A 72,089-nucleotide genomic window follows, 5' to 3' on the forward strand; every position below is an offset into this window, starting at 1 on the left:
TATATCCTCTCTGCTTCGACCATCACCGGTTATTTTGCCCCCCCAAATAGCAAAACGCATTTACTACTTTAATGCTCATTTCCTAATCTAATTCCCTCAACATCACCCGACTTAATTCGACTACATTCCATTATCCTCGTTTTGCTTTTGTTGATGTTCATCTTATATCCTCCTTTCAAGACCATGTCCATTCCGTTCAACTGCTCAGTGACCTCAGTGACGCAGTTCCTTGAGGCATAGTGACTCTGATTCTCTTTTGCGTAGTTCTTGTTACCTGAGGAGACGATATGTTCAGAAACCCAATCAGTCCGTAATCTGGCTCCAGTGGAATTGATCCCCAACACAAGGCATGGAGAATGAATTTGCTGGGGCTTGAGGAGGATTAGAAGTGTGGATGATAACATGTAGGAACAAGGATGTGCCCAGCATGCAGATAGGGCAGGTGATAAATGTGGCGAAGGATTTTCAAGGGAGCTGCACCATTAAATTTAATGTAGAAATGTATATTGCTCGAGATTTCCAGACTGCTACAAAATTGGGAGTACTTCACTTACGTTGTAAATCGACACTGGATGAAGTCTAGAAGAGGGGGGAGGGGAAGGGGGGAGGCGGGGGGTGAAAGGTCCTGAGCAAAACCCGTCTTCCCAAAGGAGTCAGACAGTGTAATGTCACTAGCTAGTTTTAACTGAAACTCTACCGCTGGACGTAAGAACGGTGTGGTCACATACAGGTCATAACAAAATGTACGCAAAAGTATTTCTAGTCGGTCTAGCCATTTTTCTTGAAATTTGCACTGTACAGCAGTAATGGTCAGGCCAAGAACAATGTTACGAGCTACATGACCGAGGGCTGGGTAATACTGTTACAAATGCTCCCCAGAGCCGTATAAAGAACAGTGAGATTTGAGACAGATACATTCAGAATCCAGCAGCACCACCATGATGCCAGAACTACAGTATGATGAAGACAAGACAGCTAGATGCCACCAGCTGCGGCCATCCATTGGAGACCAGAACAGGCCAGCCGCCTCCTGCACTGAGTGGACACTGTGGTACTTTATTCCAAAGCATGCCAACCTGCCATCAGTGCCTGCCACCGACAGACTGCTGTCAGGGGGCAGCGGGTTGTGTTCCATGAATGGCAGTCTTGACTCATCTCTGCGGTGGACAGAATCTGGGCCTGAGTAGCCTAAGTGCAGCCGTTCTATAGTGAACGCAGTCGCAACCCAAGGGGAGTGCCTCTGAGGCTTTGGCCTACTGACGGACCACTCTATTGCCGCCCGCCTGACGTCAGCATTATAGGGCACTGACACATGTATCACTTTGCTAGGGTGGATACAAGCCGTCTACTGGCCATCACTGGTCTGCCACACCAGAGTGGGGCGTGTCTGCTTCGTACTGTCAGTGATGAAATGTATAAGTTAAGTGTAATGAAAAGTTTTTCTCCGCCACCAGACTGTCACTGCGCCCCACCGACGTCACTCTTGGCTCCTGAAATCGTTCTTACCCGTACATAGTGCTGTCAGGGCACAACCAGGTGGTGCCAATGGTCGGCACCCTCAGCAATAGAATTTTATTGATTTACACTATTGTTCCAAAAAATTTATGTAATTAATGTACCTGTGATTGGGAATTAGCATTTAACGAAGGAATGAGTCACCTGTTTCCTTGTAATTGTTGACTATTACCTTTTCTTCAGGACTAGCGTTTGCAAACATCAGACTGACGCTACACTAGAGTAGTTCTTGAGAACATTTCTCCTAGAAAAAATCAGCAGTCTAGGTAAAATAAAAAAATGGATTGATAAAAGTATTGACCACAATGAAACATTTATTAGCAATTGTAACTGGTTTCAGTCAGAACGTGACCATTTTCAGACCGTTTATACCGGATGGTACGCGGTGGCGACGAACGGGGTAGATGTCGTGGCTCCACCAATATCAACTGCAGTTCGTGCCCTCACGGCATAAATGGTCTGATGATGCTCATAGTCTGACCGAAACCGGTTACCATCAAAAGTGAATATTTGATTGTGGTCAGGTCTGTATTAATCCATTTTTGAAATACACCAGAGTATCCAAAAGCAGTTGATAAGAAAGCTTCTACTGATATCATTGTGTCACACGCAACTTCTTAAGATTCCCCCCCGCCCCCAACATATGTGATAGTATCAGCGAGAAGCACTTGTACTTCACAACAGCGCTACGGAAATTTTCTGATTAATTGATGATAACAGAAAAAATGGTTTAGTTATTGCTGATTACGAAAACATCTCACTAAACTGCAAGGTAACTACATTATATATACGTAGTCCTTGAAGCTGCTCACACTAAGTCACTGAACAACGGCAATGATGAAGTTCCTCATTGCCTTTACGGCTGTTTTCGTCGGTGCTTCTGCACAGAATGCCACTAACCGATTCCCAGATAACTTCATGTTTGGAGCTGCGACAGCCGCATATCAGATCGAAGGAGCTTGGAATGAAGACGGTGAGTTTAGAAGCATTATTGTCATTCCGTAGCAAAGTAACAAAGAATTAAAAAAGATGTTTGTTAGAAGACGTTACATTACGTTTAGTGCTTACTCGTAGAATGATATATTTCCATGATCTTCATTGAGACTGGGTCCACAGCTGCAATGATTTAGTTTAGTCTGCAATTCTCCGTTCTCCTTTTTGGTTGTACGATTTTACAATTTCGGCGTTAGACCATTATCAACTAGTTTCCAAAAATTTCATAGATGTGACCTTATGCAATACAAATCACTCCACCTGTGTATATTTAAAGAGCGTCCAGTGTTATAGTGTCTATGAGAGCAGGTGTTTTTCAAATTGTTCAAATGGCTCTGAGCACTATGGGACTTAACTTCTGAGGTCATCAGTCCCCTAGAACTTAGAACTACTTAAACCTAACTAACCTAAGGACATCACACACATCCATGCCCGAGGCAGGATTCGAACCTACGACCGTAGCGGTCCCGCGGTTCCAGACTGTAGCGGCTAGAACCGCTCGGCCACCACGGCCGACAGCAGGTGTTGTAATTGTAATAACACAGAAAACGCTTAAATGTACATACATTTTAATTCCCATCCCACTCAACATACACCTTAAGACCACGTGTTTACGGAAAAATTATTGCGAAGATCCTGTGCTGAAGTATACACGGAAATACCAAATGTAAGCAGATGATGCACACAGGGCTATTCCTCCTTCATGTTTACTTAAAAGAGGTAATGAAGATTTACTTAAAATAAATTCCAGGGATATATTTCATTATTTTATTATTTGAAATATCATAAATTGTGATGTCGAAGAAATGGATATAAATCACTTGATAATGGACTAAGACCGAAACTCTATGATCGAACAACCATTAAAGAAGAATGGCACCTGCAGAAGGTACTAAATCATCTATATCTTGTATGCTTTCATTATGTTCCATGTTGTTGTTAGTCTTACACAAAGCCAATAATAAACTTGGATGACATATCACATACTGCAATGTTCTTGCATATTTGTACAGGCAAAGGAGAGAGCATTCAGGACTACTTCTTCCACAACTATCCGGAATACACCACAGGAGACACCGGCGACGTTGCCTGCGATTCCTACCACAGGTACCAGGAGGACGTGCAGATGCTGAAGGCGCTCAACGTAAGTATATTTTCCAAAGTAAAGAAGACTAGCTTCTGTTCTTGTAGATCGCAGTACGACGTGTGTCTTCATGGTCTCTTCAACTCCTTTGAGATAGCAAAAATCTGGCGATTTACCTACCCAATTCGCTAGCCGTAAAATGTGTTGTGTTAATTCAGAGACAGTGCTTTTTTTCGAAAACGGTACGTCAGCTCATTTTCAGAAATAATATGGTTTGGTTAAATGTCCGATATCGAACTAAATGGTGAACCTTAATCACGCCGAAATCCTTTAACCTGGGAAAGTCAAATATCTGGGGAGACTACAGTTTTGCTTTGATATAGCCTTCCTGCGACCCATACATGGACCCATACATGAAAGAATACGCCTGTTTTCGTCAGTAATTAGAATGATTGCAGGGATCATTTTAGCAGTAATTTCCGCTTCTACACTGCAATAGACAGTGAAGAACAAAGAACGAGGGGCGTTCAGTAACTGATGCAATACATTTTTTCCTCAGCCGATTTCAGTAGAAGAAATACGGAATTTATTTTCGGACATCGGGGAACATTCCAGCTTCAGTCTTTATAGTTTTGTGAAGTGGTGATAGGTGTCGTCTGTAATGTAGGTGCGTTTCAAGCAGCTAGATATAACTGAGTTGCTTTGGCGCAAAACCAGAGCGTGCAGATAGTCATAGACACGTGCAGAATGTCTAATGAGATTTGGCAGTGAACAAAAGCATGGTGAGTCGTCGGGCAAGGCGTCTGTCATCAATGCAAGAAGGTCGCGCAAGCCTTTCTGATCTCCCGCGTGCCGGCCGGCCGCACACAGTTGTGACTCCTGCAGTGTTGGGAAGTGCGGACACTCCCATTCGAGGTGATGCAAACGAACTTCTCCTTCGTCACTATAACGCAAGGCCTCACACTAGTCTACGGACCCGAGTGGAGCTCACAAAACTTCACTGGACTGTTCTCCCTTATCCACCCTACAGTCCAAATCTCGCATCTTCAGACTTCCATCCGTTTGGCCCAATGTAGGAGGCACTCCGCGGGAAGCAGTACGTGGATCATGGGGAAGTTGTTGTGGCAGTAAGACGTTGGCTCCGACGTCGACCAGTGGGATGGTACCGTGTGGGCATAAATGTCCTCCCAGTAAGTTGACGTAAGACCCACGCATTGAGAATAACACTATGTATAGGAATCCTGAATAAAACCAACCTTCTTTCAGAGAAAAAAGTGTTGCATTAGTTATTGAACACCCCTCGTAAATGAATCTCGATAGTAGGTCTACAGAAACAAAAGGGAGGATGATCATGGAACAATGTTCCGTCAACGACGAAGTTATTATACATACAGCTAAGCTACGAAAGGGATAAGCATGGTGGCATCATTCTAGAATTCGAGTTAATCGATTTAGGGAATGTGTGAAAAAAGCAATTCCGATCAGAAGGGTATCTGAACCACACTCCCCGAATACGCGAGTCGGTGCTACAACCAGTGCGCCAGATTCTCTTTTTTCCGAAGCCTGCGCGCCATTTTCACATAATCTTCACATAATGCCCATAAAAATGAAAGTACAATGTTTCTCCATTCCTCCGTGGTTTACATGTGTCTTTGCGCCATCTTTGTGAGAGTGATCAATGCGGGTATATCATCATGGTGTCATCGTGTTACTACGGACCATTATGGAAACAGGGAACACATAATCGAGTAAAGCCTGTGCTGCCGCATAACCAACTCTTACTGCAGTCCAGAGAGCCTATAAGCTCTAACGTGTGCTTGCGAAGGTCTTGGGGAACAAGTATTCTACCAGCAGAAAGACATTAAAGAAAAGAATTCCGGTTAGCTATTTATATTAGAATGATTTTCGAACACAGAATCTCGTTGCCTATATAGGGGCCGCTGAGGGGGGAGGTTAAGGGGTGGTTGAGGGGGGGGGGGGAGGTACAGAGAGGGAAATAAAATTTACAGTAGAAACGTAGCTTCCACGAAGAGATAAATGACTAAATCCAGTGATACATGAGAAGTAATTATATTCGACAAATTTTAACGATGTTCCTCAAGCGGATCAAGAAACTGAGGACTGTGCATTATCAGGAATAAAGTAAAACAAGTGCGAATCTTGGAGTGACATCAGCGAAAATTGGAACCGCATAGATGAGTTTCTCTGATTCTCTTCGTTGACATCAACGAATTAAATATCAGCTGTCATCACAATTTTTTTCTATTAATCAGTACAGTACCAGATGAAAAATGCAAATGAATGACAATTAGTATTACACGCAGTTCCGGCTCCAGGGACTTTGTCGACCATGAGTGTACACCTTCCAGGTGGGTGCCACAAAATCCGAGCGCGTGGCATGATGCTAGGCAAAACTGACGCATGATGACAGCCTGAATGGGGATTTCTTTTCAGTGACTGTAACAATGGATGCGACGTGGATGCGATATTCCGGTGGTCAAACCAGACTCCTAAGGAAGCGTCGATGTTGTGAAATCTACTGATTATGGCCTCTTCAACACGGAGAAGGGAAAGAAATGAGTCGATGTTTACAAGAAGAGCAATGTAAATGGTATTAAATGGCATATCCGAAGGGGAGGGAACGGTAGGGAGAGCATGCCATTCATCTTTCCGCGTGTAAACTCCGTTTAATAATAATGTCTGGAGTCAAAAGATTATAGCATGTGACGGGCAGTGTATGTTATTTATACTTCTATTTTATTTAACACAAAGAATTTTTCTTAATGATACCGCTACAGGTGATTAAGGATGATTTATAGGAACAGTCAAGCATCATTTTTTTCGCTTCTATAGGAGCTGTGAAGCTGAGGTAGGTATATTTCATGTATTGTCTGGAAACATATTGAGTTAGCAACAATGCCACTACCAAACTCTGCTATTTTGAAAGACGCACCCAAGACTACCAACTCTAGCACATCAATTTTCATCTTTTTACGAGACCATAGATAACTTCAACCAAAGACAATACATTATATGAATGATTTGTATTTCCTACTTATTCTGGAACTTAGTCATTTATGGAAAGCTATTATTGTGTGTTTAATCCACTCTCCTGGAAGCACATTAATATTAAGATTCTGCCACCCTCAAAAACCTACCAGAATGGCCGGAGACACGGTTCGTCCTCCTGTCCCCCTCCCCTTGATCTCGGTCCTGATTATGCACCGTTATTTTCAAGTATATTTACTACGTCTGTAAGACAGAAGTGTAAACTACAACCATTATCCACTAAAGAAGCAGTTAATTCTTCTCCTCTCTAACGACATTTTCGTCTTCCATGTAAGGCTGTGTACATTTTATTCTTGTTCATCCATTCTAATCGTCTTCATTCCCTTGAATGACACGTATATGTCTTCACCCAGAAGTAACGACAGCGGTTTATTCCACATAAATTATGTACTCATTTTCTTCCGTTGTTCTGTATGTGTACTACCACGTCTGTGACTCGAAGCCTGTCATATATATATATATATATATATATATATATATATATATATATATATATATATATATATATATATATATATATTGCCAATTTTGTCTTTTCTGAAAACCCATACCTAAATTCTCCACAGCATGAGAGGAATAGTCTGCATAATTTCGTAATGATCTCTCTTCTTCCTTAATTTTTAAAATTATAGCAAAGCGTGTCATTATGTAATTGAGTCACCCTGTTTTATTTCAAAGTTTTAGAGAAATTAATCATCGTCTAGTAAATCAATGAATTTACGGTTTCTACCCTTTTATTTCCTTTCACTATGTTTCGCCTAATTAGTTCTGACAGTGTGTCGTGTGTTTGGTTTTATTAATGGTAGTAAGTGCTTTCCTGAAAAAATCCTCTTCAGTTAGTAGCTAGTGACGAGTTATTACGCCAACAGTACCTTGTAACTTATGTACTAAGTTCTTCTTAATTTTCAGTGTCCACTTTCCTTGCTAATCATCTATTTAATAACTACAAGATAACATAGTAATATATTACATAAATTTCCTTGTATCATTCGTTTGTATCGCTGTCTATTTCTACTTCTTGTTTAATGGTGCTTACAGCTACTCAGAAAGCTAAACTGTATTTCCGGGTCATTTCCTCAAATATTATTGAGACCTGGTTACCAAGGAAAGACAGGCTTTCTTTACGATTGTGGACGGGGCCGTAATCAGTTACTATTCGTTGGCTTTTCTTTTAATCGCTCACAATTTATTTAAAATCACAACAAATTAAAATAATGGCAATAATTTAAGAATTACTTACGGCTGAAGGCCTTAATGGGATTAAATTAAAAATTGTTTAAACCTGTGGTAACTTACAATTACAGTTATTAAAATATAAAAGACAAGAGACCAAAGGTCTTAAAATTCACTGCAAAAATACAATTGCCAAATTAGAATTTTAAGATACGTAACTATACTCACGTCTGAAGGCCTTAATGGCAATAAATTAAGAATTGTTTAACTTGTTGCAACTTACAAACTACAGTTATTAAAATATTAATGACCAATCACGACCACAGCGGAAGGCGTAGGCTTAAGGAGCATTACACTGAACTACTGGCCATCAGACCCCTTTTTAGAACACACATGTCTTACAAAACCAAGGAGGCCGTAGATGTTGCTCCAGGAATAGACCTCTGAGAAGGTCCCAAAAAACTTTCGCAAGCCATGAGACAGGCAGCCAGGAATTAGTTGCATTCACTTCACAAGATGTTAACTCAGACCAGTGGCAGTCTAACGAATGACTAATGATAATCTGCTGAACCTACCTAACGTCCGGTAACCAATGCAACGACGGAACAACACGCCAAACCCAGAACCGGCGGTCAGCACTACGTTCTCAGAATCCTGTGTTTAGAGCGTCCGAAAGGAGGAAGGAACCACTGCTACCATGGTATAAGAAACACCAACCCACCTACAAATCAAGGAAACCGTCAAAACTACACGCCTTACCGGACAGCAGCGGCAAGGCGAGGAAACGTACACTGCCGTTACATACTCTAACCTCCAGGGCAGGTAACTGGGGCGTTAGCGACCACCAGGCAGGAAAAATACCGCTGGTTGAACTTAACAAATAGTAACATATAGAATGCAGCAATTAGTAAGAAGGAGTCGAGGAAAGCTAATTAGATCCGCCTTGCCCAAGCACACCACTCGCTGCTCTTCGTCTTGGCGACACTGCGAGCAACAACACGAACCCAAGTCACTGGAGAATCGCGAGATCTCACAATGGTGGAGGTTTCACTACTAGGATTAAAATACACTCAACTTAAAGCTTGATAGATCCGGTTGACGACTAGGTCGTGTACCCTCGCGACGACAGCCCTTCCATCCGGCAGTGCATGCGTGCCGCCAGCGGTCTTGGCGTGTGACGCACTGCACTCTTGGCTCCTCCAGAGTCCCCAACCGAACTCTGACTCACACGACCCAGAAACACCACGACGTCACCCCAAAGATACTGCAACAGTTACTAGATATCGACAACCGCCGCTGCTGCCACTACTGGACAGGCAACGCTTGCAAAACCGAGTAGCGCCAGTCAACACGAGAAGAAGACAAACAGCCGCAACTATGCCAACTAAACGATGCCGTCTGCCCTCCAACAGAAGACGGAAACCTACCAACAGCACCAACGAGAGTCGAAGCTCGGCTCAATTATCTTAAACTCTAAAAAGACAAGGTAGTTTTATCGGATATATTCAGAACGTTTTGGTTTATTAGACAATGCGTATACAGCGTAACCAAGTGTAACTATACACTGACAAATAGTTTATTCTTCTACCTATCTAAGTCCAATAGTGTTGGTTAATTAGATAGTTACAATTTTAGATATGTCTTATACTATGAGCTCAGCGCTTCTAAATAAATTAACAGTGAAATTTCAGCCATCCGTCCCTAACGTTTAGGTCACAACCATTAACACACTTTTATTGAACAGGCAGACGTATATCGATTTTCGATTTCTTGGCCACGTGTGTTGCCTACCGGGGACGTGGACGATATCAACCAGCCTGGTATCGACTATTACAACAACCTCATCAACGAGCTGCTTGCCAATGAAATTCAGCCTGTGGTAAGTAACAACTGACAGCATCCACAAGCCTCATCTCGTGCAGTACTCCTTTCTTGCATTTACAGACATCTACATACAGTAGACTGATGATGCCAGTATGAGAAAAATGAAAGATTCTTATTCTTTACAGCTGTAACAAAATTTTTGAGCCACTCACGATGCAGGCAGAAAAAAATGTGAATTTTTCCGTAACATCATACAGGTGCTGAGACATAACCCCCTTCCTGTCGGGTTGTCTGTTTCACTGCCTTAATTAATGTAGCACATATGAAAATCTTTTGTATTCAGTAGAAACAATGGCCAAATGTAGTTCTGATTCTGGCACTTGGTACTTCAGACCATGAGTTGCGAACGGCTATCAACACAAGTATGCACTGGGGCAAGGTCGAAAATAAGGGAAATTGTTTCCAAAACTACTGTGAGAAACAATTAGTTCTTCGCGTCTTTGACAGTGCGACAAGCATAATATCAACGGTAACCAGAAGAGATATTACAAGAGATTCAACTATACGACTGTTTCTAAGGCACTGAAGAAAACGGTAACGAGTAGTTCATTGAGTTAGTGAGAGTGGTATCAGAAACATAATTTCTGCAGCGGTGTATAAGTTCTCACGTTTCAATGGAACGACATTGCCGTTCTGTGTTCAAGCAATACAACTGAGCACTTCTGTTGTCTTAATTAGTCCCAGGACCATTACAGAGGGAAAAAGAAAACCGTCAGCAATTTGATCACATTAGTTCTACAAGGAACAGGTGGGCACATTTGGTGAAATCATGAGACCAAGTGAAACTGAAGGAAGATTATAATTTAAGAACCGTCCATGGCGATGTTCACGCAGACAGGGCACAATAGAGGAAATTAAGAAAGATTTATGAAGAAATCCGCCATTGGTCCATAGTGAAAACAATTCGCCCGCATCTCGTGGTCGTGCGGTAGCGTTCTCGCTTCCCACGCCCGGGTTCCCGGGTTCGATTCCCGGCGGGGTCAGAGATTTTTCTCTGCCTCGTGATGGCTGGGTGTTGTGTGCTGTCCTTAGGTTAGTTAGGTTCAAGTAGTTCTAAGTTCTAGGGGACTGATGACCATAGTGCTCAGAGCCATTTTTTTTAAACAGTTCCCTAATCGATTTAGGGAAACACAGGGAAACTCCAGTCTGAATGATTAGACCTCTGTTTATCAAACCTGAACCCAGTATTTTAACCACTGTGCCAAATCTCACGGCGAGAATAGGAACACAAATATTAGAATTTGGGTAATGGGGTGAGGGATCAATAGAAGTTTTGTAACAGGCAGGTTTCTGTAATGATAGCATATAATAAGTAATAATAATTAACATACGCAAAAGTATGGGATTATATCACCTTTATAATTTATATCTGTAATAAGCCAGTTATGTAAGAAAAAATAAGTAAACCTATATACTGGTCCCATATGTATACATATTATAAAAATGGATATACTTATGTTTGTATAAATGAATCTGTGTCCGTATGTATGTACACATTTCGATCTAAAGTACAGGCGCGATTTCAGCCATACTCTCTACACACATCATTCACTGTCTGCAGCCTATCAAAGGGGAGAGGGGGGGGGGAGGTGAAAAAGTAGTGTTGCTCACGACGCGCGAAAGCGCAGACTTCATTCATCAAGTATTTGAGAATGACAGCGCTTAGTCATTTGCAACAAACTTTGCATATAATTTCAGAACTTTATGAAATTTTTTCTCGATGACAACCCCCAAAACTAATGAAAGGAAAAAAGATCCTCACTTACTAAATTTTCGCAGTTCATGCAGCAGAATTGCCGCACCAGGCTCGAAGTTTTAATTTATTACTGCTTATTGTTTTCAGGACACATTCTGCAGACAGTATTTACACACACCGCTGAATGTACATGCAAAATTATACTGTTGTATGACACATTGTTCGGGAGATATGAACGTACAAGCACTGAGATGAGATGCGTCAACAACTGTCACAGCATGCTTGAGGTTTAAAGTTATTACTTATCTGACACTAACTCTATTCGCAAAATATTTAACGTACTCTATAATACCATACCACTGAATGGGCCTGCAAACTTACATCATTATACGATACAGTATTCAGGAGCTGTAAGTCATAGACGCCGAGCTGCGTGAAATCGAAACTGCAGGACGAAATTCGCTACAGATACAGATGAAATATGTGTAGAAATATGTGAGATATACGTTAAATCTGTGTGGTATATGTGCACTCTGGCAAAGCTCCGGGTAAAAAACACCTAAACTCCTGTATCTGCTTCAGACAAATGTCTTACGCAAATTACTACCTGGGAATAAATACTGCTAGAGCGAGGTTGATAACCTGAAAAGAGAATGGCAGAGGAAGAGGTGGGGAGACGGAGAGGAGGGTATGGTCACAGATATGATGGAATATCATACGGGAACAATGAGGGGGTGGAGGCAGAGAAGGGGAAGAGCAGGAGATGGGCAGAGAGAGGAGACAGGAAGATATGGACAGAGCCGGCCGCTGGTGGCCGAGCGGTTCTGGCGCTACAGTCTGGAACCGCGCGACCGCTATGGTCGCAGGTTCGAATCCTGCCTCGGGCATGGATGTGTGTATTGTCCTTAGGTTAGTTAGGTTTAAGTAGTTCTAAGTTCTAGGGGACTTATGACCTCAGCAGTTGAGTCCCACAGTGCTCAGAGCCATTTGAACTATTTGATATGGACAGAATAAAGAAAGAGGGGGAGTTGGACAGGGACAGGGGGAGAAGGACTGAGAGAAGGGAGGAGGAGATGTGCAGAGAGAAAGGGGAGGAGGAGATAAAGGGAGGCGGTGGACAGGCAGGGTGAGATGGATTAAGAGAGGGCAATGGAGGAGATGAACAAAAGGTTCAGGTGAAGATGGACAGAGAGAGAAAATATGTGGAGACAGACAGTGGGGGGAGGGGGCGGGGCGGGAAGGGTGGACGAATTGGACAGGGGTGAGACGGAGATCGTAAGAGAAGAGGACGGAGGAGAATAAGAGGAAACGGCGTCATGTGGAAATCAGCTCGTGTCGATCGCGTCCTAGACCAACAGCGTGGATGTTACTTCATGCCATGTATCGTCAGTCATTGTTTCAGATAAAGTTTCCTTGTTGATAACGTATTTGTTTAGTGCAATGATTGTGCTGTTGAAAGCAATAAGAAAAAATTGGGTGAGATGCTACATTTCTCCAATACATCACCGAATCGTCTTGCATAGTTCCGTGGAGGCTAGTAAGCTTAACTGTTCTATCCAACTGACGAATAGACTCAGCAGTGCAATATATCCATACTCCAGTGTGGAAAGAAGACTCAACCGTAGACAGTAGCACAGAGCCTAGTCAACGGAAACCGTACACCAAAACTACTTCTTCTGTCACGGTTAGCCATAGGTGGCACAAATTTCTTCCACAGGGAAAGTTCGATGAGGCCTGCCAGTTCGACTAATACACATACTGGTTCGTTTTCTACTACTTCTGTGGATGCGACAGACTATTTCCGTACCAAGAGTTCTCGGCACGTATAATGATGACTTCATTAGTCCTAAGGGTGTGCAACACACACACAGTAAGAAATAGTAGCAATAGAAGAAAGTTTATGTATTTCTCACACGTCCTTAAAAAGTCAACCAGTGAATATTTTGACCCTGAAACAATTCCGTAGTGTAAAGACCTTCTTGTCGAGCTACACTGTAGGTTCATAACTTCAAGTCCAACTGAGAAGTAAAAGATCAAGTATGGCTCCCAGTTCACCACACACTTTTAATCTTAGGACGTTATATAACGGCATCGTTAAATCTTTTTCTGCTATAGTCATTTTTGACTTCTATGACTGAGTTCACGTTGTGAAACTTTTGATGTTACCAGACGTCCCTCTGTAGGCAGGAGAAACTGAGCTATCTTTGATATATAGGATGTTTCAAAAAGACTGACCTGAATTTAAAACTCCATAGTATTTGATAAAAATATAGTACAAATATTGGATGAATTAAACTGTTAACTGTGGAATTATAAATACTCCATGTGTCCACCAGCAACCGAACGAACAGCGGCTGGACGATAGCTAAATCTGTCATAAACTTTACACAATGTATCTGGTTTTACAGAAGATGTGGCGGCTGGCGGCTGTTATTCTGCTCTTCACTTCTTCTGTATCACACTTTCCTTCACAGATCTCCACAATAAAAACCGCATGGGGTCCAGATGGAGATCAGTGTCTCGATGTCCCTTGTGCCGCATCCAGCGTTGGGGCAGAGAGTAATTAGAAAGTGACGTACGTTGCTGTATCAGCAAGGCGGAGTTGTATCCTATTTGAAAATGAACTTACCAGAATTCTCCTGAAGTTTCAGAGAAAGCTAATTCTGCAGCAGTTGAAGATAGCTCATTCCAATCTGTGTATTTTCCTTAAAAAAGAAGGGACCGCATACTTCTTCACGAGAAATGGCACAAAAAAGGTTCACTTTAGGTGAATATCTCTCGTGCTCAGAAATGTCACGACTATCCTGGAGTGCCAACATGCGCACGTTATGTCGGTTTCCTTCACCGCTGACATGAAATGTTGCTTCATCACTGACAATTAATCGTGGTACAAATGTATCGCATTCCATGTCCTCTAGCAGAGCGTTGTTGAATTTAATCGGATTCTTTCACCAGCAACCCGAAGAACTTTCACCAATTGTAGTCTCTGTGTTTCACAAACCAAACGATGCTTTAACATTCGCCAGAGGGTCGTATGAGGCATTATCAGATCTCTGCTTGCGCAGCGACTAGACTTTCGTTTACTCCGCTTAAATGTTTGAGGAATTCATTCCACCATGTCATGAGAAGTTCAAGGTCGACCTGGTCACTGACCTTCTCACAAGAATCCTGTCTCTTCAGATTACCCATACCAACTACGAATGGTTTTGTGTGCAGGCGGATCAATGTCAAAACGCCGACAGAAAACACGCTGCAGCGAAATCTCTGACATACTCTTCGCAAACTACAGCATGCAAAACTCCCTCTGTTGAGCGGACGCCATCTCACTTCTGGCTGACTGAAAACTGAGAAGACTGACATCCAACGGTGATTTTCTGAAACTCTAAGCCATTCAAACAACGCACATTTCCCTGCCGGCACGTCCCATGTTTTGTAACTATCAGGTCGTTCTTTTTCAAACATCTTGGACTGGAGGAAGATCTACAGGCTTTTGTGATCATTTATGGACAGTTGCACCGACTGTGTGCACTTTAGGGATGCGGAGAAGTTTCTTTCTGTACAGTTGACATCATGGAAACGGCGTCCGGACGTAACTACTTCGTACATCTATTTTCCACAGCTAGTTGTAAAGCGGTTAATTCAATATTCTATTCCAACGTACTGTTAGCCTTTGCGAGAACAACAAAAGAAAAAATCAGCCATGGTGGTTGCCGACGCCCATTCAACATCAGCTCACTGGTATCCGCACCAAACGAGCGGTGTTCCATGATATGCATTCACAAAGTAAATTATAAAATGGTATTATTACTGGACAGGTATATGTGGTACAAGCAGTCTCAGTGAGGTAAATAGCAAAGCAAGTTTACTAACTCTAGTACATTTGACATTATCGTCGATTGTTGTGATTGTTTGAAGCATAACGGGAGAGAGATCTCAAATTCCTTTTGGTATTTCCGTAGTTACAAAATGTTTAAATGTGTGTGAAATCTTATGGGACTTAACTGCTAGCGTCATCAGTCCCTAAGCTGACACTTAACCTAAATTATCCTAAGGAGAAACACACACAGCCATGCCCGAGGGAGGACTCGAACCTCCGCCGGGACCAGCCGCACAGTCCACGACTGCAGCGCCTGAGACCGCTCGGCTAATCCCGCGCGGCTCCGTAGTTACATTCCGCTTAGTTACACTGAAACAGTTCTTGCGAATGGTTCATGAACTCCCTCGGAAAGACAATGGCTGACGTCCGTCTTTATCCTTGGTGAACATAACCAAGCGTTCCCCTCTCAAGCTGTTGCTGGGACGTTGCTTTCCTTTTTGTATCAGTGCCACTTTACAGATATCCAGCAGTTTAGTGTATGGAAGTTCCAATGAATCCATTGCACACATAAGAGATCAAGAAAACGACACAATAAGAGAGTGTACATTTTCGTTATTAACTTAAAGTTGCTAGCGTAAGGACAGCTATAGTTAACATATTAAGCCATATTTCAACTACCGCAGTTCAAATCTGTCATACCTTCCGCACGTTCAGGCAGAGTTTGTTAGTCATTTATTGCACTGCTATTATCTTTGGATCGTTCTTGCAACCCGTTCATTTCTGCACCCATTTTTATATTCGGCATCCATCACGAAGCTAGATTTGGAGTAATTTTTATGAAGATATTAACCTCACATTAAAAACGATTACATCCTCGTTTCTTAACTGAAGCAATATTCTTGATGTAGCATAATACAAGGGCTATTTTCGTTCCAACTTCCGATTGGTCACTAAATGGAAAGCACGATGAATATCAAAAATGTTTTATTAGAGACATTTAGCCACACCTTGCAGTTACTTCGCCAACTTTCCAATAACCTCTTCGTAGAAGGCACCCACCTGTGCTCTCCTACAATTACTTAGGTTGGTCTGCAGCTCGTTGTCCTCATAGCCAAAGGTTCACGTGAGCGACGATACGGAAATCAGAGGGAGCAAGTCTAGGCTGTACGGTGGGCGATCACTTCCCACCGAAAACGCTGCAGATGCGTCGTTGCTGCACCTGGAGTATGCGGCAGAGCACTGTCATGATGAATGAAACTCATGACATTTACATTATGTTGGCTACATGAAATCAAACCGGACGCCTCGACAGGCACTTTACACCCGACAGGAACTCTATTGTTCTAAGCAGCTTTGTATGCTCACTATGCGCTCAGAACTGAAAAACACGCTGTGACGCGATCGGCAAGTATACTAGAGCAACGTATCTGCGCAACGTTTCATCGGATTTTCACTGTAGTTTTAACCTGGCGACCAATCGGAGGTTGAGAAAAGAATTGGTCTCGTATCAGGTCATCACCTTGTGTCCTCAAAACACCAGTTACCAGAAAATATTACAGGCATCATAAGAAAACTACAAGCCTACATCGCTGTTCCAGCATCCCTCAACACCACTAGGCCTAATTTGATTACTTGACCAAAAACTTCATCAAGTTTTACACTACACTACACTGTCTGCAGGTTACAATGTACCACTTCGATCTCCCTCAAGCACTGCAGTACATCGGAGGCTGGCCCAACGAGATGCTGGCCGACTACTTCGTTCAATATGCAAGGATACTCTTCCAAAACTTCGGTGATAGGGTGAGTAAAACTTTAAAAGCGATTACAGTCATGAACCACGTTCACTTTACCGAGCGTAATGACGCGGTACCGTTACACAGGTGAAGTGGTGGATCACATTTAACGAGCCTGCTGTCTTCGTGAACGGCTACGCGGCGGAAGGTATCGCCCCTTCTCAGCCAGCGTCGGGCATTGGTGACTACCTGGCGACACACACCGTCATCAAAGCACACGCACGGGTCTGGCATCTGTATGATGAAGAGTTCAGAGCATCACAGAACGGTCAGTGCCCCAAGAGAACAGAACAATATGACTACTGTCCACCGTGACACTGGCGACAAGGGAAGTACAGCATAGATAGGTGGGGAATGCTTACTGTAATGATAAGGGCTATCGATCGTGAAATCAACCTACTTAAGTGACTCTGACAATGGGCAGATTGCTATGTCCCAGAGCCAGGGAACAATCATTTAGGAAACGGCGAAGTTAGTCGGGTGTTGTTCGTGCAATAATGCATCTTTGTAAAGCAAGACAACGCTATTATACGCTTAACATCTTCCATAAAAATAAAACTTATTTGTTTCATCAGAACATTAGATGGTCAAAAACAAGATAGATGAGCTTACTTTATGCCTAGAAGATGTGGAAAATACTGATAGGATATAACCACAGGGATAGAGAAGTTAAATATCAGAGATTAAAGACTTGCAACATTTTAATCTAGAGTTAACATGGAAAAAGGAGGAATTGCAGTATATGTAAAAATGGGACACACAGTCAAAAAATATTGAAACAAATAGTTTTTATGTTGATCAAAACCCAGAAGTATGTGCTTGTGAGTTGTTATTCCAGCATACTTCTTTGATAATTCTAAAATTCAACAGATCCCTTCTACAAAACTTACAGTTATTTATGAGATATCCAGATGCATTATTTATCTGCCTGCCAGACAAGAAGAAAAAGTTAGTAGTTGTGGAGATTACACTAAAGATTTCTTAAAAGGTACAGACTAGAATTACAATTTGGATGTTTCAATCTAATTTCAGCAGTCAATTCTCAACTCATGTGCAGCAAGAAAGTAGAACATTGAATGATAACTTTTTTGTGGACAGTGCTCAGGATGAAACAATTATGTCTACCCAGTTGCTAAAAGACTATATGATCGTAATGGACAATTAATATAAATAAATAGTATGGCACTTAACAACCTTTTTTATAAACAGTGCTCATGGTGAAATAATTTTTTCCACCCAGTTGCTAATAGACTATTTGATCATAGTGGACAATAAATAGAAACAATCTCTATGGCACCTCACAACTTGGAGACAGTTTCGTATAAAGCAGTGAGGTTTACTTATCTGTTACATAACAGGGGTGCAATGGGATTAGGTACATCTCAGAAGAGATGCAAATATCCAGTTCAATTTATTCCATAGTAAATTTGTGTCAATGTTTGAAAGTTACTTTCCTGAATAATTTTCCAAAAGATTCATTAAAAAAGAAGTAAGTCATGAATAACTAACAGATATAAAATCTCATGGAAGAGGAAGGGAAAAGTTTATGCAAGGGCCAGGATAAACAGAGATTCCGCATTACTTGCATACTGCATAAAATGCTGTAGAACTTAAAAAGAAATTCATTAAAGTATCCAGACGTGTGCATGTCCTGAGCCAAATAAATGATTTAGATAATAAGATTAAAGCTATATGGGACATTGTCAAATGGAAGACAAGAAAGCCAGTCAGTGTACACGATTACATAACAGTTAACCTAAATGACAAGGTTTTGACTGCTAATTCACAAGTTTCACCACCTTTAAATATCACTTTCTAAATATAGCAGGAAATAGAGGATTAAATTGTTCAGTTGAAGAAGCAAGAAAATATATTAAAAATATCATTCCACAAACCTTTACGCAACTAGAAGTAGCATCAATATGGTTCACTGAGGTTAATACAATTATAGAAATTCTAAACAACAGATGCTCTTATGGAGTTGATGGTATTTCATACAGAATTCTGACAAACTGTTTCAACTTAATCAATAATGTCCTTAATCTAATCAGTAATAAGCGTTGCATCCATGGCACAGGCAATTTTTCCAGACAGATCATAGAATTATTAAACTACTTCATTACAAACATGATAAGACAGACTTAAACAATTATTGTCCAGTTTCCTTACTGACTTCTTTTTCCCAAATATTTGAAAACGTAATGTACTGAAATGTAGTCACACATTTAGTAAACAATTTATTTAGCATATTGCAGTCTGGATTTCAGAAAGGCTGCTCAGCTGAGAATGTTATTTATCCACTGCCTTATTTGATACCACAAGCCTTAAATAATAACATATCGCCTGTGGATATTTTCTTCCCAAGGCCTTCGATCTTTTAGATCATTATTCTCTCTAAAAAAAAAAAAAAAACAGGTTTTATGCAATTGATGGCTTTAAAATCAGCTGGTTTCACTCATACTTGACGAACAGAATCCAATACATTGTGCTGAATAATTCAGACGTCGGAAAGGTAGAAAATTTTTGCGACTGGAAAAAAAAAATCACAAATGGAGTCCCGCAAGGTTCAATTTTGGGTCCAGTCCTACTTCTGATATATCTGAATGACTTTCACTTAACATTCAACAAGAAAAAATATATTTTCTGCAGATGATACTAGTGTTACAATGAATCCCATTAGAGAGAACACAAAACAAAAGTTAGTAAATTATATTTTCCAAAGAATTATTAAGTTGTCTGCAAATGAGTTATCACTAAATTTTGAAAAAACACACTACATTGAGTTCTGTACAACAAACAGAATCGTATCAATAATTCATGTCGCACTTTAGCAGGAGTCAGTAAGTAGGACAGAATGCTTCAAATTTTTGGTGGTTCATACTGATGAACACGTGAATTGTAAGAAGTCTATTACCGAGATTTTCCACCAATCAAGTTCACCTACTTTTACTCTTCATATAATTCCTAATCTTAGAAAAAATGTGTCAACCTCTTGACTTATTTTGCATATCTCCATTCCATTATTACTGTACAGAATAATTTACTGGTGTAACTCATCACATAGGAAGAAAGTATTGATTCAAGAAAGCTAGCACAAAAAATAACATGTGGTATTCACTCACGGACATCAGTAGGTATCTTTTAAAGGAGCTAAATATTTTAACTGTGCCATGGCAATACATATTTTCGCTAATGAAGTAACTTATAAAACGTCCATCACAATTTAAGAAGAACAGTGATGCACATACTTACAACACTAGAGGGAAAATGACCTTTATTACTCATTGTTAAAGCTGACAGTGGCTCAGAGACGAGTTCAGTAAACAGTAATAAAAAATGTTGCTCATTTGCACACTAACATAAGATGTCTGACAGTAGCAGAGCAAGTCTTAAATTTAATTTTCAGTCATTTTTCCCAGACAACTCTTTCTATTCCATTGATAAATTTCTACTTCAAAACTGGTAGCTAATAAAAATATTTTAAAAACGTTTTTAAGTGTAATTGCATAGTAGGAATAAAACGTTCATGTGTTCATTAATATTAACACTAATCATGTATGCAAGTATACATACACTATAAACTGACTCTTTCCATATCATTTCGATAAAAGAATCGTTCAAATGATCTATGAAACATGTAACTAACCAATAACTGAAGCGGTTGAAGGACGATGAAATAACGTGTACACGGCAAGCCACCTGATGCAACACGAGGGTGTGCTGAAAAGTAGTGACTCAGAATTTTTTATTCTCTTCCCATAATCGGAAGAGGTATTACATTTTACGTGTATTACTCGCATGACTTCCAGATTTGCTGACACACCTTGCAGCCCTCTGCCGCTATAGGGTTCCAAACTGTACCGTGTATCAACAGGGTGTCAAACGTAACTTTATAGGTGCATAAGAAACGGCCCAACAAACTCAAAGGATGTATTCCAAGAACTCGTCCAGACAAGCAGCATTCTCTTCTTCAGCATGACAATGTCATATAATTTAATTTATATGTATGTGTATATGTATATGGTTTGGTATACTTTACAGGTAGTGTGGGAATCACACTTAATATGGATGGGCTTGAACCGGCGAGTAACACAGAAGGGGAAAACGATGCCAGTGAACGAGCACGACAGTTTCAGGTGGGTGTTTCAGCCCTGCTGCCAACCAGTTGGAGTTCCTTTAAATTTTCCGTGTATTGCTAGTACCTTAGAGTGTTCAACGGATAGCAATCACGCGAGTTATGAAGCCTACATATGAGAATTTTTTGACAGTGAGGAAAACTAATGTTCATTCTGTTCTGCAGATGGGTATCTTCGCACACCCAATCTACACTGAGGAAGGGGATTACCCACTTGTGGTGCAACAGTTAGTGGATGACAACAGTGCTCGTGAGGGACGAAACCACTCAAGGCTACCAAAAAAAAAAATTCACACAGGAAGAGATCGAATACATTAGGGGTGAGTCTCCAAATACACAGCAATGGAGGATACTTTGGATTCAACAACTGACAATATAACATTTCTAGTAACGTCAGGATATGACTGTGATATAAATTGTTCCTATCACATTTTCGTTCAGCTTATATCATTATTTCTAATGAAATTTTCTGACTGAATCATGTCACCATCCCAGTGTTAACAGCAGTAGATATTTTCTCTCGCCGCTGGAATTCGTTTCATCGGCAAGTTTCGTTGCCTGTATGTTGAGCAGAACCAGAGAGCTTGCTGAGTCATACACCCGAAAGGAATTTAAACAGATTCTCCAGGAAAACTTTCGAAGAAACAGCACTGTTTGTTTCACAGTGTGATGCTGGAGCATTAGAAAGCATTCTTGACGTAATATGAAGTGTCAGCTAAGATTCAAGAGGCAAAGCGGCAAAATAGCTGAATATTTTGATCCTGAAATCCGACAGCCCCAAGGGTGATATCACAGGCTTTGAAACCAAGAACACTGCTGGGGTTAATAGTCAAATATCTCCTATATTTTCGTTCTCCTTTATACAGAGTAATAGAAACGCTTTGAAAAGCTCGTTAGGGCATTGCAAGGTAGGTTGTACTGAGAAGTATTTGTTAAGTAAAAAGATTCGACACGTTGCCCCGTTTCCGAGTTAATTAACCTTGAAGTTAACCGATCATGCCGCTGCGCGCTCAAACACAAGCTGCCCGCCAGAGACGGTGTTGCCAAAAGTGTTCTTCGTTTGCTTTCCTAAAACCGAATAAGGGAGTGATACAAAAATTGGACATGGAATGATAGTAAGAATGGAACCCGAACTAAGGATAAACAGTCTTATGCGCCATAACCTATGCTGTGAGAACAAGTATCTGGCGGGCCGCTTGAATTTGCGGGCGCCACGACCCGAATGGCTAACGTCAATGGTAATTAACTCGGTAATGGCACAACGTGTAGAAATTTTTCTGAACAATTATTTTTAAGCACAACCTGCACTAGAAAACCCTTCTATAATTTCACGACTCTTTCTGGCATCGGTTGCGCTGCACATCCATTCGCTCAGATCAGAATAACCACCTTTTCGTCATGAAGAACGGAAACAAATTCCAAAGTCAGTGTATAAGAACTTAATGAAAGGACGTCTCCAAATTATATAATGTAATAGATACAAACGCTACTTTATACATGACTTGTGTCTTTAGGCCGACCGGTGTGATCGAGCGGTTCTAGGCGCTTCAGTCTCGAACCGCGCGACCGCTACGGTTACAGGTTCGAATCCTGCCTCGGGCGTGGATGTGTGTGATGTCCTTAGGTTAGTTAGGTTTATGTAGTTCTAAGTCCTAGGGTACTGATGACCTCAGATGTTAAGTCCCATGGTGCTCAGAGCCATTTCAACCATTTGTGTCTTTAGGAATAATAGAAATGGCTGTCCAGAGCCTAAGGCAATACGATTCCAAAAAATTCCTGGAAACACTGAACCAGTACAGGTCTATTCTCCACATTACGTTATTGAGTCTTGTAACACGTAACTATCAACGTATGCAGTAGAAGTGCCAGCAGCACTTTATGCATGAAGATTTCAAAGGGTTTCTTGTAACATAGAAAATGATTTTTGTCACAGAACCTTTCAAAAACATATGAAATGGAAATATTGTCAGTAACTAGTGGCAGTCATCTTTTATACAGGGTGTTAGAAAGAGGTACGGCCAAACTTTCAGGAAACATTCCTCACACAGAAAGAAAGAAAATATGTTATGAGGACATGTGTCCGGAAACGATTACTTTCCATGTTAGAGCTCATTTTATTACTTCTCTTCAAATCACATTAATCATGGAATGGAAACACACAGCAACAGAACTTACCAGCGTGACTTCCAACACTTTGTTACAGGAAATGTTCAAAATGTCCTCCGTTAGCGAGGATACATGCATCCACCCTCCGTCGCATGGAATCCCTGATGCGCTGATGCAGCCCTGGAGAATGGCGTATTGTATCACAGTCGTCCACAATACGAGCACGAAGAGTCTCTACATTTGGTACCGGGGTTGCGTAGACAAGAGCTTTCAAATGCCCACATAAATGAAAGTCAAGAGGGTTGAGGTCAGTAGAGCGTGGAGGCCATGGAATTGGTCCGCCTCTACCAATCCATCGGTCACCGAATCTGTTGTTGAGAAGCGTACGAACACTTCGACTGAAATGTGCAGGAGCTCCATCGTGCATGAACCACAGGTTGTGTCGTACTTGTAAAGGCACATGTTCTAGCAGCACAGGTAGAGTATAACGTATGAAATCATGGCGGTGAATCGAGGAAGTACAGTACATACTGACGAAACTAAAATGAGCTCTAACATGGAAATTAAGCGTTTCCGGACACATGTCCACATAACATCTTTTCTTTATTTGTGTGTGAGGAATGTTTCCTGAATGTTTGGCCGTAACTTTTTGTAACACCCTGTATAAAAATTCACGTTTTATGGCTGATTCGAAATAGATGCTAATTTAATAATTATTGAAGACACAAAAATAAATTTTATACGATTTTTGTCGTTAAGTGTTTGGTAATTTGTTTGTGGCCTCGTAAAACTTTGAAGCTGACCAAGACTCTTACTCTGATGCCAGCCTTTCGTACTTAGTTAATTTAAAAACGATCAGACTCCAGCTCAGTTGTCGACTGAAAGGTTTAACTGGGCACTGATTCATTCCTGGTGTATCTAAGTCTCTAATGGTACCCATTCATGTGGATCATTACCTGTATTCAGGTTCCACAGCATCGGCGTGACGAAATGGAAAAAAAGCTTTATAAATTCTTTAGCAAGGTTAAAGCTGTCGTTTCGGTTTATCAGTCAACTGAAAAGGAAATAAACCTTCTTACAGGATCGGCAGACTTTCTCGGAATGAACCACTACTCAACCAACTTCGTGACGCCAGGCCTCATAGGTGAATCGCCTTCCAAATCGCGGGACTCTGGAGTGTATACAATGCCTGGTGGGGTAAGCTCATATTACTGCTTATACAGAAATACAAGGGACAAAAGCATGTGAGTGGAAAAACCCTTGAAGGTTCTCAAGTTTTTAAAAATTGCGACCACAAAGGTAAGAAAATTGTGATACCACATATGCAATTGCTCACGACTCTCGACTGTTGGTACACACTAATGCTAGTAAGTTTTGAAACATGGCAGGTGGCTGTTGCATTGAATCATTGCAGGACATTTGAGAAAAGCATGAGTTATAAGCTGGAACAGAACAAACGATCCATGAAGCTCATGATCATGATGACATATTAGAATTCTATTCCTTTTAAACAAGCTATTTTTTGTTGGCAGTTTTTCAATTTTGATAATAGCCTTTCATAACCGGATTTCATAGCCAGTTTGTTTCCAAATACGTAATTACAATCTGCTCATAGTGCGCGATACAAGATCAATCTCAACATGTTGACGTAGGATTAATTTATTTATTATAATTTTTTACTGCTTTGTGAAAGCAGAGTGATGGAGATGAAAGTGAATGGCAGCCTGCAGTTATAACTCTTGTGGGGGATAAGTTACTTTTCCACAATTACCGTCTCAAGTTTATATTATAAACCCATACATTAGTACTATTGTAAACCTGAATACTTCTGTCGAATTTCAATGCCTGTTAAATCTGAAAAAAAACAACTGATATACATTACATTACAACCATGTAAACAATCGATTTTATAAACTAAATATTTCACTAGAACACAATATCCAGTCCACGAAGTGCTGTAGAGCAAAGAATTATCTGAGTATTGTAATTTTAATATGAAATTTAACACAAACCTTAATTTACAGTTGACTCTAAACGTTTTCAGCAACAGATTACGCTACGCACTTAATGAAACTGACAAATACAACAACCAAAACCGAGCGAGGGAGCGCAGTGGTTATCAAACTGGACTCGAATTTGGGAGGACGATGTTTCAAATCCGCGTCCTGTGGACCTGATGTAGGTTTTTCAGCAAATTTTGGATTGGTTCCTGTGGAAGGCCACGGCCGGTTTCCTTCCCCATGCTTCCCTAATCCTATGGGACCGATGAACTCGAAGTTTCCCGGCAGGAGTGGCCGAGCGGTCCTAGGTGCTACAGTCTAGAACCGCACGACCGCTACGGTCGCAGGTTCGAATCCTGCCTCCTGCATGGATGTGTGTGACGTCCTTAAGTTAGTTAGATGTAAGTAGTTCTAAGTTCTAGGGGTCTGATGACCTCAGAAGTTAAGCCCCATAGATCTCAGAGCCATTTGAACCATTTGAACCTTGCTGTTTGGTCCCCTCACTCAAATCAATCAGTCGACAACTGTAGATCGTGCTTCAGTGTGTATTAAGTACTTGGAAGCGCAGTCTCACAGAAAGAACAAACCGTACGTAGCGTACGTTATAGAAGTAGTATCATATGAAAGTATCGTGAAGACAGCAACAACTGTAGCGAATAAATCCTATAAAACCACAGCAAATAAGCCCAGAGCAATGTGATAATCTCATAAAGCCTAGATGGTTAGTAAGCAGTGTACATAAGGGAGGTATAAATATTACCAAATACGGTACCAGCAATAATTTTAATGCGAAACCTAGGAATTTTAGAGTCTTACATAGTAAGATGGAAATTGTAAATATAACAAAATAACAATTTCTATCTGCAATGATATATTTCAAGAGAAGAATAGATGTGTGTTTCCCGGAACACGGCAGCAACAATTCGGTACAAATTTTGTACACGGGTTGTGCCTAAATAATTTTTCACATGTTCCTCAAGGATGAGGTGGGATGGAAATGGAAGAAATTTCGAAACTACATAGAAATATCTTGAACCGACAGCTTTCAGATTTGATGGGTATATTAGTGTGCAGTAGTCCGTGATTCGAAATTTAATCAAACAGCAGAAGCGTAATGCTGAATCCTCTTCAAACTGGTAGTTAAAAATGGAACTTTGCAGAATTTTGAGAAAAAGGCTGCCAAGAGGAAGAGAGGTGGTGGCGTAAAATTCCTGCTCAGCCATCAGATGTTGCGCTAGTCAGAAGGGTTACATTCCAGCTCACGCCCCACAGCTACGTGGAGTGAGACAGTGAGACACTGCTGATGGTGATTCGTCCGTCGGATGAAGAAGTGAAAACCGGGAAAATACCACGCTAAACTGCCCACAACCTCTCATCACAGCCATACACGCGATGATTGATACTACGGCAGAAGGCAACGGCAAATGGCCTCCACTAGCAACTTCTTCAGAACAGCACGTCAAGATTCTCTGATCTTCTTCCAAATCTTATTTCCTTAGCCCAGGACTAACTTATTTCTATTCTGCGAAATTCCCCTCAGCAAATAGGTAGTATGTACTATTTAAGTTCGATGGTTGCGAAAAAAAGCCTGTAATTATTACACTGTATTAATACTTTCACGAATACGCCACAGGATTTCTTGGATTTTACACTATGGTCTTTTTTCTTTCAAACACAGGCTTGGAATAAGTGAATGTAAGTAAAGGGTCAATGCCAGACTTTTAACTAATGTGGAGATAAAATTTCCAAGAAACTAATTATTATATTTGGGCATGCATCTTGATGAAGTAGAGTGCGATAGAAATAATATCTAAACTAAGTATTTAAATTTTCAGCACTATGCTTGGGGACTACGAAATCAACTGAATTGGGTTGCCACCGAATACCCAGGATATCCAATCTTTATAACAGAGAACGGTCTCTCCAACTCTGGAGGGCTAAACGACACAGACCGCATCGATTACTTTACAGTAAGTAGATGTTTTCACACGAATCTGGTAATCGCTTTTACTCTCCGAATGTCATTTCATTACCAGCAATCTGCGGTATTATTTTTAGGAATACCTCGGAGCTGTCCTAGAAGCGATAAACACAGATGGTGTTCCAGTAATCGGTTACACGGCGTGGAGTCTCATGGACAACTTTGAATGGAACTCGGGATACACGTGAGTACCTGTCATACTTGCTTCTGTTAAATGAAATAATACAGATAAAACCTAAATATATTTAGTTATCAATAAATAATGGCGCCCTCCTTGGAGATGGTACAAAATAGTGTCAAGTTGAGGAATGTATCATATTTCCTAATGGCTTCAGTTCGTCTTCGGGAGTTAACAGATGATTAGAAACGGAGAGAGGTGAGACGAGGACAGCGGCGATATATTCTCAATACGATGTTCTAAGTTGCCCTGTGTTGGTACATTATTTTTTCAAACAATGTCACACATCTTTATGTCACCACAGAGTTAATGAAATATCTCTAGTAGTTTAAATAAAATCCTTTTGAGTTCTAGGACGTCTCAAAATAAAACGCTAAAGCAGTTATATTACCCTCAGTTCTGGCGTCTGTACAGGGATATTAATCAGGACGAGCAATTTATTCCCTCTGAAGAGAATCAAAACAAAGGCGGTCGAAACGTCGGTAATATAATACTCAAAAGGATTTTACCCAAATTGACACAGGTAGTGGAAGCTTACGAACTTATATATCTAGTAGTGTTTACAGAAACTAATTCAATATTTCGAGCATTGGAGATACTCCAATGCAAGCCAAACTTAATAATTTAGAAGATTTCGGTAGTGTTTACTTCTTTCCAAATGAATTTCAGAAGACATTATATACCCTCTGTACTAGTCTGAATGCCCTATAGCCACAATCATTTAGCAATCTCATACATTCTAAGACCCCAAAACATTATGATCACCCACTTAACTGCGTGTTGATTCACCTCTGGAACGCAATACGGCACTAGTTCTGCGTGCATGGATTCGGCAAGTCATTGGCAGGTTTCCCAGTGTATGTGACACGAGACGTTTACGCACAGATCACGCAATTCCCATAAAATACTTGCCGGTGGCTCGTGGCTGCTGAGTTGGTACACAGCAGGGTAGCACATGTGTTCCGTCGGCGAACTGAATGGCCAAGATATGAGTGTCAGCTCACTATCAAGCTTCTCGAACCACTGTTCACGACTTTGACGTAGTGACACCGTCATCATCAAGGAATATAAGGGGTTCTCAATAATGTCCTGTTGGTTCCTAGCAGCCATTCATGTCTTCGATTACTGTCATAGGTCCCATGTATGACTAAGCGAATGTTCTCATCTAATTTACATGTTCATTCGCCAAATCTTACAATTAGTTCCATGGGTCATTTTGTACGATAGCCGTAATGGGTCATTTTGCACGATAAATGGTTCAAATGGCTCTGAGCAGTATGGGATTTAACATCTGAGGTCATCAGTCCCCTAGAACTTAGAACTGGTTAAACCTAACTAACCTAAGGACATCACACACATCCATGCCCGAGGAAGGATTAGAACCTGCGACCGTAGCGGTCGCGCGGTTCCAGACTGTAGCGCCTAGAACAGCTCGGCCACATCGGCCAGTATTTTACACGATAGATCGTAATGATGTGAAACGAGTCATGTTACAACATCGCTTATTATTTTGTACATATGCTTATTTTTTTGAAGAAAAATATACAGGTGCAAGTTACTAATCATTAAATAATAAAATAGTGCCGGCTGACATTTTCTGCGACCTACCTAAGGCATTGGACTCTGTAAATCACAGTATTCTATTAGTTAAATTCAAGTTTTATGACAAAGCAAGTTGGCACCATGGTTAGCACACTGGACTCGCATTCGGGAGGACAACTGTTCAAACCCGCGTCCGCCCATCCTGATTTAGGCTTTCCGTGATTTACCCTTAATCGCTTCAGGAAAATGGTGGGATGGTTTCCTTGAAGGGGCGAGGCCAAATTCCTTCCCATGCTTCCCTAATCCGATGGGACCGATGACCTCGCTGTTTGGTCTCCTCCCGCAAATCAACCAACCAACAAATCAGGTCTTATGGGATTTATGTTATAGCCAACCAGTGGTATAACGTCATGTCTCAGCAAGAGAATGCAGAAAGTTGTACTTAGTAACACAACCAATACACTCCGTGGACGTAATTCTGACTTCGAGGGAATAAATTATGGGATTCTGCAAGGCTTAATCTCAGGTCCACCAATGCTTCTCATACATGTAAACGATCTTCCGTCTAATATACAGCAAGCAGAATTAGTTCTTCTTGTAGATGACACTGCTACTGTAATCAATTCAAGCATGCACACAGAAACAGAAGAAATGGTAAACAATGTTCTTAAAAGTATCATTGATTGGTTTTCTGTGAATGGTTTTTCCCTCAATTTAAAAAAAAAAAAATGACATTCAGTTCTGCACATCTTGGGGAACTACACTAATGACAAGTGTAATATAGGCTGAGAAAATAATAAATATGGTTGAAACTTCAAAATTCTTAAATGTCTATATTGATGGGAATTTAAATTAAACAAAGCACGTTTTGTTACTTCTAAAACAACTTAGTTCAGCCACATTTCCACTTCGAATCATCCCAAATGTTGGGGAGAGACAACTGTGTAAGTTGACATACTTTGAATATTTTCATTAATTAATGTCATTTGGAATAATGTTCTGGGGTAGCTCGCCTTCATGAAAGAAAGTCTCCGTTACTCGAAAACGTCCTGTAAGAATAAAATGTGGTGCTTACCCACGATCATTTTGCAGACATCTGTTTGAGGAGTTAGGCATTAAATCTCCTTATTCAGAGTATATTCTTTCCCTGATGGAGTCTTTTGTAAATGATCCACTGTAGTTCAAACGAAACAATGCTGTACATAATTACAAACCAGAAGGTAAAATGAGAGTCATTACACCACATTAAGTTTGTCTTTAGCTCAAAAAGGGGTGCACAATGCTGCGACAAAAAGATTTAATCACTTGTCCGACAGAAAGCAAAGCAAAATTTCGATACAGACAGCAAAGAAAAATTTGAAAACAAACTAAAGAAGTTTCTGTATCACAACTCCTTCCATTCCGTAGAAGAATTTCTATTATCATAATGTGTAAAAGGTCGTGGGTAGGAATTACTACCATATTCACAAATTAATTTTTAATGGACAAATCATTTGGATTTATAATACATAATCATCCAAAGAACATGAAACTAACCTATAGCACAGTATTACACCCATCGGGTCATGTTTGCATCCCTTAGACAAATCATTTTTCGAGCAGTCGTCCGCCTCTATGATGCGATTTCCAGACCCTACTATCGACCCTGTGTCATATGAAAAGTAAATCATCCACCCAGGCGACGTGTGTCCATCGATGCGCAGTCGAGTCTCGATGATTCCGTGTTCAGTCCAGTCTCAGTTGACGATATCGTTTGGTCAACATGAGAAGACGTATCGGTTTTGTTGCTGCGGAGCTCCGTGTTGAACAGTGTGCACTGGATAATGTGCTCAGAAACACTTTTGCATGGACAGCGACTGTACTCGACGCCAGATTTATCATACACCGCCACCTTCCCGTCTCTACAGAGGGAGTATTCTTCACACCGGCGAGTTCTGTGATGAGGTATGACCGTCCAATACCTTGCCACATTCCCCTAATTCCGCTGTCCTTCGACCACTCTCCATAGACTCTCACTTCAGTAACACGCGAACAGGCGACCAGTTGCTTGTTCTCAGGTGGCCGGTCGTAACAACACGCCCTTCGTGAAAGGCGCTTGTCTCAGTAAATTTCACCAACTGCGACCTCTATCGTCACTAGAGCGAGTCCCCACTCGTCTCTGATCAGCTTTTATACTCGCGTTGGGCAGTGGTCACAACGTTGTTGTAGTATGTAATCCGATCCTGGACATCTCCTTTAGTACCATGTTCACCTCCCTGCATTTCCAAACAGACTACACTTCTCTTGTCGTGTTCGCCACATAATTATTCTTCTTTCAGTTTACAATTTTCCATAGGCCTTTTAATGAACGTAATCGTGCAGTTGTTACGACATTTGTTTCACGTTCTTGAGAAGGGCATTTCAAATCTTCGTCCAGCTATCAAGATGTAGCTTCTAGTAGCTTCCAGAACTTATCTTTGAAAAGCCCACATCCAACTTTCTTCTCACCCTTCCCCAGATGGAGCCTGTTCTCAGTTTTTAATGATCTCGGCATGAACCGAACATTTAATGCTTGTCTGCTTCCTTTCTTTATTTGCATGGGTACGCTATCTACCTACAGTTCTCACAATGACAAAGGGAACAGTATATACCCATTGAATAACATTACTTTCAAAATATCGGTTTCTTATTTCCTAGTATTGCCATCGTTTAGGTTTTAGTACCAATGGAGACTGTGAGTTTCAGTACTGTACTCCTACATTCTACATTAAGTTTGACAGCAGAAGACATCTTTTTACGAAGGCAGTTTACATCAGTCGTGTCAGGAAGCTCTTTGCATTCATTTTACTATCAACGGTACGAGACATGGGTTCGCTGATCCATTAGCAGCGCTTATTTCTCCTAGTATCTCGTATCAGTTTTGATAGCCTAATGCAGTGAGCTAGGTGCGTATATTTTGTACTGTTGCTATTGTTCACTTAAAAATAATGCAGCTTAAAAAACGGATTACCTCTTTATTAGGTGCTGTATTGAACCACAAAGCTGCCTCTTAATGCAGAAGACGGGTTATGTACTCAGGATAAGACTTGTAAATGCTTTAGATTACGAAGAAGTATCATGTCAGTTTCCTATTAAATTCAGCAGGTACTTTCGTGACTACTGTTATCTTATTAGAGCCACCAATCCATGTCAGTATCCTTCTTTCATAACCAGTAAGTTTAACTTTTTCCAAGCGATAAAATTGTTCACTGAACTCCACATAGAATGTATTTAGTTACGTCTCGGGAGGACGACGGTTCAATCCCGTCTCCGGCCATCCTGATTTAGGTTTTCCGTGATTTCCCCAAATCGTTTCAGGAAAATGCCGGGATGGTTCCTTTAAAAGGGCACGGCCGATTTCCTTCCCCATCCTTCCCCCACCCGAGCTTGCGCTCCGTCTCTAATGACCTCGTTGTCGACGGGACGTTAAACACTAATCTCCTCCTCCTCCTAGTTACGCCTCCTTGATTAGTTGCTATTATAATAGATGCACGGTTATTGACTACAGCAGTACAGAGACAGTTGCACATTTTGAACAACTGTTCTGTAGTCTCCGACAAAATCTAGCCAGTTTTAGTGTACCATTTAGTGTACAGGGTGATTTCTTCCACCGTTGACAAACTCTAGGGATTGATCGATGAGAAGATACGGAACAAAAAGGTCTAATGAGAGTGTGCCCGGAAATGTATGGTTTCCAAGCTAGAGACCATTTATTCAGTCATACTTTTACGGAGACTGCGGTCTAATACGCACTGTACCATGCAACCACAGTTACAGTATGCTTTGTTTCCTCTTAAAGGGCGGTACTGTTCCTCATACCTCATACGTCGTGCCATAGCACCCTCTCCGGCCATAGTAATTGGTAACTTCTGTTGCTGACTCACTTTGTAGTGGATGTGATACAGCGTTGTACACAATGGTTCCGTATTCACATCGAGAGCTTGCAACATGGTGTTCACCTACGGAAAAGCAAATGGCAACGCGTGGCGGGCAGCATGATTGTACCAAGAGACCTATCCCCGCCGACGTCACAGCATTCAACGTTTGCAATAGTGTTTCGCCGTTTGTCTGAGACAGTCGTTTCAGGAAGCAGGAAATCATGAAGCACGTACCCGAAAAGTTCGGACAGCATACCTGGAGGAAAATGTGATAAACACTGGAAGGCAACCGCCGTGTCAGTGCCAGACAGTTGGCCCGCCAGTATTGGATAAACCAGACGACCGTGTGGAACTTTCTCCATAACAATTGTTACTACCCTTATCACTTACAGCGTGTGCAGGGCTTGCTAGCGACAGACTTTCCACATCGGTAGCAGTTTTGTCACTGGTTCCTTCACCAGACAACGATTCCGGGATTTTGTGTCATCCATCCTACACACAGATGAGAGTAGCTTTCAGAGAAGAGGCTCTTCAGCTTTCATAACAGTCATCTGCGAGATTGTATGCAGAACCCCCATGGCATGGTGACAGGGAAACATCAGCATCGGTGCAGCCAGAATGTGTGGGCCGGGATAATTGTCGACCGTATTTTGGGACCAGTGTTCCTTCCACGCCGCCTAACAGGCCGGAAATTCTTGCTGGTGACTTTGCCTCTCTTGCTGGAAGAAATTCCATTGACGATTGTAAGGGCTATGTGTCTGCTACGTGATGGTGCTCCAGCCCATTTCGCCTTTAACGTTCGGATGCATTTTAATCGTGTCTTCCCTGGTCGATGGATCGGCCGAGGGGGTCCAGTCGCACGATCTGCTCGTTCATCAGATCTCAAACCGCGCGATTTCTAGTTATGGGGCCGTCTCAAAAGTATCGTTTATGCTGAGCCCATTCCAGATATGGAGACACTGGAGTGGCGTATTCATGCTGCCATTAACACTGTTCGGATGTAGCGCGGCCGACCTGAACGTGTGATAGAGAACAGGCTACGGAGCGTACACTCATGCGTTAAGTCACATGGAAACCATTTTTAACACATACTGTAACTGTGGCTGCATGATACAGCGCGCATTCGACATCAGTCTCTGTAACAATGTATGACTCAATAAATGGTGTCTTGTTGGAAACCATGTATTTGCGGACACAAGTTCATTCTACCTTTTTGTTCCGCATCATATCATCGATCAATCCTCAGAGTTTGTACACGGTGGAAAAAATCACCCTCTATAGCAACATGAAAAGAAGCGAAATCGACCTTCACTAGAAGCCCACATGTGGCTGCCTAACTACCAAGGGCAACTAAATAACCAGTTAAAAATTTGAGCGGTTCCACTAATATCGTTTACTTGTGCGCTGTTGCGTTATGCCTATAATAAATTCTTCAGATAGTGATAATCCACCTTAATGAACAGTCAATGGATAAATATGAATTCACAGATAATATGAAATATTAGTTGAAGTGGATTAGAAGTAATCAAAAAGGACAGAGCTGTCCCCTGAGAAAAGAATTACAATCATTTTCAATTTTATTTAAGACCAGAGCAATCTATTAGCAATGGTGACTTCACAAATGGCTAATAATATTCCAAATAATTAAGCTGATATTTTAATAAGTTATGCCAGTGACATTGTCCAGAGCATTGATTCGTTTATCAAAGCTAATCTTCCACTTCTAATCAGTTCTCTAAAGACTATTGAGTACCTCATGAGCAAAATACTCTTCAGTGCAATTTGTCCATACTACAGATACAGTGATGAAGTAAATGACAAGCTGATGCATTGTAATAGCTAACACAATCGGCTCAATGGCCGCACACCTCTTCCCCCTACATGAGAGCGTGACAAAAGACACTGGAACCCGCTCTGCATTGCTTTCCTCAAGTACGTCACATGACCATCCTATCTAGTCAAAGGGATTACAACACGCATGAGCACCATTCCAAATAAACTTGTATACAGATTTTTCTAATCACAGCAACTACGTACCAGGGTTGCCCAGAAAGTAATACACCGATTTTTTTTTTCTTCAGCAATTCTTTATTGAACATAATGAGGACTACACAAACGGAAGAATGATGTTTTATCTACACACCCTATTTTTCCACGTAATCTCCATCCCGTTCTAGGACCTTCATGCAGCGCGAAACAAGGGAGTGTATGCACTGTCAGTACCCATCCTTGTCCTGTTGGCGGAGCCAGTGCTTCACTCTGTAAATCAACTCCTCATCGTCCTCAAAATGTCTTCCACGAATGGGATGTTTTAATGGCATGTTTTAATGGCCCAGTCCGAGAGGGCTAGGTCAAGGCTGAAGGGTGGATGGGCCAACATTGTCCAACTCCGTTTTGCCATGTGTTCAGCACACCTCAGACTTGTGTGTTGCAGCAAAACGTCCGCTGGATTGCTGTATCTCCGAAGTCGACCGAAGCCCGCCTTGAGTTTTGTCAATGTGTTGAAATACGCGGATAAGTGCATCCACACTTTCTTTGCTGATTGACAGATGCAGCCCCAACTGTCGAATCGCAAAGCGGCTGTCCTCGCGAATGACATCAGCTCGCTGCAACATGTCAGGTGTGACAACCGTGGACGTTCTCACCGCCTTCTGATGACCTCACACTCCGTGCCCAGTGACTAACTGTATTTGTGTCGACAGCAGATCCTCCATAGACATTCCATAAGTGGTTTTGAATATTCCCCACAGTTTATTTCCCTGCAGTGAGAAATTCAACGACGGCACGTTGCTTGTAAGGTAAAAGACGCCATTTTGAAACTGTGCTGCAACTACCCTGTGACGGAAACTTGGTGTGCTCACTCAGGAGACTTCAAATAATACATACACAACGTTTAGCATTCGTAGCATTGGTTTCAGCTCTGGAAAAAAATGCTGTGCAGTACTTTCTGGGCAACAGTCGTATAATATCCATCTGCAAACATTAGTGATTGAATATTAATTCTCTTTCGTTATATATTTTCAAAATTACAGACCGATACCCCTAACTTTGGTTTGCAGCAGAATCCTTGAACGTATTCTCATTTCGAACAAAATAAACTTTCTTGAGACTGAGAAGTTTATCTCCACGAATTTTCATGGTTTCAGAAAGCATCGCTCGTGCGAAACCCAGCTTGCCCTTTTCTCACATGATATACTGAGAACTATGGGTGGAGGGCAGCAGGCAGGTTCCATATTTCTAGAGTTCCGGAAGCATTTGACACGGTGCACCATTGCAAGCTGTTAACAATGTTAGGAACATATGGTATAAGTTCGCAGATACGTGAGTGGCTCGAATACTTCTTGTTGTTGTTGTGGTCTTCAGTCCTGAGACTCGTTTGATGCAGCTCTCCATGCTACACTATCCTGTGCAAGCTTCTTCATCTCCCAGTACCTACTGCAACCTACAGCCTTCTGAATCTGCTTAGTGTATTCATCTCTTGGTCTCCCTCTCCGATTTTTACCCTCCACGCTGCCCTCCAATGCTAAATTTGTGATCCCTTGATGCCTCAAAACATGTCCTACCAACCGATCCCTTCTTCTAGTCAAGTTGTGCCACAAACTTCTCTTCTCCCCAATCCTATCCAATACCTCCTCATTCGTCACGTGATCTACCCACCTTATCTTCAGCATTCTTCTGTAGCACCACATTTCGAAAGCTTCTATTCTCTTCTTGTCCAAACTGTTTATCGTCCATGTTTCACTTCCATACATGGCTACACTCCATACAACTACTGTCAGAAACGACTTCCTGACACTTAAATCTATACTCGATGTTAACAAATTTCTCTTCTTCAGAAACGATTTCCTTGCCATTGCCAGTCTACATTTTATATCCTCTCTACTTCGACCATCATCAGTTATTTTACTCCCTAAATAGCAAAACTCCTTTACTACTTTAAGTGTCTCATTTCCTAATCTAATCCCCTCAGCATCACCCGATTTAATTTGACTACATTCCATTATCCTCGTTTTGCTTTTGTTGATGTTCATCTTATATCCTCCTTTCAAGACACTGTCCATTCCGTTCAACTGCTCTTCCAAGTCCTTTGCTGTCTCTGACATAATTACAATGTCATCGGCGAACCTCAACGTTTTTATTTCTTCTCCATGGACTTTAATACCTACGCCGAATTTTTCTTTTGTTTCCTTTACTGCTTGCTCAATATACAGATTGAATAACATCGGGGAGAGGCTACAACCCTGTCTCACTCCTTTCCCAACCACTGCTTCCCTTTCATGCCCCTCGACTCTTATAACTGCCATCTGGTTTCTGTACAAATTGTAAATAGCCCTTCGCTCCTTGTATTTTACCCCTGCCACCTTCAGAATTTGAAAGAGAGTATTCCAGTCAACATTGTCAAAAGCTTTCTCTAAGTCTACAAATGCTAGAAACGTAGGTTTGCCTTTTCTTAATCTTTCTTCTAAGATAAGTCGTAAGGTTAGTATTGCCTCACGTGTTCCAACATTTCTACGGAATCCAAACTGATCTTCCCCGAGGTCCGCTTCTACCAGTTTTTCCATTCGTCTGTAAAGAATTCGAGTTAGTATTTTGCAGCTGTGGCTTATTAAACTGATAGTTCGGTAATTTTCACATCTGTCAACACCTCCTTTCTTTGGGATTGGAATTATTATATTCTTCTTGAAGTCTGTGGGTATTTCGCCTGTCTCATACATCTTGTTCACCAGATGGTAGAGTTTTGTCATGACTGGCTCTCCCAAGGCCATCAGTAGTTCTAATGGAATGTTGTCTACTCCCGGGGCCTTGTTTCGACTCAGGTCTTTCAGTGCTCTGTCAAACTCTTTACGCAGTATCTTATCTCCCATTTCATCTTCATCAACATTCTCTTCCATTTCCATAATATTGTCCTCAAGTACATCGCCCTTGTATAAACTCTCTATATACTCCTTCCACCTTTCTGCCTTCCCTTCTTTGCTTAGAACTGGGTTGCCATCTGAGCTCTTGATATTCATACAAGTGGTTCTCTTCTCTCCAAAGGTCTCTTTAATTTTCCTGTAGGCAGTATCTATCGTACCCCTAGTGAGACAAGCCTCTACATCCTTACATTTGTCCTCTAGCCATCCCTGCTTAGCCATTTTGCACTTCCTGTCGATCTCATTTTTGAGACGTTTGTATTCCTTTTGCCTGCTTCATTTACTGCATTTTTATATTTTCTCCTTTCATCAATTAAATTCAATATTTCTTCTGTTACCAAGGATTTCTATTAGCCCTCGTCTTTTTACCTACTTGATCCTCTGCTGCCTTCACTACTTCATCCCTCAGAGCTACCGATTCTTCTTCTACTGTATTTCTTTCCCCCATTCCTGTCAATTGTTCCCTTATGCTCTCCCTGAAACTCTCTACAAGCTCTGGTTCTTTCAGTTTATCCAGGTCCCATCTCCTGAAATTCCAACCTTTTCGCAGTTTCTTCAGTTTCAATCTGCAGTTCATAACCAATAGATTGTGGTCAGAATCCACATCTGCCCCTGGAAATGTCTTACAATTTAAAACCTGGTTCCTAAATCTCTGTCTTACCATTATATAATCTATCTGATACCTTTTAGTATCTCCAGGATTCTTCCAGGTATACAACCTTCTCTTATGATTCATGAACCAAGTGTTAGCTATGATTAAGTTATGCTCTGTGCAAAATTCTACAAGGCGGCTTCCTCTTTCATTTCTTCCCCCCAATCTATATTCACCTACTATGTTTCCTTCTCTCCCTTTTCCTACTGACGAATTCCAGTCACCCATGACTATTAAATTTTCGTCTCCCTTCACTACCTGAATAATTTCTTTTATCTCGTCATACATTTCATCAATTTCTTCATCATCTGCAGAGCTAGTTGGCATATAAACTTGTACTACTGTAGTAGGCGTGGGCTTTGTGTCTATCTTGGCCACAATAATGCGTTCACTATGCTGTTTGTAGTAGCTAACCCGCACTCCTATTTTTTTTATTCATTATTAAACCTACTCCTGCATTACCCCTATTTGATTTTGTATTTATAACCCTGTAATCACCTGACCAAAAGTCTTGTTCCTCCTGCCACCGAACTTCACTAATTCCCACTATATCTAACTTTAACCTATCCATTTCCCTTTTTAAATTTTCTAACCTACCTGCCCGATTAAGGGATCTGACATTCCATGCTCCGATCCGTAGAATGCCAGTTTTCTTTCTCCTGATAACGACGTCCTTCTCTAGTAGTCCCTGCACGGAGATCCGAATGGGGGACTATTTTACCTCCGGAATATTTTACCCAAGAGGACGCCATCATCCTTTAATCATACAGTAAAGCTGCATGTCCTCGGGAAAAATTACGGCTGTAGTTTCCCCTTGCTTTCAGCCGTTCGCAGTACCAGCACAGCAAGGCCGTTTTGGTTAATGTTACAAGGCCAGATCAGTCAATCATCCAGACTGTTGCCCCTGCAACTACTGAAAAGGCTGCTGCCCCTCTTCAGGAACCACACGTTTGTCTGGCCTCTCAACAGATACCCCTCCGTTGTGGTTGCACCTACGGTACGGCCATCTGTATCGTTGAGACACGCAAGCCTCCCCACCAACGGCAAGGTCCATGGTTCATGGGGGGGGGGGGGGGGGGGGGGAATACTTCTTAAGTAATAGAAACCATTATGTTGTCATCGACGGTGAGTGTTCATTAGAAACAAGGGTATCGACAGGAGTGCCCCAGGGAAGTAAGATAGGACTGTAGCTCTTCTCCGCAAAGATAAATGATTTGGCGGACAGGGTGGGCAACAACCTGCGGTTGCTTGATGATGGTGCCGTTACGTGTGGAAGTTGTGTGGCTGTGGAATATATGACTTACACGATTTCCAGTTGGTTTTATGAAAGGCAGTTAGCTCTAAAAGTGGAAAATGTAAGCTAATGTGGATAAGTAGGAGGGCCAAAACTGTAATGTTCGGATACAGTGTTGATAGTGTCCTATATCGCGCAGAGAAGTCGTTTAATCATCTGGGTGTAATGATCCGAGGCGATATGAAATCGAACGAGCTTGTGAGAACTGTGGTAGGGAGGGCGACTAGTCGACTTTGCCTTATTGGGAGAATTATAGGAAAGATTGGTGCACCTGTAAAGGAGACCGCATATAGGAGGCTGTTTCGACGTATTCTTGAGTCTTACTCGAGTGTTTGGGATCCGTACCAGGTCAGATTGATGAAAGACATCGAAGGAATTCAGAGGCAGGCTGCCACATTTGTGACCGGTAGATTCAGACAACATGTAAGTGTTACGGAGTTGCTTCGAAAAGTCAAATGGGAATCCCTGGAGGGAAGGCGACGCTCTTTTCGAGAAACACGACTGAGAAAATTTAGAGAACCAGCGTCTGAAGCTGACTGCCAAACGATTGTACTGTCGTCACATACATTGCGCGTAAGGACCATGACAGCAAAACAGGAGAAATGAGGGCTGATACCAAGACATATAGCTAGTAGTTTTCCCTCGCTCTTTTTGCGAGAGGAACAGGGATGGAAATGACTAATCGTAGAACGACCTTCCGCCCGCCCCGTACGTTGGCCTGCATTGTATCTATGTAGATGTTGATGTAGAATGTTAACACAAACGGAGGTATGTGTACTGCGTTCTTTAAATATCGTCTATTAGACTTATTCCACAAATACGAGGGCTATCCGCAAAGTACATTACGTTTTGGAATTAAAAATAAATAAAGTAATGGAAATTTTTTTTATTATATACAGATGAAAGCCACACTTAAATACTACTTTCCTACATAGTTGCCATTTAAATTAAGGCACTTATCGTAGCGATGTACGAGCTTGGAAATTCCTTCGTCGTAAAATTCGGCCGCCTGCGCCTTCAACCACGTGGTTACCTCTTCTTGAAGCCGTGCGTCGTCATCAAAACGCTGCATAGCCAACCACTTCTTCATTGCTGGGAATAAGTGGAAGTCGCTCGGTGCCAGGTCGGGACTGTACGTCAGATGAGGAAACAATCCCCACTTAAAAGATTCGAGAACTTCACGAGTGGCATTTGCCGTGTGGGCCCGGGCGTTGTCGTGAATCAGCAAGATCTTTGAGCCCAACTTTCCCCTGCGCCTGTTTCGTATTGCTCTTCTGAGGTTGTGCAGAGTTTGGCAATAGCTTTGAGAGTTTATTGTAGTGCCTCTTTCCAGGAAATCCACAAAAATCACACCTTTTCTGTCCCACGTGGTTGAAGGTGCAGGCGGCCGAATTTTACGACGAAGGAATTTCCAAGCTCGTCCATCGCTACAATAAGTGCCTTAATTTAAATAGCAACTATGTAGAAAAGCAGTATTTAAGTGTGGCTTTCATCCGTATATAATTAAAAAAATTTCCAATACTTTATATATTTTTAATTCCAAAACGTAATTTACTTTATGGATAGCCCTCGTATCTTATAAAATAAACATGACAGTAATAGACAATAGTATAAACAGACCAGGCCATGGCTAACCTTACTTATGTATCTGTGGAGGATTCTGATTTGGCAGATCACTACAGTAACAGAATAGTTTTCTTTATAACAAATTCCTCTTTTTCAAAACATAATGTTTGACAGGTTCATCCTACAGGTAATTTCATTTCCATTCAGATGACATATCACATGTTTATTAATGGTGTCAGTAGTACTGAAAAATTTTCTATAAATAATTCGATACATCGACATAATAATATTGTTAATTCTCGTTTTACACAGGTGGTTCAATTTTGCTGGGATCTTCTTTTTATTATAGATTCAAAGATGTTACTCAGAATTGTTGTAGCTACTCTGGAATCATTATTACTGTTCTTGGTCGACATTTAAGGAAGCATGTCCCACCACCGATATTCTTTCGTGATGCTGGCGGTGTTTGCTAGCAGACAGGTAGAGCAGGTGCTTAACAAAGGGAATTCTATGAAAGGAGTACCATTACTCTCCCGTCCCTTGATTCAGCTCAGTACTGGCCTAACTTATCTGCTATGGCCAAGACATTCTGTCCTCCAATAAAATATACGATTAATGTATGTCGCCTATTTCTTGTAGTCTCACAACGTATCATTGTTTCAAGAAGTTACAGATACGTTACAGTTCAAGGGAGGAAAGGGTTCACAATGTCATAATTAACGAAACGAACTGCAGAGAAATGGAGCTCACGTTATTCCATCCATTTGCTGTGTATGTATACTGAAACCTGTCGACGATAAGTATTCAATAATTAATCCAGTCAATAGAGTGCAAATCCTCCTATAAGCTTGTCATGTAGCTCTTACAGGACTCGATGAAACTCCTTTATCAGTGTGGCTTGTCGCCGCCCTTGTGACCGAGCGGTTCTAGGCGCTTCAGCCTGGAACCACGCGACCGCGACCGCTGGTATCATGGAGAGATATAAATGGAACTGAAGAGTACGCTGTATTAGCAATTCTAATAGGAGCTGGTCGAACTCATGGAAATCGCCCACGTGCTTCCGATCTGTGGGGAGGTATTGTTGCCTTTCGGCAACCATTCTTTTCTGCTGCCACTTCCAGAAATCGGTTTTTGTCTATACTGAAATTCTTGCGATTTGTCAACAGAGACACAAGAGCACAGAGAATTGAAGAAACCAAGAACAAGCTACAAGCCATCAGGGTACTGTTCGACAGATTTCAATCTAACTTGTGCAAAAACTTCTATCCTTATGAATACGTGACTATTGATGAACGATTAGCAATGTACCGAGGAATCTGCCCTTCTAGGGTTTATATGAAAAGTAAACCTGGCAAGTATGCCATTAAAATTTGGGTTTGTGCTGATGTGAAGACATCTTACTTATTACGGATCCAAATTTACACAGGAATGGTGGGCAATATCCGGGAAGTGAATCAAGGACAGAGAGTTGTTTTGGATCTGATGGAACCATTTCTGAATAGCGGTCATGGTGTAACAACTGATAATTTCTGCACCAGTTTTCCTTTGGCTGCTGAACTACTAAAACAAAACACGACATTGGTTGCTACCTTGTGCTCCAATAAGAAAGAGATTCCGAAGGAATTCTTGCCAGACAGAAAGAGAGAAGTTCACTCTTCAAAGTTTGGGTCCACAAATGACTTTACCCTAGTTTCCTATGTTCCAAACACGGGAAAGGCAGTAATACTATTCTCTACTCAGCATAATGAGAGACAAGTGAGTGGTGAAGAAAGTAAACACAAACACAAAATCATACTGCACTACATAAAAAACCAAAAGTTCTGTAGATGATGGGGACAGATAAGAGAATGCAGTTGTGTTAGAGGAACGACGCGGTGGCCACTAAGAATCTTCATGGAAATGATAGATATTGCAGCGCTGAATGCATATATTCTGTACACTCAAAGATTTCCTGAATGACAGAAGAATAACCGAATCCGACGTAAACTCTTCACGACTGAACTGGCATTTGGAGTCAGCAGAGACAACATGGAAAAAAGAGCCAAAAATATCACCGGTGCACTGAAAGCTTGTGGTATTGCAATTCCTACAGCATTGATGCAGACCCAGTGTTCCAAGTTACAATTGCCACGATACCAAGATTGCAAGAGAAACGAAGATCGGAATACGAGATTCTTATGTGTAACGTGCAAGAAATCTGTTTGTAATATACACAGATAAGATACTGTTACTGTGAAGTGCATGCAGTGCAGAAATACACTCCTGGAAATGGAAAAAAGAACACATTGACACCGGTGTGTCAGACCCACCATACTTGCTCCGGACACTGCGAGAGGGCTGTACAAGCAATGATCACATGCAAGGCACAGCGGACACACCAGGAACCGCGGTGTTGGCCGTCGAATGGCGCTAGCTGCGCAGCATTTGTGCACCGCCGCCGTCAGTGTCAGCCAGTTTGCCGTGGCATACGGAGCTCCATCGCAGTCTTTAACACTGGTAGCATGCCGCTACAGCGTGGACGTGAACCGTGTGTGCAGTTGACGGACTTTGAGCGAGGGCGTATAGTGGGCATGCGGGAGGCCGGGTGGACGTACCGCCGAATTGCTCAACACGTGGGGCGTGAGGTCTCCACAGTTCATCGATGTTGTCGCCAGTGGTCGGCGGAAGGTGCACGTGCCCGTCGACCTGGGACCGGACCGCAGCGACGCACGGATGCACGCCAAGACCGTAGGATCCTACGCAGTGCCGTAGGGGACCGCACCGCCACTTCCCAGCAAATTAGGGACACTGTTGCTCCTGGGGTATCGGCGAGGACCATTCGCAACCGTCTCCATGAAGCTGGGCTACGGTCCCGCTCACCGTTAGGCCGTCTTCCGCTCACGCCCCAACATCGTGCAGCCCGCCTCCAGTGGTGTCGCGACAGGCGTGAATGGAGGGACGAATGGAGACGTGTCGTCTTCAGCGATGAGAGTCGCTTCTGCCTTGGTGCCAATGATGGTCGTATGCGTGTTTGGCGCCGTGCAGGTGAGCGCCACAATCAGGACTGCATACGACCGAGGCACACAGGGCCAACACCCGGCATCATGGTGTGGGGAGCGATCTCCTACACTGGCCGTACACCACTGGTGATCGAACGCTGGTCCAACTGAGGCGCCAGGTGGAAATGGCATGGCAAGCCGTTCCACAGGACTACATCCAGCATCTCTACGATCGTCTCCATGGGAGAATAGCAGCCTGCATTGCTGCGAAAGGTGGATATACACTGTACTAGTGCCGACATTGTGCATGCTCTGTTACCTGTGGCTATGTGCCTGTGGTTCTGTCAGTGTGATCATGTGATGTATCTGACCCCAGGAATGTGTCAATAAAGTTTCCCCTTCCTGGGACAATGAATTCACGTTCTTATTTCAATTTCCAGGAGTGTATATTTGACTGAAAAGTTTAAAAAAGTCTTGTGTTATTTTACTGCAGTGACTCTTGAGGTACATAGATTATTTTAGCCGGCCGGAGTGGCCGAGCGGTTCTAGGCGCTACAGTCTGGAACCGCGCGACCGCTACGGTCGCAGGTTCGAATCCTGCCTCGGGCATGAATGTGTGCGATGTCCTTAGGTTAGTTAGGTTTAAGTAGTTCTAAGTTCTAGGGGACTGATGACCTCAGCAGTTAAGTCCCATAGTGCTCAGAGTCATTTGAACCAGATTATTTTAGTGAAAGATATAAAAAAATTTTTGTTTTTTGTATCTGTGATCTGATTAAATACTTCTAATAGTATGAAAAGCTGTTTTCAATACTAAATAAACCCATTCAATGGAAATAACTAAATCTGAGAACAAATACTACAATAAAACACAATACTCTTTTGGGGTAGTCCAAATACCCCGCTAGGTAAAATGTATGAAAAAGCTTGGTAACGGGAGGTTAAGCAATGGTTGGCCTCCATCTTCCCCACACGCCCCATCTGTCTCCCAAACTAACTTAGAACCTACGAAGGTTCACGCTCATCCTGATAATTAAGAACTGTTTTATGTTTCACTCATGATTAAGTGCTGCCACTCCAATTGCCTCTGAAATAGAAGCCCCATCGCCGTACAGTGAAGATGAAAAGGTGAAAGTGCATGTGAGAATACCATAGAAACTTGAAGAGTAATAATAGAAAAGAGAGTTTACACTGAGGTATTAGAAGTCATTGGATATCTTCTAATATCGCGTCGGACCTTCTTTTTCCTGGTGTAGTGCAGCAACTCGACATGGTATGAACTCAGCCAGTCGCTGGAGGTTCCTTGCAGAATTGTTGAGCGATGCTGCCTCTATACTCGTCCATAATTGCGAAACTGTTGCCAGTGCAGGATTTTCTGCATGAATTGACTTCTAGATTATGTCCCATAAATGGTCGATGCGATTGATGTGAGACGATTTGGGTGTCTAGAACATTCAATCGAATTGTCCAGAATGTTCTTCAAACAACTGCGAGCAAGTGCGCCCAGGTGACATGGCACATTGACACCCCTAAGAATTCCATCCTTATTTGGGAACACGAAGTCCATGAATGGCTGCAAATAGTCTCCAAGTAGCCGAGCATTAACTTTTTCAGTCAATAAAAATCGATTACCTTGACCAGAGAACCCAGTCCATTCCATATAAACACAACCAACACTGTTATTGAGTCAATACCAGCTTGAACAGTGCATTGCTGACAACTTGTATCCATGTCTTCACCGGTCTGCGCTACACTCTAACCTTACCATCAGCTCTTACCAACTGAAATCGGAACTCACCTGACCACGCTACGGCTCTCCAGTCGTCTAGGGTCCAACTGATATGGTCACGAACCCAGGAGAGGCGCTGCAGGCGATGTCGTGCTGTCAGCAAAGGCGCTCGCGTCGGTCGTCTGTAACGACAAATTTCGCAGCTCTATCCTAGCGGATACGTTCGTCGTATGTCCCACATTGATTTCAGCTAGTATTTCGAGCAGTGTTGCTTCCCTGTTATCGCTGACAATTCTACGTAAACGCCGCTGCTCTAGGTCGTTAAGTGAAGGCTGTCGGCCACTGCGTAGTCCTTGGCGAGAGGTAATGCCTGAACTTTTGTACTCTCGGCGCTCTCTCGACACTGTGGATCTCGGTATATTAAATTCCCTAACGATTTCCCAGGTGGGATGTCCCACGTGTCTAGCTCCATTACCGTTCCGTTTTCAGAGTCTGTTAATTACGGTCGTGCGGGCGTAATCACGTCTGACAACTTTACACATGACTCAAGTGAGTATGTGTGACAGTTCCGCTAGTCCAATGCCTTTTTAAACCTCATCTCTCTAATGAGTACACTATCCTACTGTGATTGTATCATTGTCACATGATAAATCATCCACTTCAGCTCTCATCTACGCATTCAAGATATTACATTTACGAACATCGAAATATATTTTTTGCACGATATAATGAGATTCAGACCCAAAATGTATACGCTTGTACAAAACACTTTAATAAGCTACCTGCTGCAGAAAAGTAAGAAATTTGAACCCAAATGTTATTAAAAATGAATTGACCCGCCATGTTAGCCGAGAGCGCTAGTAAGTTGCCACCTGGACTCTGGTAGGTGCGCCAGGCCCGGATCGAACCCCCCCCCCCCCTGGTGGACTACCGACTTCGGTCGGTGCGCCAGACAGCCTGGATGTGGTTTTTAGGCGGTTTTCCACATTCCACTAGGTGAATACAGGGCTGGTCCTCACTTTACGCCTCATTTACACGACTTGCAGACATCTGAACACATTCGCACTATTCCATGCAGACTGGATGCAGACAGCTGGGGTACACTCATTCCATCTTGGGTGGGGGGTGGGGGGAGGGTATGGGGTGGTGGCAGGAAGGGCATCTGGCCACCTATTAAAATTCACCTTGCCAGTTCTGTCCTAACCGTGTCGACTGTGCGAAACTGCAGGACATGGCACCAGTAACATAAAGAAAGGATGTTATTAAAATGAATTGTTACCACTCGTGGGCAATCACTCCCACCTAGTATTTGAGTACCCAGAATACAGAAGTGCGGACCACATTTTGGTAGACATGAAATAATGCTTGGAGGCACTGTATTTTCTTGTAAAACACAGCCAATATTAATAGATACTGTTGTGTCTTAGTGTACTCACTGTGTCATTACACTTCGCGGATAAGTGTCAGTGGATCATGACATTTCATTAAACAATCCTCTCACGTTTTCTGTGCAGGGTTAAGTTTGGACTGTACGAGGTGGATTTCAACAGTACAAACAGGACGAGGACGCCCAAAGACTCGGCCAGCTTCATGGCAGAAGTCTTCAGCAGCAAGCAGCTACCTGACCAGTACAGCCTGTAGGAGGTACATCAGTATGTCAACGCCCCGTTTACTGCCAGATACAAAATGCATTACAGTACACGAAGCAGTACATGTATTGTCTGCAACTACTTAATGTTAATGCACTGCCTATACAATTAAAGTTCTGAAAACAGATGTTTGCACTATAATCTCTTATTTCTCTTCACTTCAGCAAGAGCAACATCGAGCAGCAAGAGCAAGCTGAAGCAGCATAGTGTTCCACTCGTGGCCTCGCTTGAAGCATAAAATAGGAAAAATACAGGATAGCATCAAGCCAGTCGGAATACTGATAACGTGAACATATCTAAAACAAATCCTATTCTGTAAACATTTCTTGAATTTTTTATAAAAATCGAAATACATACTCAGCCTTAGGTTCATTTGTCCTATTAAAGACTAAAATAAATATAAAGAAATTGTAGAAACATTATTTTTTCGATAATTTTACGAATAAACTTACGAAGTCTAAATATATATGGATTCTACATGAATCAATATCTACATGAATACTCTGCAATTCAAACTCAACTGCCTGCAGAGGGTTCGTCAAACCATCTTTAGACAACTACTAAACCGTACCTACTGAACAATGCACGGGAGAAATATATACATATTTTCGTGCAAGCTCTGATTTCTCTTAATTTATTACGATGGTCATTTCTCCCCACGAAGCGGTTGTCAACAAAATATTTTCCCACTCGGTGAAGGAGGCTGCTGATTGCAATCTCTTGAAAAGACGTCACCGCCAGGGAAAACACATTTGTTATAATGATAGTTACCTCGACTCGTTATCATATCTGTGGCACTCTCTCCCCTACTTCGGAGTAATAAAAAACGATCTATGAACTTTTTCGGTATTTCCGTCAATCCCGTTTGGTAAGGATCCCACACGGCGCAGCAGTGCTTCAAAAAGAAAAAGGCGGACAAGCCCAGTGTAGGCAGTCTATTTACCGGATCTATTACATTTTGTTAGTGTATGTCCAATACAACACAGTCTTTAGTTCGACTTCTCCACAACATTTTCTATACTATCGTTCCAATTTAAACTGTTCTTCATTGTAATTCCTAGATATTTAGCTGTATTGACAGCATCTAAATTTGTGAGGTTTATTGTGTAGCCGTAATGAAATGGTTTCCTTTTAGTACTCATGTACACAATTTCACACTTTTTATCATTTAGATTTAATTATCACTTTTCATGCCATACAATTGTCTAGTTTAAATTATTTTGCAATTGGATTTAACACTATGTTGACTATACTAGACAGAAAATTGCAGTATCACCTGCAGACAGCCTAAGTTGCTCAGATTGTTTCCTAAATCGTTTCTATGGATCAGTAACAGTAGAGGACTTATAACACTTTCTTGGGTACCGCCATACATAACTTCTGTTTCACTCGATGGCTTTCCGTCAGCTACTACAAATTGTGGCAGTTCTGACAGGAAAACACGAATTCAGTCGCACAACTGAGACGATACGCCACAGGCGCGCAATTTCATTAGAAGCTACGTGTGAGGCACAGTGTCAAAAGCCTTCTGGAAATCTAGAAATATTGAATCATTTTGAGATCCCCTGTCAATAGCACTCATTATTTCGTGTGAGTGAAGAGCTAGTTTTGTTCCAAAAGAAAAATATTTGCCTATACAGTGCACGTACAGATGGTTATCTGCTTTGTGATTCATAACGTTTGAAACCACTATGTGTTCCCGCACCCTACGAAATATCGGCGTTAATGATACGTGTGTGTGATTCAACGGAATACTTATACTTCCTTGCTTGTGTACTGGTGTGGCCTGTGTACACTTCTCTCTCGTTCGGTACGGATCTTTCCCTGAGAGAGCGTTTGTATATGACTACTGAACACGGAGCTATTACATGAGCGTACTCAGGATGAATGAACGAAAATTTGGACCTGGGCTAGGGTTCGAACCTGAATCTCCAGCTCGCTAGGCGTATGTACTAACCACTACGCCACCATGGCACAGTGTCTTTGCACAAATGGACGGACTACCCTAGCACGCCTCCTTCTCCAGTCCAAATTCCCATTGTGTCACTCCATTTGGTGTCCCCCTAAGCTCAAACATCATTGCAGAGGCTCTCCAGCTGTATTGGATTAGCGCCTCAGCGTTGAATGAGAGGGGAATCCTGTCTGAAACCCAGGCATAAGTGCCTTAATCAAGCGAAACTGTATTGTTCCAGGGACTTTTTCCTGTGTCAAATATCTTTGATGTATACAGGGTGGTCCATTGATCGTGACCGGGCCCAATATCTCACGAAATAAGCGTCAAACGTGAAAGCTACAAAGAACGAAACGTGTCTAGCTTGAAGGGGGGAACCAGATGGCGCTATGGTTAGCCCGCTAGATGACGCTGTCATAGGTCAAATGGATATAAACTGCGTTTTTTTTAAATAGGAACCCCCATTTTTATAACATATTCGTATAGTACGTAAAGAAATATGAATGTTTTAGTTGGACCACTTTTTTCGCTTTGTGATAGATTGCGCTGTAATAGTCACAAACATATGGCTCACAATTTTAGACGAACAGTTGGTAACAAGTAGGTTTTTTAAATTAAAATACAGAACGTAGGTACATTTGAACATTTTATTTCGGTTGTTTCAATGTGATACATGTACCTTTATGAACTTATCATTTCTGAGAACGTATGCTGTTACACCGTGATTACCTGTAAATACCACATTAATGCAATAAATGCTCAAAATGATGTCCGTCAACCTCAATGCATTTGGCAATACGTGTAACGACATTCCTCTCAATAGCGAGTAGTTCGCCTTCCGCAATGTTGTCAGGCGTTGTCGGTGGATGACGACAGCAAATATCCTTCAACTTTCCCCACAAAAAGAAATCCGGGGACGTCAGATCCGGTGAACGTGCGGGCCATGATATGGTGCTTCGACGACCAATCCACACGTCATGAAATATGCTATTCAATACCGCTTCAACCGCACGCGAGATATGTGCCGGACATGTATCATGTTGGAAGTACACGCCATTCTGTCATGCAGTGAAACATCTTGTAGTAACATCGGTAGAACATTACGTAGGAAATCAGCATACATTGCACCATCGATAAAATGGGGGCCAATTATCCTTCCTCCCATAATGCCGCACCATACATTAACCCGCCAAGGTCGCTGATGTTCCACTTGTCGCAGCCATCGTGGATTTTCCGTTGCCCAGTAGTGTACATTATGTCGGTTTACGTTACCGCTTTTGGTGAATGACGCTTCGTCGGTAAACAGAACGCGTGCAGAAAAATCTGTCAGCGTCCCGTAATTTCTCTTCTGCCCAGTGGCAGAACTGTACACGACATTCAAAGTCGTCGCCATGCAATTCTTGAGTGCGCCTTGAGCAGCCGCTGGTGAATTATCAGTGCAGCAGCAGTGCAGTAGCGAGTCGCATATTTAGCTTTCATATTTGTTTTGTAGTTTGATTCTTAATTTCTTTCCGAGTGTTTATGAGCTTGCATATTTAATTACATAAAATTCTTGCGTATTCTTGTATTTCAGAGGAGTAACATTGCTTATTGATAGCTGTAGAGTATAAATTCGCGAAGTCGTTAGATGTTAACAGTAGGATGGATAGGGTGTGTGCGTGCTGTGTGCGGGCGCAGGAGGAACTGGCCGTGGTTCGCGAGCAGCTGAGCGTGCTGTTGACCACGGTCAGCCGCCTTCAGGCTGTTGCCTCGAGGTACAGCGACGGCGGAGGGTCTGGCGCGTCGCTTGAGACACCCCAGGTGTCGCTTGCTGCGTCCACTGACTCAGCCGCCGAGGCACCTTCTAGTGTACCCGGCGCGTTGGGGCCGCCCTCACCTCAGGGTGAGTGGCGGACTGCAACGCGTTCGCGTCGCTCGAGGCGGAGGGTCAGCGTGGAGGCTGTCCGGCTGGCTTCGCCCGTTCGTCCTGTCAATGGGCGTGTGGCCGCTCCTTCAGGAGGGCCCGAGCAGGCACACGGGGGCAAAGGCTTGCCGGTTATTGGGAGCTCCAACGTTACGCGGGTTATGGAGCCCCTTAGGGAAATAGCGTACTGGGCTGGAAAGAAATCCAACGTGCACTCGGTTTGTCTGTCGGGGGGCCTCATCCAAGATGTGGAGGCGGCCTTGCCTGCGGCTATCGAGCGTACTGGGTGCAGTCGTCTGCAAGTAGTTGCTCACGTTGGCACCAATAATGCCTGTCGCTTGGGTTTTGAGGCGATCCTCGGTTCGTACAGGCGGCTGGCGGATTTGGTGAAGGCCGCTGGCCTCGCACGCGGGGTGCAAGCAGAGCCCTCTGTTTGCAGCATCGTTCCCAGGATGGATCGGGGTCCTTTGGTTTGGAGCCGAGTAGAGGGTCTCAACCAGAGGCTTCGTCGACTCTGTGACGGTCTTGGCTGCAGATTTCTAGACTTGCGCTATTGGGTGGGGAATTGTAGGACGCCCCTAGATAGGTCAGGGGTGCACTACACAAAGGAAGCGGCTACTCGGGTAGCAGAGTACTTGTGGCGTGCACATGGTTTTTTTTTTTAGGCTAGGCAGAAGTGCGAGGTGTCCTGATGAACACTCACCAGTCGACGTGCAGGCAGGGAAATCAGGACGCGCTCAGTGTAAAGACACTTCAGCTATCAAGATATTAGCAGTAAATTTTCAGAGTGTTCGAAATAAAGTTACTGAATTTACTGCCCTCTAGGAAGCGTGTGGCGAGCAAATTATTCTCGGGACTGAGACCTGGCTGAATCCTGAGATAGGAAGTTCTGAAATATTTAGTGAGGGTTGGAACGTGTATACGAAAGACAGATTAGACACTGTAGGAGGTGGTGTCTTCATTGCAGTTGACAAAAATATTGTGTCTACCGAGGTCGAAGTAGAGTGTGATTGTGAAGTTATCTGGACACGTTTAACAGTGCTAGGGGAAATAAAGTTAATTGTGGGGTGTTATCACTGGCCACCAGGCTCCACCGTGACATTTCAAGAGTCATTCAAAGGGAGTCTACATTCTGTATCGCAGAAGTACCCGGATCATGCTATATTAGTCTGCGGCGACTTCAACGTACCTAGTATAGTCTGGGATGTCTATGGTTTCATTACAGGTGGTACAGACAAGCCGTCGTGTGAATTACTTTTAAACACATAATCCGAAAACTGTCTTGAGCAGCTAAATCGACAGCCAACGCGCAATGGAAATATTTTAGTTCTGGTAGCCACGAACGAACCAGACCTCATCGACGGTGTCAGTGTTGAGATAGGGATTAGTGATCATGATGTTGTCATTAGGACCATGGTTACGAAAGTTAAAAAGTCGGTCAAGAAGGCTAGGAGAGTATTCTTACTAGAAAGAGCAGATAAGCAGTTGTTAGCATCCCACTTAGTAAATGAATCGACTTCATTTACTTCCGGTACGATGGACGTAGAAGAATTATGGGCAAATTTTAAACACATTGTAAATCACGCATTGGACAAGTATGTGCCGAAAAAGTGGGTTACGGACGGAAAAGACCCACCGTGGTTTAACAGCGCAAATCGGAGAATGCTCAGGAAGCAAAGGCAGTTGCACTCGCGGTACAAGAAAGATCGAGCCGGCCGGTGTGGCCGTGCGGTTCTAGGCGCTTCAGTCTGGAACCGCGTGACCACTACGGTCGCAGGTTCGAATCCTGCCTCGGGCATGGATGTGTGTGATGTTCTTAGGTTAGTTAGGTTTAAGTAGTTCTAAGTTCTAGGGGACTGATGACCATAGATGTTAAGTCCCATAGTGCTCAGAGCCATTTGAACCAATTTCGAAGAAAGATCGAGAGAATGAGGACAGGCAAAAGTTAGTAGAGATTCGTGCTGCTGTACAAGGAGCGATGCGCGAAGCATTCAACCACTACCACCTACATACCTTAGAAAAAGATCTTGCTGAAAACCCAAGGAAATTCTGGTCTTACGTAAAATCGGTAAGCGGGTCGAAAGCTTCCATCCAGTCACTCACTGATCAGTCTGGCCTGGCAACGGAAGACAGCAAAACGAAACGTGAAATTTTAAATTTAGCATTTGAGAAATCTTTCATGCAGGAGAGTCGTACAAACATACCGCTGTTTGAGTCTCGTACAGATTCCCGTATGGAGGACGTAGTGATAAGACATCCCTGGGGTTGTGAAGCAGCTGAATGGGTTGAAAATAAATAAATCGCCAGGTCCCGATGGGATTCCAATTCGGTTTTACAGAGTGTACTCTACTACATTGGCTCCTTACTTAGCTTGCATTTATCGCGAATCTCTTGCCCAACGTAAAGTCACGAGCGACTGGAAAAAAGCGCAGGTGACGCCTGTATATACGAAGGGTAGAAGGACGGATCCTCAAAATTACAGACCAATATCCTTAACATCGGTTTGTTGCAGGATTCTCGAACATATTCTCAGTTCGAATATAATGAATTTCCTTGAGACAGAGAAGTTGTTCTCGATGCATCGGCACGGCTTTAGAAAGCATCGCTTCTTTGAAACGCAACTCCCCCTTTTTCACATGATATCTTGCGAACCATGGATGAAGGGTATCAGACGGATTCCATATTCCTTGACTTCCGGAAAGCGTTTGACTCGGTGCCCCACTGCAGACTCCTAACTAAGGTACGGGCATATGGGATTGGTTCCCAAGTATGTGAGTGGCTCGAAGACTTCTTAAGTAATAGAACCGAATACGTTGTCCTCGATGATGAGTGTGGATCAACTGGAGTGCCCCAGGGAAGTGTGGTAGGTCCGCTGTTGTTTTCTGTCTACATAAATGATCTTTTGGATAGGGTGGATAGCAATGTGCCGCTGTTTCCTGATGATACTGTGGTGTACGGGAAGGTGTGTCGCTGAGTGACTGTAGGAGGATACAAGATGACTTGGACAGGATTTGTGATTGGTGTAAAGAATGGCACCTGACGCTAAATATATATAAATGTAAATGAATGCAGATGAATAGGAAAAAGAATCCTGTAATGTTTGAATACTCCATTAGTAGTGTAGCGCTTGACACAGTCACGTCGATTAAATGTTTGCGCGTAACATTGCAGAGCGATATGAAGTGGGACAAGCATGTAATGGCAGTTGCGGGAAAAGCGGATAGTCGTCTTTGGTTCATTGGTAGAATTTTGGGAAGATGTGGTTCAACTGTAAAGGAGACCACTTATAAAACACTAATACGACCTATTCTTGAGTACTACTCGAGCGTTTGGGATCCCTATCAGGTCGGATTGAGGGAGGACATAGAAGCAATTCAGAGGCTGGCTGCTCAATATTTTACTGGGAAGTCTGATCATCACGCGAGTGTTACGGAAATGCTTCAGGAACTCGGGTGGGAGTCTCTAGAGGAAAGGAAGCGTTCTTTTCGTGAATCGCTACTGAGGAAATTTAGAGAACCAGCATTTGAGGCTGACTGCAGTACAATTTTACTGCCGCCAACTTACATTTCGCGGAAAGACCCCAAAGATAAGGTAAGAGAGATTAGGGTTCGTACAGATTCATATAGGCAGTCATTTTTCCCTCGTTCTGTTTGGGAGTGGAACAGGGAGAGAAGATGCTAGTTGTGGTACGAGGTACCCTCCGCCACGCACCGTATGGTGGACTGCGGAGTATGTATGTAGATGTAGGCAACGGCCTTGCCGCAGTGGATACACCGGTTCCCGTTAGATCACCGAAGTTAAGCGCTGTCGGGTGTGGCCGGCACCCGGATGGGTGACCATCCAGTCCGCCAAGCGCTGTTGCCATTTTTCGGGGTGCACTCAGCCTCGTGATGCCAATTGAGGAGCTACTCGACCGAATAGTAGCGGCTCCGGTCAAAGAAAACCATCATAATGACCGGGAGAGCGGTGTGCTGACCACACGCCCCTCCTATCTGCATCCTCATCTGAGGATGACACAGCAGTCGGATGGTCCCGATGGGCCACTTGTAGCCTGAAGACGGAGTGCTATGTAGATGTAGATGTAGATGTAGATGCATAGAAATATGGTACTGGTGCAATCGATATTGATGTAGCACCTCAACACAGACGTTTTTGAGATTCCCGATTCTCTGGCAATTCGTCTGCTACTGATGTGCAGATTAACCGCGAGAGCAGCTAAAACACCTACTTGGGCATCATAATTTGTTGCAGGTCGTGGTTGACGTTTCCCATGTGACTGAACACTTCCTATTTCCTTAAATAACGTAACTGTCCGGCGAACGGTCCGGACACTTGGATGATGTTGTCCAGGATACCGAGCAGCATACATAGCACACGCCCGTTGGGCATTTTGATCACAATAGCCATACATCAACACGATATAGGCGTTTTCCGCAATTGGTAAACGGTCCATTTTAACACGGTTAATGTATCACGAAGCAATATCGTCCGCACTGGCGGAATGTTAGCTGATACCACGTACTTATATGTGTGTGACTATTACAGCGCTATCTATCACAAAGCGAAAAAAGTGGCCCAACTTAAACATTCATACTTCTTTACGTACTACACGAATATGTAATAATAATAACCATAACGCCACCTTGGCACGATTACTATGGACTACTTCACGAAATACACTAGCATGCCTACCTCCTCGATCCAAGTTCCCATTCACGCCTCAGCTCGAATCCTGTCCTTGGTACAAATTTTCATACGTCCTTTCAGTTTGCATTTACAGAGTGTTTGGAAAATTCTGTGAATTGTAGAGGAGAACGAGTACATAATATTTACGTAGGTACACATATCTGGAAACATACTGTTACAGATGTGTAACGCATCTACGTCTGCTGAGGGAAAGAGAAACGTCTCAGATCTGCTTGTCCTGGTACGCAACAGAGCAGACAGGGTGACGTGTACTACGTCAGACGGTTACCTAATATCACTTAACGTCACTTATGCTGTGTTCTTTTTCGTTTTGGAATAATGTAAACACGTCTTCTTCAAGTGTTAACACAAAGAAATGTCCTTAAGTGATAAAAGGGTATTTCGTTATGACTACTCTCTAACTTTTTCCTGATAACTGTACAGCGTCACACCTAATTCAATTCATCAAGCAGATGTGAATGAGGTAAACATGTAAATTGGAATCGTCGTAGGACGGAGACCGTAGGTTTCAGGACATGACTTCGTATCCAAAATATAAAGTACTCACTCTCCTCTACAAGTTCTAGAACACTGTAACTGGAATTTGCGAACACCTTGTATATATCATAGACATGTGTCTACAACCGTATATTTTCATTTGGTTAAAGCACCTATGACTGCGTTTCAGGCTGACTATCTCGTTTCATTCAAGGCTTAGGTGCTATTATAGTACAACTGGGGAACCTCTGGTATGCTGTTTGAGTTTATGGGTAATACCAAGTGGGCAGAGGCATGAATGGGAATTTGGATTGTGGAGCGAGGCATGGTAGGATAGTCCGTGCAGTTATACAAAGCCACTGTGACAGGGTGCCGTGGTGGTTAGAGCATCTGCCTCGTGCGCAGGACACCTGGCTTTCTATAAATTTTCATTCTTCGCTTCACTCTCTATATATAGATCATAAATGTTTGAGACTTGAAAAGGTCTCTGGAACAATATAGTTACAGTTCGAAACATCTTCACTAAGGACTCCTACGTGGAATGCGAAGACGATGTATAAGAAAGAAAAACTTGAAAACGCGAAGAGAAGACTGGAGAGACAAAATACCAATCTTTTCAGCCTAAGTGAGATTAGATGGGACGGAGAATTTTAATCTGGATAATATAACGTAACTTACAATAGGTCGGGACGAACGGAAAACGTAGTTGGTGCTACACTCAAGAAATGTCTGGTTTTGTGCCTATAACACACGCGAAAAAAGAGGAGGCGAGCAAAATACATGAGGAGACTGAGGAAGTCAATGATGAAAGTGGAAAAGGGCAAATGAGTATCGTACTGACGGGGGACTGGAAAAGCGTAGAGAGAAAGAGAGAAGAAACAATGTAGTTGGAGACTACGGCCAGGAAAGACCAACGAAAACGTAGAAAAATCTACAGCCTTCTGTGAACGATTTGATCTCTGGATACTGCATGGGGGCTTAATTAAAATATAATGCAAATAATTTTAATTTTTTGTAGCTGTTTGTCCGATTACGAAGTCTCGTAAACAGTAGGCCCTGACTAGTTTTTGTTACGCAATCTGACTGCATAGAACAACAACAAAGAATGAAATGGAAATTTTCATTAACACAATTAATTAATTAAGTCCCCAGCAACTATAAAACCTACGAAACCAAAGCGCAAGTATAACTGTTCTGTGTGTGGAAGTACGACTCAACGTACGCATCTGGCACGGTTCTTCTTCAATAACACAAGAAATTTTAAATATCATTTATACTGAATTAATTAAAGAAAATAGAAATACCATAATTACTCAAGAAAACTATAATTACACTCTAATACAAGAACACAAGCCAGATGCTTTGTTGACTGAACCTGTAATGACGCATTATTTAAGACACTGAAATAATGAAAAAAAAAAACACGGAATATTTTACCTTCATATATATTGACGAAAAGCACTCTGATCACTACAATATTTCCATTCGAATAACATCTGCTGTCTAGCCCATCAAACAACTGCATAAAACATGGAACAAGCACTCCTTACTACAACATCTCGACAAACACTGCCCTCTAGCACATCTCAACACGAACTGACTACTACGAGACCTCGACAAGCACTGCCCACTACGACATCTCAATAATCACTGCCAGTGGAGGCGGCGGAACAATACTCTCTAGCGCGATCTCTGGCGCTGTGGCTCAGTGTAGCCACCTTTCATATGCCCTTCCTCCACGGGCTAGAATTTGATGGTATTTTTGCCAGCATTGGTGGTGAAAATACCACCAAATTCGTCAAAAAACATACAGACAAAAATAAAAGATAATATTAATACGTAAATATAACATACTAGATAAAATTTTGGCTTTGCACTGACCTTTCAATAACCTAATATATAGAATACAGTAAGCAATACAAATTCTTTCATACATGTGACTTTACATAATAGTTTACACAATATTATGTGGTTAAACAGTTCAATCAATAGCGTCAGCAATGACGAATATGTGCAGGTAAGAGTCTCATAACTTTTCACAAATAGTAATACACAAAAAATCAGTTTATACAAATATTCACATAAACGCTTTCCATAGCCCAAGAAACAAGTAGTTGACAGTTCCAGCAGTAGCACCCAGCAATGGTCAACAGGTGCAAATACCAACAAGTGAAATTTTTTCAGTAGAAACAGTCCATCAGTGGCACCCAGTAATGTTGAATAGGTGCTGACACCAACAAGTAACACCATTTCAGTATAAGCAGTTCCATTAGTGGCACCAGCAATGTTGAGCAGGTGCAGACACCAACAAGTAACACCATTTCAGTATAAGCAGTTCCATTAGTGGCACCAGCAATGTTGAACAGGTGCAGATATCAACAGGTGACATCTTTTCAGTAGAAGCAATCCATCAGTGGCACCCAGTAATGTTAAACAGGTGCTGACAGCAACAAGTGACATCATTTCAGTAGAAGCAGTCCATCAGTGGCACCCAGCAATGTTGAACAGGTGCAGACACCAACAAGTGACATCATCTCAGTAGAATCAGTTCCACCAGTGGCACCCAGCAATGTTGAACAGGTGCTGACCGCAGTCCATAATATTCACTTTCACTAATCACACTGTTCATCAGCAGAAATTAAACATGTCCTAGTGGCACGAATCATGTAGAAAAAGTGCAAGTAACAGTCCATAATATTCACTATCACTAATCACACAGTTCATCAGAGTTAATTAGCAGAAATTAAACATTTTCAAGTGGCACCCATTATGTTGAACAAATGTAGGTAACAGTCCATAATATTCACTATCACTAATTAGACAGTTCATCAGAGTTAATTAGCAGAAATTAAACATTTTCAAGTGGCACCCATTATGTTGAACAAATGCAGGTAACAGTCCATAATATTCACTATCACTAATTAGACAGTTCATCAGAGTTCATTAGCAGAAATTAAACATTTTCAAGTGGCACCCATTATGTTGAACAAATGCAGGTAACAGTCCATAATATTCACTATCACTAATGAGACAGTTCAGTCATGAACAATAGTTTGAGTGCACACACTATTAACAAAATTATTATCAATGCTCTTACACTAAACATACAAATCATAATAAACGCACAAATGATATCAGGTAGTTGTCATATTAACTATTACAATACACAAATAGCAGTAAACCTATAATATTTATGGGTGTCAGTGCAAGCCACAACAAACAAGTAAAATAATATTTAGGAGATAGGTTGGGATCACTTCTCTGGGATTATAAAAGGAAAAAACACAAAACACACTCACTCATCTTTCATCCACATTAAGTGCTACTGTGTAGTTGAATAGTGTTAACTGTGTAAATGCAATTCTGTCAAAATTTTATGTTCATCATGTGTATCAATTAGTAGTGGCAGCAATGTATAAAAGTCAATAATAGTTAGTCAACGTCATAGTCATCATGTCAAGACCAATGTTTGCCAAGCCAGATCAAAATGTACGGTTGCTGAACAACTGTCAGTGAGCCAAGATATGCAAAATCTTCCTGTCTCCAAAAAAAAGTATATACTGCTTAGTGATTTAACAAAGTGTGTATGTAGACAATCTTCTTTCTACTTGAGTGTTCTAGTCTGCCATCTTCATCCTCCTTGTTCCATATAGACCAACAAAAAAATATGCTCCTCACTTACTTTACCTCTTATCCACCAAACTCCAATAATCATCAGCATCACATAATCTCAATACTTCAATAATACCTCATACGTCGATACATATAAACCTTATCATCAATATCATTTACCTTACCTCTTGTCCACCAAAACTCCAATAATCATCAACTTCACATACTCTCAATACCTCAATAATACCTCTTCAATACGTCGATACATAAACCTTAGCACCAATATCATTTCACTTTCATAACAACTCTTTCCTCTAGTCAGTCTCCTCGAACAAGCACAGACAAAATCCTAGTGCAAACTTCAATTCAGCATCCCATACAATCCGAAGACACAGTGTCCACACACAACCTCTGTGTAATCCATCTGACCCAAATTTTCTACTCATTATAAATTATAAGATACATTTTGGTCCATCATTAAATAATTCCATCATTAAATAAAAGAAATGCATACATGACCTCTAACAGACTTTAGTTTGAAAAACTTTCAGTAAGTAAGTACGATTACGAAGTGTTAATGATCGTGATATTTCAGTGTGTACACCACTTCAAAAATTATGGCAAACAGAAGCAAACATGTGGAGTATTTCTTGTGTCAAGTGTCACTTCCTATTTCAATTACTCACGAAAAATGCAGTGTAATAACTGTCAATGGTCTAACCTAGTGTTGGTATGTCATGTCGTTAGCTTCCTTCCTATTAGCATAAATTTATACAGCTTCCGTAAAACCTCCAGCCCATGTGACTTCTATGAAGTTTCTTGTACTAATGTCGTTCGTCGAATTATAGTAGTTCATTTTCTTATCTTAAAAATATAAGGCACTGAGCGTAAGCAAAACATGCAATAGCGCGACAGTATACCAGTAGAGAACAGAATGTCAACAAGTGGATGCAGCACAATTCCTACAACGAGGCTCTGCCAAGCAAACAATCTGTAATTAATACCATGGTGTGACCCAAACTCCATGTCCGTACACCGTATATCAGCAATTCTATATACCAAATTAAAGAGTAGTTATGACAACAAAACAGAAATGTGTAAATATGCAATCCATACGCAAAGCAGCAAATACGTATCTTACATAATAAACAGGCCATTATCATCATATCAGCATAAGCAAATAAATGTTCATATGTAACCTTAATAAGTAAACATGAAGGCGCAAGCAGATAAATCACAAAGTATAACTTACATGCATAACCACAGTCAGCACAATTAATCAGTTGACAATTACAATTTAAATAAATAAGCACAGCAGGCACATAATAAAAAAATATGACATCAGTGAAAAGGCATAGCAGCCAAGCGATGCATAGTATACATAAGTAACAACACTGTTCATTAATCAATAATTGTCAAAATCAGCAAATGTACACAAGCGCGTCGCTTCACAAGTAAATTCATAGAACATGAAATTAGCACAAAGTACGAATCACGTAATCGCGAGCAGCAAATTACATCTAAAATACGTACCTAATTGGAATTATGTTACCTGAAAAATAAACTCAATTAACAGTTACCTTTTTTTAGTTTATTACTTTTTTCTTCGAAATTACATTCTTCCTGAAATTTTCTCCATAGCAAGTCGTCTTAACGTCGGACACACACAGAATTTACCTGAAGGTCTTAAATATTTTACACAACCGTATCCTGAAAAATACTGAACGTTAATAACATAATTTATAAAGTCACCATAGCTTTATACAGAATTTAGTCGGAGAAATTTAGACTGTGTATTTGTTTACGTCTGTCAGTGCATTCGCACTGAGCGCTCGATCAGCTGTCGACGCGTGACGTAGAAAGTGATTGTTTGCGGTCAACGACTGCCTTGTGCGGCGCGCAGACTTGACTTTTGCTTTGAGTATGTGCCGCCGCCAAAACACAGCGCGGTATCCTCGTATTCTCCGCATGTTTACATGTAGCTGTTAGTTTCTCTAAAGTATGTCATTCCACAAAAATTTTTACGTTCGATATATGATGTATTCCCTTAGAGCGCCGAGATTTAAGAGTTTCTACTTCAACAGTGTTATCATGAATAATTTTGCGAATTCTATATGGACCGTTATAAAGCAGAAAAAATTTGCGACATAAGCCTTTTCCTTTATGAGACAAACGATGAGACTTAATTAACACCTTTTGATCAACTGACAAAATTTTTAAACGACCAGGACGTTCAGCTGATTTCTCTCTTCTTGCAGCCGCAGACGCAATATTTCGTAGAGCCAGGTTGACAACTTCAGAATGCCGCAGTTTCCGTGAAGGCGGAAAAGGAACAATTTCAGAAATGCGATTTGACGGTGCTTTGTTTTTTAATATCAATAGAGGCGGTAAAGAAGTTGAGTCATTAGGAAGTTCATTCAGAATGTTTTGAAAAATATGAAGATACTGATCCCAAGTTCTGTGATTCTGATGACAATAATGTCGACACAATTTATTGATTTCCTTCATCCATCTCTCTGAAGCATTAGATTGAGGGTGAAAAAGTGAAATGAAAATTGGTTTAATCTTCCGACGCCGTAGAGTACGAAGCCAATTTTTAGAGCGAAACTGTGATCCATTATCTGATATAACCTTATCAACATGACCCACTTATTTAAGAAAATGTTTGATGAAAGCATTAGATACTGAACGAGCTGTTTCTTTGCGTAAAGGTGTAAAACACACATATTTTGATGTCAATTCCACTGCTACGAAAATGTACGCAAAACCATTAGTAGAACGAACCACTGGATCGAACAAATCGACTGCAGCCATCTCCTTTAATTTCGCTGGAATGATAGGAAACAACGGTGCTCTGTGAGAAATAGTTGGCGGCTTAGCCTTTTGACAGAATTTGCATTTGGCAAGAACAGTTCGAATACGTTTTTCCATATTACTGAAGTAACAATTTTCTCGTAATTTATGAAAGCATTTTCTGGGACTAAAGTGTGCATAACTGAAATATGTAAACGAGGTGTGGCCAAATCATCCAATCTAACAAAGCGTCTAAGAAAATTACAGACACCAAGGAAACAACGAACATCACGTTTTGTGGTAGGAACAGCATAATTACGAATAGCGTCTAGTTTCTCTGGATCAGGAAGAATACCTTCTGTAGAAATAATGTGACCGAGAATTTTCACCTGAGAACGACCAAATTCAGATTTTTTTTAAGTTCACTGTAATGCCAACTCTTGCAAAAATACGTAATAATGAATCCAAAATTTTGTTGTGCTCACTCCAAGAACATTTAGCAATAAGAATATCGTCAACATATGAAGTAATATTGTCACGAAGATAATCAGGTAAAATTTCGTTTAAACTACGAATGAATGCTGCAGAAAATATCGTAAGTCCAAACGGTAATTTCCGAAGTCACTTTTGGGTAAAATCGTCAAATCCGGTTATTCTTTACCTACCGTCTAGATAGAGTGATAGTAGAAGAGTTGTTTTTATAGATACAAAGAATAGTGAAAGAGTAGGCAGCGGTGCAGAAAACTAAAAGGGAAATAGCACCACTACAGCTCGGGGCCCTGTAGCGCTGCGCACTTATTCACTTAGTGTAGTGAATCCCCTGAGGACTTTAATAGCCGCACATAATTTCCAGTTTGTGACTTTGTGGCCAATTTGGTGGGAGTGCGTACATAAATTGATCTAACCATGAACATGGATGTATGTCATTCTTAGAATTGCGGAAGATCTTAAATTTCCGAACAGTCAAAAAGTGTTTATAGTCAAAGTTTTCGCCTCGTGGCGACAAAGACCTACCGCGTCTGTCCCAGTCCCAATGTTGATTATTGTCAAGTTCGCGCGCCTGGCGCTCTCTTGTTGCATCCCGTAAATGAAACAAATTACTTTCTTCAAACCTCTCTGGTATCTGTGATTCTAAATTTCTTTTGCTGTCCTTTCCTACAATTTCGCCTTCGATTTGTTTGACTTGCTTTCGTAATGCCTCAAATTCCCTTTTAACGCGTTCATTAAATTTTCCTTGATACTCTTCGGTCTCTGCAATTGGTAATGGAGCTATATCATCCGAATCTCTGTCCCCATGTAAACTAAGACTTGTCAATTTATCTGAAATCTCAACTCCTTCCGATGAGTCACCTATTTTTTCTTTCTGTTTATTTACGTCTTCCGTAAGTGTCGCGACTCGGGTTTCAGTATTGACACATTTGGTAGTTAACTGTTCATATTGTTGTGTTAGATTATTTAATCTGTCATTTGGTATGGATTCCTCGATTCTCTCAAATATTTCTTCCTTGTCGTGTGCGCGTTGTAAATTTAACTCTGAAAATATTTGTACTATCACGCGACCTCTTTCTTCCTGTTCTCTATCCTGTTCCCTTTGTCTAATCTCTACTGCAATTAATCTATTATTGTGAGCATTCAAAATAGGTTGTACTTCCTCTCTAATTTCTTTCTTTAATTCATCCTTCATGTTTTTGAAACATGTCCCTATTCGCGAATCTAACCGTGTTTCCATTGTTTTTAATTCAGATCCTAACTGTGATCCCAGTGAGTCTAACCGTGTTTCCATTGTTCCCATATCAGTTTCTAATCGTGTTGCCAAAGTTCACATCTGTGATCCCAGTGAGTCAAACCGTGTTTCCATTGTTCCCATCTGTGTTTTAAATTCAGATCTAAACCGTGTTTCCATTGTTCCCATATCAGTTTTTAATTCAGATCGTAACTGTGATCCCACATTTAATATAGCACTCATCAACTGCTCCATAGTAACTTGTTCGAAATTCTTTTCGCCCCTAACATTTCCCGCAAAACCAGTTTCCTTCGTCATAGCTGTAAAGCTATCTGTGTTCGATACTATTCTAGAATCTTCTATCGTTAATCTCGTATTCTGTAAATTTTCTGATTGAGAAAAATTTTGAAATGGTTCCGGACTATTTTCCCGACTTATTAAATTGTTTTCCATTTCATTATTCATCATACTGTTCTCCTGTGTTGGCGAGTTCGCCATGTTAACAATTTCGTCATTCTGACTATGCATCATTTTTGCCTTTTTCATCGATCGCGTAATCATTTACAAAGCATACAAAACTCGTCACTATATGAAAATTACACACAATGACTCTTTATCTCCAATAATATCATTTACACGAAATGTTTCCCTCAAACACAATTAACGAACAATTGAAATAATTGCACTAATTTGTCAAACCCGTAGACAAGACAATGAAAATTAAATTCTGCCAATATACCATTAAAAGAATGACAATTACCAAATCTACTCATGCAATATAGACTACAATTACTAAACTACAAATTACTACAACAATACTACTGTCTACTATTTTTACAATCAGAAAAATTCCAAGGGACGATCCTGGCAGGGTCGCCACGTGCATGGGGGCTTAATTAAAATATAATGCAAATAATTTTAATTTTTTGTAGCTGTTTATCCGATTACGAAGTCTCGTAAACAGTAGGCCCTGACTAGTTTTTGTTACGCAATCTGACTGCATAGAACAACAACAAAGAATGAAATGGAAATTTTCATTAACACAATTAATTAATTAAGTCCCCAGCAACTATAAAACCTACGAAACCAAAGCACAAGTATAACTGTTCTGTGTGTGGAAGTACGACTCAACGTACGCATCTGGCACGGTTCTTCTTCAATAACACAATAAAATTTTAAATATCATTTATACTGAATTAATTAAAGAAAATAGAAATACCATAATTACTCAAGAAAACTATAATTACACTCTAATACAAAAACACAAGCCAGATGCTTTGTTGACTGAACCTGTAATGACGCATTATTTAAGACACTGAAATAATGAAAAAAAACACGGAATATTTTACCTTCATATATATTGACGAAAAGCACTCTGATCACTACAATATTTCCATTCGAATAACATCTGCTGTCTAGCCCATCAAACAACTGCATAAAACATGGAACAAGCACTCCTTACTACAACATCTCGACAAACACTGCCCTCTAGCACATCTCAACACGAACTGACTACTACGAGACCTCGACAAGCACTGCCCACTACGACATCTCAATAATCACTGCCAGTGGAGGCGGCGGAACAATACTCTCTAGCGCGATCTCTGGCGCTGTGGCTCAGTGTAGCCACATTTCAATACTTAATACTTGGTTCAAGGACCATGATCGAAGATTAAATACATGGAAAGCTCCAGGTGATACTGCTAGAAATCGAATAGACATCGTTAGAGTTAAACAGAAATCTTTCCAGGTCCAGATCCTGATAGACATAATAATTTATTCGTCGCCAAGATTAGAGCATATTAATAAAAACAACAAAATGAATAATGAGAGCTTTAAGAATTATTACAGTAACTACGTGGAAAATAAATTGGAACGCGTTAGGAAAAATGGCTCTGAGCACTATGGGACTTAACAGCTGAGGTCATCAGTCCCCTAGAACTTAGAACTACTTAAACCTAACTAACCTAAGGACGTCACACACATCCATGCCCAAGGCAGGATTCGAAAATGCGACCGTAGCGGTCGCGCGGTTCCCGACTGAAGCGCCTAGAACCGCTCGGCTACTCCGGCCGGCGAACACGTTAGGAGAAGGTGTCACTGGAGATACAGTATCGACAGCAATAGATAGATTCATACCGCGTAAGTTAATAAGAGACGGGAATGATCCACCATGGTACACAAAACACGTCGGAACACTGTTGCAGAAGCAACGAAAAAAGCATGCCAAATTCAGAAGAACGCAAAATCCTCAAGACTGGCTAAGTTTCGCGGAAGCTCAAAATTTAGTGAGAACGGCAATGCGAGATGCTTTTAATAGTTCCCACAATGAAACATTGTCCCAAAGTATGGTAGAAAACCAAAAGAGATTCTGGTCGTATATAAGGTACACCAGTGGCGAAAAACAATCAATACCATCACTGAAAGAGATTTTTCACTCTGCAGCGGAGTGTGCGCTGATATGAAACTTCCTGGCAGATTAAAACTGTGTGCCCGACCGAGACTCGAACTCGGGACCTTTGCCTAGGCACACAGTTTTAATCTGCCAGGAAGTTTCAATACCATCACTGCGCGAAAGCGATGTAAATGTTACCGATGATGGTGTCACAAAAGATGAGTTACTAAATACAGTTTTCGTAATTCCTTCACGAAAGAACACGAAGTAAATATTCCAGATTTCGAAACCAGAACAGCTGTTAGCATGAATGACATAAAAGTAGATATCTTAGGTGTTGCGAAACATCTCAAATCACTTAAAAAAGGCAAGTCTTCCAGTCCAGATGGTATACCAATCAGGTTCCTTTCAGAGTATGCAGACGCAATAGCGCCTTTCTCAGCAATCATATACAACCGCTCACTTGACGAAAGGTCTGTTCCTAAAGACTGGAAAGGAGAACAGGTCACACCAGTATTCAACAAAGAAAATAGGAGTTGCCCATTGAATTACAGACCCATATCACTGACCTCAATTTGCAGCACGATTTTGGAGCATATTCTGTATTCGAACATTATGAATCACATTGAAGAAAATGACTTATTGATACATAACCAATACGGATTCCGAAAATATCGTTCTTGTGCAACACAGCTAGCTCTTTATTCCCATGAAGTAATGAGTGTTGTCGACAAGGGGTCTCAGATCGATTCCATATTCCTAGATTTCCAGAAGGCTTTTGATACCATTCCTCACAAGCGACTACTAATTAAATTACGTGCATATAGAGTATCGCCTCACTTGTGTGACTGGATTCCTGATTTTCTCACAGAGAGGTCACAGTTCGTAGTGATAGACGGTAAGTCATCGAGTAGAACAGAAGTGATATCTGGCGTTCCGCAAGGTGGTGTCATAGGCCCTCTGCTGTTCCTGATTTACATAAATGATCGAGGTGATAATGTGAGCAGCCCCCTTAGATTGTTTGCAGATGACGCTGTATTTTGCCGTATAGTAAAATCATCAGACGATCAATTCCAGTTACAAAACGATCTAGAGAGAATTTCTGTATGGTGCGAAAAGTGGGAATTGGCACTAAACAAAGAAAAGTGCGAGGTAATCCACATGGGTAATAAAAGAAATCCGATAAACTTTGGGTATACGATAAATCGCACAATTCTAAGGGCTGTCAATTCGACTAAATACCTAGGAATTACAATTACGAGCAACTTAAATTGGAAGAAACACATAGACGATATTGTTGTTGTGGTCTTCAGTCCTGAGACTGGTTTGATGCAGCTCTCCATGCTACTCTACCCTGTGCAAGCTTCTTCATCTCCCAGTACTTGCTGCAACCTACGTCCTTCTGAATTTGCTTAGTGTATTCATCTCTTGGTCGCCCTCTATGGTTTTTACCCTCCACACTGCCCTCCAATGCTAAATGTGTGATCCCTTGATGCCTCAGAACATGTCCTACCAACCGGTCCCCTCTTCTTGTCAAGTTGTGCCACAAACTCCTCCCCAATTCTATTCAATACCTCCTCATTAGTTATTGTGGGGAAGGTGAAACAAAGACTGCGCTCTGTTGGCAGAACATTTTGAAGATGCGACAAACCCACTAAAGAGACAGCCTGCATTACACTTGTCCATCCTCTGCTGGAATACTGCTGCGCGGTGTGGGATCCTTACCAGGTAGAATTGAAGGAGGACATCGAAAAAGTGTAAAGAATAGCAGCTCGTTTCGTGTTATCGCGCAATAGGGGTGAGAGTGTCATTGATACGATACGCGAGTTGGGGTGGCAGTCACTGAAACAAAGGCGGTTTTCTTTGCGACGAGATCTATTTACAATCACTAACTTTCTCTTGCGAATGCGAAAATATTTTCTTGGCACCCCCCTACGTAGGAAGAAATGATCATAATAATAAAATAAGAGAAATCAGAGCTCGAACGGAAATATTTAGCCGTTGCTTTTTCCCACGCACCATTCGGGAGTGGAATGCTAGAGAAGTAGTACGAAAATGGTTCGGTAAACCCTCTGCCAGGCACTTAAGTGTGAATTGCAGAGTAGCCAAGTAGATGAAGATATAGATGTAGAATACCACTAGAAATACAATGTTCGATGGAGTGAAGATAGAAATTGTATGAGAAAAAAGAACCAGAATTAAGAATGGGTTAACGACATGAAGTACGTTTCACAAAATGGTGGAGCACAGGAAATAGATAAATGATGACAGTACTGAAACCTGAACAGTTGACTAGGAATCTAAACTAATCTGCCTAGAGAGGACTGGATGAGGAAACAGCGTGAGGAAATAGAACAATAGGAAAAAATGGTAATTAAAGAACTGTACAAAGCAGTAAAATCCTTAGCAAGTAGAGAAGTAGGGAGAAGCAAACAATGAACGTTAAACAAACGAGGGAAGTAGACAGGCTATATAGATGGGGAGACGGAATTTCGGATAGATTATGTAAAGGATGGAGGGAAAAAAATAAGTAAGACCGACGTCCAAATGTTTTAAAACCGGTGAAAGCAAATCAGGAGCTTAGGGAAAAGAAAGCACTGGGCAGTGACATAATACCGTCCGAGGCAATGAAAGTCTTAGGTCTGAACTCAACAGCCAGACTGACTGATGTAGTAAGCAGAATTTATGAATCAAAAATCTAGTCTCAAGATCTACTTACGGCCAGTCTAGTACCGCTACCAAAAAAATGCCACACAAAAACTTCAAAGACTACATGACGATTAGTTTTATCATTCATGTTGTAAAATGTGTTGGCCCTTATTCTAAATTAACTGGACAACTGAAGGACCCACAGATGGGACGATGCACCGTAGTAAAACATTTATGTTAAACTAATCTGTGAATCTTCAAATGTGAATGAATTTCAGTTGAAACAGCTTCGGTTGGGACGTGTTTTGCCTCCCTCACTCACTTTCTTTTGTGTTAGTCTTCTTACGCAGACTTACTATTTGGTAAGAGGTGTGACATTTTTAATATATGCGTATTTTGTGACAATACAGGGTGAACAAAAAACCGACAAAATTGCAGGGAAGGATTCCTGACCGGAAATGGAGCAAACATGAACATGTATCCGAAAGTGCGTCATAGCCACTGAAGATGGTACTGACGAATGACCGATCCCCTGACCACTTGCCGTGTGTTTCTTGTGTGTTGCAGGCTGTGTGATTGAAGCAGCATACCGTAATCAGCAAAATGGTCCAGTATTCATGTCGAACCGGCCGTCGTGGCCGAGCAGTTCTAAGCGCTTCAGTGCGGAACCACGCGACTTCTACGGTCGCAGGTTCGAATCCCGCGTCGGGCATGGATGTGTGTGATGTCCTTAGGTTAGTTAGGTTTAAGTAGTTCTAAGATCTAGGGGACTGATGACCTCAGATGTTAAGTCCCATAGTGCTCAGAGCCATTTGAACCATTTATTCACGTCGGGTACAAGCCGAGACGATGTTTGTGTACGGCCAAGCACATGGAAAAAGTCTAAAGGCAACACGATTGGATCAAAGCAAGTACCCTAAAAAACACAACCCACGTCACACAAAACTTTAAGCACAATTTGGGATTTTGTGTGATCGTGGGTCTTTTCAGAGATTTGGAGGACCGGGTTATACAGGATATTGAGACGAGCTCTGGTATAAGCTGCAGGAAAGTTACCTACTAACATGGTGTAAGCCAAAGCATTGTTATGTGTATGCTGCATGACAACTACTGTTATCCCTATCACCTGTGGTCCCATGGAGGCCACTTTGAGAATCTGTTGTGTCGTGGATGCGATGCATCTCTGTACTATTTTCTGGGACGATTCGTTGGTGTTGCACGCACACTGTCCAAGTCCGGTCACATGTTCATAGGACCTTTATTTCTCCGTTTCCAGTCGAGAATCCGTCCCTACATTTTGTGGGTTTTATTAATATTCACGCTGTATATCAGTTAAGATACCGAATGTCTTATCTAAAATGACCCATATTTATCTGTTTCAGTGCCAGTCTGAGATGAGGCAACGTGGAAGTCTTGATAAGGTGATGCAACTGATCGGCCATCATTGTAGCAGCCTACATGTAAATTTGTACGATCAGTTTGTGTGTGCGTGTATGTGTGAATTTCCCAGGGACCAAATTTCTGAGGTCATCGGTGCCTAGACTTATACACTACTTAAACTAACTTATGCGAAGAACAACACATAGACTCATTCCCCAGGGAGGACTCGAACCTCCGGCGGGAGGGGCCGCGCAGTCCGTGACATGGTGCCTCTAACTGCGCGGCCACTCCGCGCGGCTGTACGATCAGTCATAGAGCCTCCCTTCATTATCTTGTCATGAATTACGAAGTCCGATTACAATTCGTTGAACGCATTTTTATGCACGCCAGCACTGGTGATTCAAACACTCAATAAACGGTCTGGCATCACCCTATTAATGACTGACCACGAAAACCAGCTGGCTCATGTTTAAACACAGTTCCTTATTAATTTTTTTCTTCATCAGAATGTCTCGTCTTCCTTATAATATTGCTGCTGCCATGAGTTCCATTAGTCGCTTTTTATTGATTAACTCACACCTGGAGCGGAAATATTATTAAAGGTAAATTCTAAACAGATTTGAGGAAAATACTGGGGAAGACCAGTTTGGGTTCAGAAGGGATAAAGAAAAAAACATTTTACAGGTGAAGATGATTCGAGAAACAATGGTGGAAATTAATAAGGAAGTTTGTATTTGTTTTATCGACTGGAAGAAGGCTTTGACAGAATCATCTGGAGTAAAAGAGGTGGAAATAGATTGCAAAGATACAACGTTATAAAGGAGAGGTACACAAAGCACGTTTTAGAGTAGGATAT

General features: G+C 41.7%; 1 pseudogene; it reads left to right on the forward strand.

Annotated features, from left to right (window-relative positions):
* Positions 1–2,284: 2,284 nt before the first annotated feature.
* On the forward strand, positions 2,285–47,765 carry LOC126198911 (myrosinase 1-like; annotated as a pseudogene).
* The last annotated feature ends 24,324 nt before the right edge of the window (positions 47,766–72,089 follow it).

This window comes from Schistocerca nitens, chromosome 8 (genome assembly GCF_023898315.1).
Source record: "Schistocerca nitens isolate TAMUIC-IGC-003100 chromosome 8, iqSchNite1.1, whole genome shotgun sequence".
Taxonomy (NCBI): Eukaryota; Metazoa; Arthropoda; class Insecta; order Orthoptera; family Acrididae; genus Schistocerca; species Schistocerca nitens.